At 40.1% G+C, this 63,971-nt stretch overlaps 1 protein-coding gene across 1 annotated transcript; it reads left to right on the top strand.

Annotated features, from left to right (window-relative positions):
- Positions 1-24,932: 24,932 nt before the first annotated feature.
- Positions 24,933-58,490, top strand: fam20ca (FAM20C golgi associated secretory pathway kinase a). The gene is made up of 10 exons (XM_053338107.1): positions 24,933-25,585; positions 26,219-26,403; positions 30,177-30,255; positions 53,223-53,315; positions 55,299-55,414; positions 56,003-56,183; positions 56,281-56,390; positions 56,545-56,626; positions 56,890-56,949; positions 57,364-58,490. The coding sequence occupies exons 1-10, from the start codon at positions 25,029-25,031 to the stop codon at positions 57,620-57,622; spliced, it is 1,722 nt and encodes a 573-aa protein (XP_053194082.1). The 5' UTR covers positions 24,933-25,028; the 3' UTR covers positions 57,623-58,490.
- Positions 58,491-63,971: the final 5,481 nt, after the last annotated feature.

Below are 63,971 nucleotides of genomic sequence, written 5' to 3' on the forward strand. Positions count from 1 at the left end.
TTTAAGGGTTGGTGTTTAAAACATCCAGAAGAACTTGTGGCTACCTCCTAACATCCGTCCCGTCCCGTAGACGGAACAGCGTGCGTTAAGTGGTTAAAATTAAAAATACATTTTATAGTTGAGTCATATATTCTATTTTTCTACTATACACCACTGTATTGTTAAGTTGGTGGTGGATACATTGATTTGTTGTGGCTTGACCAACTAATAAACAGACCTTTGACTCATTGAAAAAACATTTTGTGGACCTTTAAGATTTGTATTTGAGGAACACTGTTCTAGTGTATGTGCATACATGTATGTGGACATACCTTTTGCAGGAGCGAGTGTATGTTTAGACATTTACAGGGCCTAATGAAAGCCTTGAGTATTTGGAGTTGTGTGGGTGGCAGATTGGTGCTGTTTGTGTTAGCTTTTGTGACGCGCAGTCACAAGTCTTTGTCGACTTGAGACTGTTGATGTGTGTTTGAGGTCAAGCTAAGGAATTCAGACGTGTGGGAGTGTGTGGCCAGCTGTGGTAAAAACGTGGATTTCCCCTCTATGGTTATGGCCAAACTGGGTTGCTCAGAAACCACTGTGACTGCTCTTGGACACTGGCCACTATAAAGGAAAATAAGAAGAAAAAGCTCTTAGTGTACATGAGTATGTCAATGTTTCCTTTATTTCCTGTGTAGGTTGCATGGCTGGACAGATGTAGTCATCTTAATTCCATCACACTTGAACGCAATGTTATTTCCAAATCATATTTGAGAAACAGTTTGTGTAAGTAAGTATTGCATGACTGTGTGTCAGTTCATCAAATCAAGAATCAGACAACGTTTTGAAGTTTAGTGGTCATGCGGGTTGCCTTTCACTCAATGACTGGGACTGTGAGATTGTGACACACCTTCAACTAATTGCTGGCATTTTCACTTCACACTCAGTAACTGTCCCTGGCCCATTCTCACACCTGGCCCTGCAGAACACAGATGCCTACTATACATGTCATAACGCCTTGTAATAGGTGAGACAGCAGGGCACATAGCGCAATGCTACATGCTACTGTGACTGGAAGCTAAACAAGGATACGGATAGAGACTCCTCTGAAACCACACACACACACAGTCACACCCCCTAGCGGCATGGCGGTGAATTGTAGAGCATCGTGTTCCTTCGAAGCAGAACTTTGAAAGATCAACGAGCAACGGTGTCGGAGCAATGGCGTCGTTCCGACGCAGAAGCATAAATCAGGCTTCATGATTTGACGAGCATAAAAAAACCCACAATATATGTGATTATATATAGCATACTTTTATTATTATTATAGAAAAATAATGTAGTAAGAAAAGTAATTGAATAATATTGAAATTGAAGTAACCTGTAGTAGACACTGTTGAAACAGCTGAACAGCAGCTGTGAGATCAGTGGGTAGCACTGGGTGAGGGAAAAAAACAGAACTGAAGGCCGTAATGATGTAATCTGAAATCTCATGCCCATCAGAAACACCTACAAACCAAGAATTGGATAAAGCAGCCACCAAGAGTGAAGAAGTGGGCACCGTAGCAATAGGTGCCAAGAAAATGAGATCGTGTTGTTTGAAAGAAAGCTGATTGGTCGAAATTCACCCCATAGTGGGGGGGGGGGGGGTTCACATAGGTCAGCAATATTAGAAGTATAAAGGAGACCCTCATTTTTTGTTCTTTGTGTCATTTTTGCATAGATTCTGTCTGTGTATGATGATTCCAGGTTTTGTTGTCGACAATAAAACTCTAACTGCATTCAGCTGGATGACTCAGGTGATTTCTGATTGAATCTTTTTGGGACTTCAACATCTTTTGAACAACAAAATACTTATCAGTTATTAGACACTACACCTCATATTCCTGAAAAAAAAGTCTTAAGAAAGCATATGTTTTCAGTGTAAATTTAATTCCTTTGGTATTTTTAGGTGTTATTTGTAGAGTTGATGCATTTTATTACAATGTAAAATGTATCTATTTTGTGTTTTACGCAAATATGAAGACAAAATACCAATGCCAAATGCCATACTGTACAAATATCCTTCATAAAGTCTATGTCAGCCTAGTCTCTTCTCTGGCATTTTAAGGTCTTGGCCATTGTACAGAGGTTGGAGTCTGTTTGATTGAGTGCGTGGACAGGGGTCTTTTATACAAGTAACGAGTTCAAACAGGTGCAGTTAATACAGGTAATGAGTGGAGAACAGGAGGGCTTCTTATAGAAAAACTAACAGGTCTGTGAGAGCCGGAATTCTTATTGGTTGGTAGGTGATCAAATACTTATGTCATGCAATAAAATGCAAATTTTAAATATTTAAAAATCATACAATGTGATTTTCTGGATTTTTGTTTTAGATTCCGTCTCTCACAGTTGAAGTGTACCTATGATAAGAATTACAGACCTCTACATGCTTTGTAAGTGGAAAAACCTGCAAAATCGGCAGTGTATCAAATACTTGTTCTCCCCACTGTATATTATTTATAATCTTCCATGAGGGTCTACTGCCTTGGTGGACCTCAAAACCTCTTTAGATGGAAGATAGACATTTTCATGTACAGCATGAGGCATATGAGTAGGCAGGAAAGATGTTTCATTATTCCCACTCCCACAAGAGTGACTGAGAAATTGATTCAGGCAGGATCACAGATGTATTAACTTGTGTTCATATGTGGGAAAGATACTCGAATGTGGTCAATAAGGGCTAGATAATAAAGGGACTCTCGGATGGTTGAATAGATAGTGTTGGCCACAGAATATATGGAGGAAATTAGAGGGTTAACAGAGAGAAAGCTCAGTATGGGGGTGTGGAACGAGAGAGAGAGAGCACATGAGCCAGATAGAGTAAATAGAAAGCAGCTCAGAGAGAAAAGACAGACCAAGTGGTGGAATACGGCAGATGGTGGGGTAATACTGCTCTGCTCTCATTACTTCTCCTTTCCCGACATTATTGTTTGGGAAATGGATATTACAGCGGACATAATAGCCTTTATCGGCAATTTTCCCCTGTATAATTCCTTTGGTACTGCTCCTTCAAAGGCAGATGAAATGCTCACCGGATGGGGGTAGAGTCAGTGCTGTTGAGAGGAGACCTACTCCACTAGCACGGGCAGCATGCTGTTTATTTCAGCCAGCTTTGGTGCAATGCATACAAAATCAATAGAGTAGTCTAAAAATCCATGAGGGCTAAAACACTTCCAATAAGTTCCCATCTGGCTGCTTCTTTTACCAGGTTGTTTGCTACCAGTACAAATCCTGTCAGCTGTCAGTCACAGGGATGTGTTTCATTTAGGAGCAAGTGAGGCCATAGCTTCACAACTGCATCATGAATCTGTATAGGCCATACACTACTACTACTGACTACTTAAGGTTCTTGTCTTTTTAAAACAGTCTTTTCAAAGCAATACATCTAACAATTGATGATCTTCGGCATTCTGTACATAGCACTGCAAAGACAACCAGACCTCTCTTGAAACAGTCCAATGAATATGTATAATGTACAACTGCAATGAGTTTTTGAGGGAGGATGATAGGCTTGGTTGAGTTCTTTCATCAGCAGATTGGTACAACCAGAACAGCGCTGCAGGCCTAATTGGAATAATTTAACTGCTTACTTTGAAGTGTAAAATACGTGTGCTTGAGAAGAGGTTCCTGAAAGGTCAGTGCTAGAGGGAGTGCATTTTGCTGCTTTGAGCTATTGAATGGCACATACAGATAATATCGTTATTTGTCTTTCACTTTGATTACCAATGCAAGTTGTTGTAAAATTCACCACTTATATTCATAACTATTTGTGCTTGCTGTGTTGATACTGAATTGTTTTTCAAAAGGGCCCACCTCATGACTTAAACCATTGATTTTTGGGTTGATAAATTAATGCGTGCAAATATCAAACATCCTGTCTGGCAAACCTAAAATTGGTCAATGCTTTTTATTGATTTAGAAAAGAAAACCAGTGCTATATCTGACCACTGCAAATATAAAGTAAGACTTGTGGATACAAAATATGATTTGCAAATACATTCTCAGATGTGCAAATGTGTTATGAGAAATGTTAATATATACCCAAGGCGCCAATCCATTTCAATCATGGCCATGCCCAGTGATAGTTGCAGTGTTGTTGATGGATCCTATCTGCGAAACATGAATCATCAGGGCAGCATGTCAGCAACAAAACAATTTGGTGCCCTTGCCTGGTGATGGTCAAATCTAGGGCACCATATTTTCAGATCTTAGTTCAAATCTCTCTATCTGGGTACACATATGCAGCACATATCTCAGTAAGTGTTTGCACAATTACATACAAGTCAGACAACACAGCTGCAAATATCAACTGACACATTTTACAACCATGACATGTAATCTTCACAATGTTTACACAGATTTGCAAATGTCAGGATATACATTTTTCAAAATTAAGATTCTGATATTATCCCTGTACCTCTGTATATGCCTTGGGAACCAATATCTATCTAGCTTGATCATGTACTACTTACCATGACAATGATATACTACCTAAATTAGAACAAATGAGTACCAACTGATGAATAAAAGTTGCAACTACAGTTACACTATATAAATATTGTCTATGCTGTACAGTATAAAAATGTTCCTCTCTGTAATGGATGAGAACCTGTGCTATGTGAACCATTACAAACTTTGGTCACTGTTGCCAGCATTTTTCACACACGTCTTGGAAAACTGGCTTTCTCCATAAACAGTGCTGATGTGTCTTCCATCAACAGCAGTGGCCTATATCAACTATTTTCCCAGATGACATCATCTGACTACTCAAAGAAACTCTGACATGACAATTACTTTATGAGATAGTTGGATAGTGGAAATCTTGTCCACACAGGAAGAAATAAACTTGTTTTTGCAACAGCTTGTCATTCTATCAAAATAATTTTAATAGGCAAGTCCAAAACAAACCTCAGTTCTGCAGGAACTGTTTGGGGAAGACGGAAAATAAAAGACACATTCAATGACTTGGCCTGCCAAGTCACAAGTAAGTAATTTAGTTTCTTATGGGCCCAAGTGGACAGAGTATGAGAGCTGACCTCAGTGTACTTCTCCTTACTTGGAGGTAGGACACTTTAAAGAGGACTGGCGTGTAATACATGTGAGCAATCTATTAAAATATGCAAAAAAAAATTTAAGCTGTTGAGTCAGTTAGCATATTACAGACTCAACTGCATTTCACCCACTAACAGTCATCCATAAATGTACTTATTCATACATCTAGTTATTGTAGTGAGTGTTGTTGTTGCAGCACACAAGATACAACCAAACTACAGAACTAAATGATACATATATGTGACGTGGCAAACACAAAATGAATAATGAAGTACTTGAGTTTGGTTGGAACTGTACTGAAAATATGAACCATAGTTAAGTCGATGCATGTAACCTGATGAAGGACGGTAGAAATCCCCATGTGTGCTTTCAAAAACCCAATTCCACACTGTCCTTCAGCAGGCATTGAAATGCTGGACACGCCGCCTCAGAGATTCTCTAAGTGTTCTGTCACTGCGTATCTGCAGTACTGTGGCCAAAGAAGGCTGAATCCCATTTGCCACAGACATATTCTCACCAGTACAATTTTTATGATTCATGGGAACAATTTTCACCAATTATTTGTTCACTTTACTTTTTAGTTGCCCACTATCTTATGAAACAACTGTAGTATCTATCTGAAGTCTGTTCATGTTTGTCTGGTACATAGATTTTTAAGTTTCACATTACCAGTCATCTTTGTTGTGTGCCATTGTCTGCTACAGCAATAGTGCAGTCTGTATTCTTGTAAGGTGCTGCTCTGAACTTTTGAGTAGTTATGGATTCACCCACTCAAAGAGTCTGGACTAATATGCTGTTTATGTATACTTACAAATATCATAAGCTTTTATTTCAAACTTCTCTGGTTGTGAAGCAAACTGTTCTCAGTAACATGACACAGCTGTGTTTTTTTCTAAATCAAAGCAGCTTTATATTGTCTTGTCACTATCTGAAATAACTGCACTGTGATGAAACAGACAGATTTGAGGAAGGTTTTAGTCACCAACACAGACTTGATTACTATAACTCTGACTTACTGATCTAATGTAAGGAGAACCTGTTACACAATTTGAATACAGGAAACAAATCTCATTAATCATGACTTACATAAACACACTGAATCTGGCATTCCACGACTGTTTATTGACCTTGATGTAAACAATGATGTCGGCTGATGACAAAACAGTCATTACTCCTTCAATCTGTGACCTGTGAAAAATGTAGGTTCTACTGATCACACAGTAACAATTCTCATATGAGCTAAATCTGACACTGCAAACATCCATCTTAGTCAAACACTGAAGAAATATATGTTTCAGAAATGAGACATTCTGAAACCAAGCTGAAATAATAATCTGTTTTGGAGTTGGAATTTAAAGGTTCAGCTTTTCATTTAAATTTCATTTTGTTGGTTTCAGCTGACATTGCTCCAACGCTAACAACCTGTTGACTCAAAAACACTCTGAATGCTTCGTGTTCTTTGTCTACAGGACAAAAATGATCTGTAAACATAGTTGTGTTTGTATTCATCCAGACAAACTGTAGCCTTGAGATATTGTGAAAGCTCTGTGCAGGGGTGGTAGGAACAATACAAAGTAGTGCTTGGAAATCAAAATAGCTTTTCACCTGAACACTTAAACATTCTAAGCAAACCTGCATGAGAAGTAAACTCTGCCATAAATATACGGTGTTGCACAGTTGCTATTCAATTTCATATCAAATGATTATGAGAAAATCCCTGCGCTGATGTTAAATGGGAAACTAAATCATGTGAAAAGTTTGAAATTATGGCAGAAGCAGGGAAGTTATCACTGTACTTTCTGTTTCATAGCAAACAGAGATTTTTTTAAAAGTGCAGCTACCACTGACGACATGGGTAAAATACTGGTTGTGTTCAAACTTAAAAGTGCCAATAAAAAGATATAAGGTATGTCTTTGTCTCAGCTTCCGAAAACACACAGGCATACTGTAAAGTCAGGACGGAGCCAGACAGGACACACATACACACACATACACTGTCATAAAATCCCTGCTCCTACCACATCCCACCATTTAGCTTGCTCACACTGTCTGTCAGATGGTTCCTTGGATGAGAACTGTTTTATCTGTCTGACATTTGCAGTGGCTTTTAGCTGAAAATGTTCTCTGACGTTTAATGGACTGACAAATATCAGCAGATTTTACTAAAATGAGCTAATATCAAAAAATGTTTGCCATTTAGGGAATATTCTGTGTTCAATAGACTGCCAGCTCTTCTACTCTGTCTTCTATAAGACAAAGTTCTCCTTCCAGGAGCAGCAGGTTAAGACACAAAAGTTATGAGATCACCTGCCAAATAGATATCATGAGTCAGATTGTAAATTATGAAGATACGACTTCATTTCTGATGGATTGCCTGGAATAACTTTTGGGGCTTTGGAAGAAAGGATATATAACTCCGAAGAGCAATTTCATCAATTTTGTCCCCTCTACCGCAACTCTTGTAGCATATTTTGCGTATTTTTTAGTATCAACCCCTCACCTAAAGTTATCTTTGGCATCAATCAATTTCACTATAGCAATTTTTGCTCTTTCTTCCTTTTCTGTTTCCTTCCCCTTCAGTTTCATCAGCCAGCCTGTCAGTCATGTATATGTTCAATAATTCAGAACTATATTTTTCTTTCTTCATCTGATAGAGAGAAATCACGGATTATTGGTGCTGTGGAAACTGCCTAGACCTGAGACTGGGCCGTGAAATTGAAGTGCCAGGCAGGCATTAACCTGGCTGGGTATGTACATATTAATATGCTCATTATCTGCAACGTGGAGGGGCACATCATCTGTGGCATACCAGTGACATTCAAGAGGACACAATGGAAAAAGGCACGTGTTTGCGCAGGGAAATATGTGAGGCCATACGACGAGTATATGCACAAAGCTCTCCATCTTTATCCAACCACACACACACACACACACAAACCACACATGACCCAGTCCACTTTCACATGCCCACACTCATTTTCACCATTTTCTATTAATTCCCTTAGCAGAAGGTGTAGGACAGCATTATTAATCATGTGCAGCTTCCAACAAAAAGCTAGCCAAACAACCCCAGGAAACAAACTGTAACTTGTTTACGCAGAAAATTAATTCTCTGTCATGCACATCTTGTTTAAGAATTAAAGAAATTAGCCCGGGGTGAAGACATATCCATAGTGCATGTACGACCTTGTTCTCTGGTTAGCTGTGCTGGGCTTTATTAGGTTGCTGTAACAGACAATGACAAAATGAGTGTGCAGTATCACTAAAGAACAGGACACACAGTGGGGATGTAACAGGGTATGACAGAATAAAACAAACAACAATCAAACACAATAGCTATTTCTAGTTTTTTAAGACACTGTTTTTATGCTCTTGATTTTGCAATGTTTAAGCCTTGTGGCCAACACCATTTCTGTACATTTGTTTTTAAGAGCAGCATATATTGCATACACAAAATCACAGCCTGTGGTAAAGTGGATGGTCAGTGGTGAAGCCTTGCATATGAAGTCATGTAATCATCAATTAATCTTTTTGGCAACTGTTTAGCTTAGCCATTCATTTTATCAGCTGCCCCTGCTCCACCACAGTGATTATTACAGTTACTGATTAACTCTTGAGTCAAGGCCTGACTGTACCTGGGCTCTGCCAGCAGTGCCTGTTGTTTTTTTAGTCTCGCAGCAAAGCATCATGAGAGTTTTGGTTAAAGAGCACTTAGTTCACTTGTGTGTTATTCCCCTCTCATGAAACAGCACTCATTGTGTGGCGTGGCTTTATAAGTACACATTGAAGAATACTGGATTAGCATAATGACCAGCTGCAGAGTTTAAAAACTGTAATCAAGTTCCTCAATGCATCTATAAATGCTAATTAGACTCATCAAAGTCTTCATGTTCAAAAAGAAAAGAAAAACAGAATTTAATGTGCCTTCCAGCACAGTTTAAGTGCAACGTGAGCTGAACAAATGTATCTGGATTGGAAATCTCTTCTTTTCTCCCTCTCCTTATATTTTATTTGCTTCTTTATCAAGAAATCATGACTTCACATATTTAAAGATCCCCGTCTCTATTCTCGAGTGGACATAAACACATTTTCTTATAGTTTGACTCATTGTGCAGTCTATTAAATTTACTCCCAGTGGACTAGAGAAACATTAGTACAGCTCACTCAACTTTGAGCCAAAGGCGACAGCATACCGTAGGAGGGATGGGACACAGAGCATAAGGACAGCCTACGGTGCTGGTGAAAGAAGGCATTTAGGGTTACGTTCGTGTAGGACAACCTCGTGGGGTGGTTGTGGGTGGAGGGCATTTCCTATTTTGTCAGCAAGTCACATACATCTGAATGATGTACATGAAATATGTATGATATGCAGTAATTGTATGAAATATTAAATATACATATCATGAATAGCCCATATATCATGTCAAAATAATGTGGTGCAGTGGGTGATAACATAGTTTGCTGCACCACTGGCTCTTAACCATTGCTGCTCATATTTCTGACCTTTACAGATACACAAACAAAAGGGTGTAATACATACAGTACATATATATTAAAGGACATTTTTGTGTACTTGAGTGGCCATAAGAATGAGATTGTATCAACAGAATTTGCCTGCAAACACAGTTATCAGAAAGCACATTAAAAATAAGTTTGCAACCTTAAAGAATTATTACTCATGTTTACAAGGAACAAAACTAGCTGAGAACATTATTGAGTAATGTGTTCTAATCATCATACATTAAAAGAAATCCCTATAGATTTACAGTAGTCTTCAGCACTACAAGTGCCTTGCCTAGTTTTAAAGGTCCACTGTGTTGGGGGGGGCTTTTTGTTAATTTGTGTTTATTGGAAAGCATTTTTGACATGCACTCCAGATATTTTTCTTCAAAGCATAGGGTGAAAATGATCTATGCTACTCACTAAATCGCTCGCATCATCAGTCACTCCTCACTTTACTCTCGGGTCTATCGGAATAAAAAGAAACATGTCTATGAACCTGGTTAAAAATTGTAATTTCACACAGAATTAACCATCTAACCTCTTGGATTAAGTCAAGAAACAGCCAGCTGCACTGTTCAGCTGGCACTAAGCTGGCACTATTCAAGAACAGTATTTAACTGGGTGGATCACGACAAGGAATGATCATTAGAAGAATGGCTATTTCATATATGAAATGTTTTTCATCCCATCCAACCCTGATCCACCCGAGAAACAGCCATAACTAACCTGGTATGCTGAGCTGAGAATTTCACTGTTTTGAACCAGTAGTGGTGAAGCACAGTTTATTATTTGGAGTGAGGTTTGAGGCAGTGATTTGAGAGAAATCAGAGCATGTTAGCAACATACTCAAATGTGGTAGCATCTCCGTGACCATAGTAACTTAGTAAGTTCATCTCACTCCTGCCTACATGTGCACATCGCAAGAGACATTGACAGAAGAGCCCTATACTGAGATTACTGTGAGCAGCATGCATGAGAATACAATATAATATAACAGACTGGTGTATATTACTTGCTGATGCTGCTGTTCCACTGTGCTGTTCTGTCTTGTCTGTCCGTGTCCCCTTTTAATGCTGTGATGGTATCAGTTAGGATTTTTCTTTTTTTACTGCATCAGAAATGTGTAGCATGAAAGCATCTGAAAAGTTTGAATTGCGTGAATCTTATGGGCAATGCATGACAGTTGACAATCACCTGAAACTAAGAATTGTTTTCATTACTTAAGGACCCTTTATATTTACATAAGGAGCGGGTCCTCCTCCATGGAGGCTGCCATGTTGCACTGCCATGTTTCTACAGTAAACCAGAATGGACAAACCAAACACTGGGGAGGGGGTGGGGTACTCAGTTGGTTGCAATCTGCAACCTCACCACTAGATGCCACGAGATCTTATACCCTTGACCTTTAAGTTAAGCTACCATAATATTTCAACAAACTTGCACACGTTTTAATTTGGTAATTTGTAGTGTACTGTGCAGCAGGGCACACATGTCCGCAAATAATTGTGGTTTTTCTGTGGAGCACAATTACAGTTGCTAGACGTGAGAAAAAAATGTGCAGCAACTAAACATTGGTTGACTATGTGGTCACAGGCACCAAGCATACCTGTGGCACAGTGAAAACTGTGTATTGTTGGATCAGGAAGAATAATCTGTTTTCATTCCCTTTTATAGAGGAAATGTATTCCAGTCTATGGGAAGTGTAGAATTGGCAGAACATCACCATAAACTGGTGAAGGTGGGTGGTCAGATTAGCTCAGGAGGATATTCTACATTTGCTTAAATTGTCGCTGTAGTCCTATGAAACCTGTAATCTATTTAGACATAAGATAAGACAAGTAAAAGTTGATATGGGACATGGGCTGTGGGAGAAAGTCAAACATAAGTCCTGATATTTACTCTGTAGAAGACCAAATGTCAAGAGAAAGATGGGTGGTGCTTAAAATAAAGCCCTTTGTTTGTTGTAAATAATATCAGAAAATTCATCCTAGACTGACCTTGTTGGTTCAATTCTACTTTTTTATGCAATAATCTATTGTTGAAAATCAAACAAAAACATCAAAAATTAAGTTAAAAAGTTGTAATAAAATGCTATTTCAAGTGGGGGGTAAGGTTATTGACTTATTTTATTACTTTTGAGGGGCACTAAGACTTGAAACTTTAACTTTTATTATTAGTATTATTATTATTACAGTATATTTATATAAACAACACATAGTGCAAACAGAATGAGATTCCAGTTTATTGTCACACAAACAGATATACAACACACATATAACAACACATCACTAGCACCAAGAAAGCTGTTATGCCACATATGGATAGTATATAACAAAAAAAGTGTATTTTGAAGTTTTTAAGAGACGATGATGCATGTCATGATCATCAACATGTTTTTACAAACAGCAATATCTGAAAAGATGACATTTGATTGAGTACACTCATTATGCAAATAAGCCACCATACAGCAATGCCTTAAGTTGGCAGTGTCATACTTAAGCTGATTATATCAAAATCATTATGTCTGTTTGCATTGCATGTTAATCTGGTGATATCAAGCTCACATTGTCTATTGTTGATTGTAATATACAAGCATGAGTATACATCAAGGACAGTTTATTACAGTAATTTCTTCTGACAGTACACTAATGCCTGTCAGTGGCAATGCTGAAAAATGATATTGATGAGATATGTTTAAACAGAACTCCCACCCTCAGAGCACGCTGGCCTCAAGACTCTCTGCAGTAATGAATATTTAATTCCAACATGTAACACAAACATGCATCCCCAGTTGAGACATAAAGTAGTCAACATTTTCTAAAAAGCTCCAGGAACCAGTGCACTATGGGCCCATCTAAGACTTTTTGGCACATGCACATGCATACATACCCACACAAACACACGCCCTTGTAACTGCTATCCTGAGTCACCCCCTGACAAAAACCACTTGTTTACTCAGTGATCCCATGTTGGCTTCCAGACCACAGTGACCTGGGAGAAGGGTAACTTTCTGCGGCTTTGCCTTCCCTGTAGCCACTGTCCCTGGCTGAAGATCAAGGCCGTCTGGGTTCACTCAAAACACAACCAGTGAGAGACAAGAACCCAAACAGGAGAGAGCAAGTGAAACAGGCAGGCACACAAGTCTGTGGTGACAGCACAAATCACATATGAAAAACCACATCTGTAACTGTGGCCTTGTCTGAGAAAAAAAATTGCCCGCTCTATTATTTCTGATGAATTATATACTAATGTCTTTTACAGCTATAGTATAGTAACATCCCGCAAGACATATGTGCTTCATGGTTTTGCATACTATTGTCCTCTATTGCTTTTCTTTTTAATAAGTATGAGTTAGAAGCAGTGATTCAGGTATTCAGTGCAAAACTGATTACGGGTGGGACGATAAATATTGTGAGCAACGGCAGAGTCAGCAGAACGTATATTTTGTATGAGTTAGCATAAGGTTTTGTTTATATTTCTCCTGAGGAAGGTGGAAGATCGATGGAGTGATGGTGCAGGGGGAACTGCAGAACCAACCCTGACTTTGCAACCTCAAATACGTATCGACAGTTGCCTGCGGTGACCCAAAGGTCACCAGGAAATGTATCGATCATACTCCAACTCAAGCCTAATTGGTTGGTATTGGAAAACCTGGAGGAAGTTCACCTGATGCATGGAGAAATGTGTGGGATCAGAGATGGAGGTGCAGCTATTATAAAATAAGAACATAAGAAGGAATTATTCAGGGACATGCAACTTTAAAACAAATCACTTGATTTTATACATTATATAATGGCGTATGTCCACAAAGAATCTGGTAGCCATTAACCGAGTTAGAATTTACACAAACACCAAAAATATCTCAAATGTATTGGTGCCAATGTAGCGTTAAATAACTCTCAGGGCACTGTGGCATAAACAAGTTTCACACCTGACACATTACAGCCTCATCATCAGCAACCAGACTCACCTCAGCCATCAATAGGCAATTATATTATTCTAATGCAATTAAACATGACTCTTCCTCTGCTCTTACAATCAATACAGATCATTTCCTCTAATCACAGTAAATCCATCATTGAGGTCCAGCGGTGTTGTCACACCTATAATTAAGGCTCAACTCTCCTCATCATGCTTGTTAAAACCACCGAACAAACAAGGCCACACACTCCCACTCCTTAACCTCATCCTTCCTTCGTAGCATCCGGTGCTGTCTAATTATGGGATTCCAGGATGAAAAGTCATGGCCCAAACACAACTTATCCCACAAGCAGGAGAGCCACCATTACAAACACACACACACACACACACACACACACACACACACACACACACACACACACACTGGCATTGTAATGAAAAGAGAAATGTCTGCCCGTTCCTCATTTGACAAGCTAAGCTCTGTGCGTGTGTGTGTTTTCTTTTATTTGTATGTCTGCCATGTCTTTTTATGTCTACATGTTTGGAAACATAACCAACGCCCTGCAATGACCTATGTGTCAATAAGCGAGTGGGAGCAGAGCAGTAACAGGATGTGGCCCATGAGGGACACAGCAGCAGGAGTAGAGCTATGCCAAACTCTTGTGTAACAAACAGCCTGTTAAATCAGCCAGAGCCAAGTGGAGGAAGTGAGGGCCAGTGGCTATCCTGTTGTAGGCATATCCCGCAAGCACAGTTAAATCAGCAGAGAGGGTTGCCACATCATCAAACCATTTTTCTGTTGGTTGGCCCTCTGATGACCTTCTGATGACCTGCAATATGTCATGCTAACCTGGATTTGTAATCTACAGCTCATGTCACCGCAACAGAAGGGAGAGTATAAAGTACAAATTAAGTAAAAACAAGACTCTATAGCCTATTCATATGCTGCAGAGAGGTTTGTGTGCTAAAAGAACCTGAAAAATATGCATAAGTAAGCAAACTTTGAATTTAATGCTAACATTTTCACATGATTTCCATGTCCACCATCTTAGCATTTTAGCATGTAGCATTAGCACAAAACATAAAGCTACTAAGGCAGATGGGAATGTCATTAGTTTTACAAGTATTTATTCATAATTAAAATTGTGACTGATGAAGGTGCTAGATAAAAAGTTAGGGGATCACTTAAGTTATTTCAGTACCTGGAGGGTGAAGAGGGGACACAAATGCCAGTACAAAATTTCATGGCTATCCATAGAGTAGTTTTTGACATTTGCACCAAGGTAGTTGACTGACTAGTACTGCCATCCTTAGACCCACACAACTACCGTACATGCACTAGTGTATAGAGAGTAGCATATCATGTACATCCAATATGTTACTTTAACAGAGCCTACAAGTAGCCTGGGATGACATTGTTTGTTGGTTTGTCAGACGGTCAGTTGGTTGGCTAATCCATCTTTAACACTTGTGTCCAGAAAAAGATATTTCATAAATACTGTTAGATTTCGGTGAAATATGTTGTGGATCCTCTCTACCCCAAGCGGTCAAGGCAGATGGCCACCCACTTTAAGACTGGTTCTGCTTGAGGTTTCTTCCCGTTAAAAGGGAGGTTTTTTTGCCACTGTTGCCAAGTGCTTGCTCATGTGGGAATGTTGGGTCTCTTTAAAGTAAATGGTTTAGACCTGCTCTATGTGTAAAGTGCCTTGAGATTAATTTTGTTGTGATTTGGCGCTATATAAATAAAGATTGATTGATTGATTGATTGATTGATTGATTGATTGATTGATTGATTGATATTCATGGTCCTGAGATTGTTCCCATTTATTTTGGCAACTACAATGCCCAAAAAGCTTGACCAACAAACCTTGGCTAACTTTTGGTCTCTGATAAAGTTTTACCTCTTGTAGACAAGAAACACTAAAATGTAATTGCTTGATCTTGACCTGATCTTCATTTTTTAATGGCAGCCTCAGCACAAATATTACATTTTATTTCTACAATTGGTAATTCTATGTGATAGCAAAACCACCAGTATACTACTTGCTCTGCCCAGCATCTTGGTACTATGGGGAATGTTATTTGGCCATTTTAATTTGTGTTTTCTTCTTCCTTAAACTGTAATGTTGTAGTTTGGACTCACTTTATATATTGGGAAACATCAGACACTGGAGTATTTTAGTCCTTCTGGCCTTGTGTCTTGAAAATAGTACTGCTACTTTATGTGTATGACTTTATTGATTTGATTAGACCATACTCACAATATCTGGGAGTGCACACTATGTACTGCAACGATCCATTAACTACCTGTATCTCATATGACCATTGATTTGACATCGATCTGCTTATTGGCCATTGGGAGCAATCCATCATTTTATTTTATGTATTGGGGGGGGGCGGGGGTTTCCCAAAGCCCAAAACCGAAGCCCAAATACTGCATCTTGAAGACTTTTTGTTTTGGAAGCTAAAGGCAATATCCAAAACATGTATTATAGGAACTGACACCTCACTAACAATATCATCATTATTCACTCATGCGCATTACTTTTGTTTGGTTGAGCAGTGATCCTGCTTTAGCCCTGCTGGAGGAGATACAATCCATGATCTCCCTCTGAGGCATCACATTCTGACATGCAGAGAGCTAATATGACAGCATATTACCACTACAGCCCAGCTTACCAATAACCTTGCTGAAATATAAGATTCTGTTCTGCTACACTGAGTTGTCACAGGCGTGTCCTCTCTCACTGTTAAGATATTGTTGTCATAGATCCGGACAAGGTGTTAATTTAACCTTCCAAGCCACTGAATGTGATCTTCAGCAATTGTTATTTTCATGTTAACAGTATGCATTGTGAACAAGGAGCTGGAGATGCAACAATAATAAATCACTTTCTCCTTTATGTCCCCAAGTCCAAAGTCATTAAAACCAGTGCCTGTGATAAGCATAATGACCAATAAGTCAAATGGAAATTGAAAGCATATTCCTTCACCCCATGTTCATTGTTCATTTGCAAACTGCTTAATTGAGGGCACAGGTTGTCTGCTCTGTAGAAACTCACCAGCCCTTTGTTGTGAGAGACTACTACCACAAACACACACATAAACATGCGCACACAAACACACACATACTAAAACATGTAGATCTAAAGAACTGGGAAGATAAAATCTGAACCCTGACACACAGTTGGATGGATTGAGACAGGCTTATCTCTAGTCTCCCCGCCGCACTAGAGAGCAAATCCTGCACTGTCAAACCAATCAGAGGATACATGGCCCACTCAGCCATTTATCTACTCTTCTTCCAAGACTCTTGATATCAATGGAGGTAAGATGATGCTTTTGTTGTAGTCAGGTATTAGTCAGGTACAGGTACATGTTCAGTCAAGACAGTCCGCCATCAACAGATGGTTTATATACGCAATAACAACTCCCTGCGTTAATAACATGTTAACACAGATTCATTTTAACTGCACTATTTTTTTTGTCACGCGATGAACGTGCACACGTTCTGTTTGACCCTTGGCCTGGCTGCTAGTTTGAGAAATAAGGAAACGATGCAGCAGTAATGTTTTGGATAACAAGCAGAAATGGATAAAGAAAAGGGTCTTATGAACGGCAAATTCAGCTTCAAAACCCTGCCAGATGGTTCTATCGACAATACCAAAGTTTGAAAGCATCCTTAGTGTTTCTGGTATGCTGGGCATTAGTAAGACTATCCTGTTACTGAAAAATCCCATGTACTATAAGTGTAATAGCCAATATATCAACAGCTGTGTAACATTTTGACCGATCCTTAAAGATGAGTCACTTATTGAAAAATTATTATTGTGGGCATTGTGATGGTATCAGCCTAAATCTCAATCAGACGCTGCAACAGAGGAGAGCTTCTTGTGCTGCCAAGTCAATACCTGAGATTCACCTTATGTGTCCAAAGAAAACTGTAGTGTTGAGTATGATATAATTGTACCTCCAGATGAAGTGTTAAAAAAATACTCATTTTGGTAACCAGCATGCCCTTGGTGCAGGCAGGGGAAAACTAAATAATCTGACAGCTAAAAAACACACACATATTAACGCTCACATGTACCTCTACATCTTCAGACTGTGGAAAGAAACATGGACAAAGAGAAGCTAAGCAAGCTCCACATAATTAATCAGCATGGTCATAAATATATTTGCATATAAAATTACTTTTTTTCATCATCCATCATCTTGAAAACTGAGCTAATTTGATATATATAAAGTCAGTAAAAGAAAACAGCAGACATCTATTACCTGCTTTAATAATGGCATGAAGTGGGTCCTTGGGTGAGTAGAATGTGACAACTACTTTGGCAGTGAATGATGGACAGATGAGTCAACCACCAGCGCATTCTGATGATAGACAGTCCCAGTGGCTGCTGTAACACTGTCATTGTGCCTGACACATCTCCTTTAGATTTAGTCCATTCACACACACCAAATCACACAATGCACATGCAACCATTTTTTCTGTACCTTAATTTCCAAGGTCATATCCTACTGATTTAAAATCCCAGAGCTAAATTTACTTTTTGAGTCCATGAGATAAAGAGATCAACACAGCAGGACCACTGCACTGCTGAGCATGACACCAGTAGTCTCATTATTCTAACTTTGTGTCTTGCTGTGACATGCAGAGAGTCCAAATGACAGAATAATACAGCCCATGTGCTGGACTGAAATTGAACGTCACAAATTTAAGCCACACCACACACCAGAGCTGTTCCTATTACTTAGGTTGCCACATGGAACAAAACAAGTAAAGCATCAGAAAAAATAACAAGAGGAAAATAGTTCTGATTATAATAAGGTTTGAGCAAAAACACATTCTCAGTTAGAATGTGGAATTATTTCAGCCTAAAGTACACACACCTACAGCCAATAATGGGCTCTTTTCACACAATGTCCCTCACATGTTGCCAAAGAAGTCCATTTTCAGCTTATTCTCAGTCAAGTGAATAAATGTGCCATTACTCAACACTCTCCTCACTCATTTTCTCTCTCACTCCTTTCTCCGTCACATCTCGCACAGCCACATCCTCCTTTCTTTTATCATGGCAGCAGTGCCCAGTGACAAGACATTTGCCAAAATAGCCTTTTTATTGCTATTACTCGGGCACATTATTCTCCAATAATAACTTCTACTCTTGTGACATTTGCGCAACCACTTATCCCTCAGCTTGAAATTAGCTGTTAACAAATCATCAGGCTCATAAAACTGTATAACAGGGCTTTATGTGACTGGGTATATGACCTTTTATGGTGCGCAGCTATAAAAAATGATTTTTTTCTTTTTTATTATTATTATTCCTCTCCAAATAGATATTATAAATATTTAATGAATTTGATTCAGAAATACCTTTGTCTACATTGTTATATAAACTTGACTCTTTCAGACTACTTTGACATTAGTGAGGTCTGGGAGTTCAAGTTGAACTTTGCAAAGTCTGCTTCCTACCTGAGGAACAGACGAGCCCTCAGGTCAAACATTCAGACACACAGACAGACACAAATATTTCTCAGTGGATTCCAATGGGCCAAACCAAATCAGAATCTGGAGTATGCATCACTTCCAGCTCATCTGTTTCACCCTTTCAACCCTTCCCATCTTATTTTAAGCAGAAAGTGAAGCATTATTTAATACCCAAGGCTAATCAAAATGGTATAAGACCAGCTTCAGCTATATAATGGAGAATAACTTTGGTTCCCCATGAAGCTGAACTATTCCATCCTCAGTCATTTTTACTTTTATGGGGCGAAGGTTACCAAACTCTTGCAGCTGTAAAGGGAATGAATGTGATGCAGAGGAATTGCCCTCAGAAAGATCCTTCAAAACCAAGAAAGAACCATGAAGCACAGTTGACTTAAAAGGAATACCAACTATTAAGACGTATATGTCTTAATACGCAATAATTCCCCCATCCTATTAAAATACGTCATTAGAAATACATTGAATATTTCATTATTTAAAAATCCTTGACGTTTTAATACATATTTTAACATACGGAGGCCACCATTACACTACATGTACAATGAACCCTGGGTTGATGACATAAAATTGTGGCAATTTGAGAGTCTACTGTGCAGCTTTTGGTTGTAATTTCCAGTCTAAAGGAAACAAGGGAGGTGACGCCAGTCTTCACACCTTTCCTGGCAATAAGAAGAGAAAGAAGTGGGAAAATGCTTGTGGATGAATACAACTTCCTAAAGACTCTCACCACTTCAGTCCTGGTGCATTTGATGCATTAAGTCAACCACAGCTGTTAAAAGAACTAATGGGTGCTACTCGTTGTGGGGTGAAGACTAAAACCAAATGCCGTTCTTACAATTTAGTTTATGTCAAACGCCCTCAATAGAATGTGAAATCCACTCTAAGAAACCTCAAAGACAGGAGACGTTGGATGCTGTCCTGGTAGGATGTAACGTTAAACAACCCGCTCCTGCAGTTACTCTGGAGGTGAACCATCGGATACGACCCTGATAAACGCGGAGGAGCATAACAGTCCACCAGTTTTACCTTTAACTCTACAATCCGTAAGTGTACAGGTGGTGTTCTCCAAGTAAGACTGACGTAGTTTAATCATACAACGATAGTTTGATCCAAACACTTACCTTGAAAAGCTGCTGATAGAAAGCAGAGCTCTTTACAACAGACACTCTCCCTCCTGGTTAGCACAGGCAAGCAGTTGCTGCACAGACACTCTCTCCTCCTTTCCTCTCCTCCTCACCTCTCTGATCGTCTGTGCAGAAGACATTTTTTAGCCTGGGACCGAAGACCGTTGCAATCACTTGACGTCAGTACCCAGACTGCATTGCAGCGTAAACAAAATGGCAAGTGACGGGAATTTTATGAAAGATTAATATTATCACATTTATATAGTTAATTGTCTACATTAATCTAATAAAGCCTACAAGTCTCAATCAGGGTTCATTTTTAAGCTAGTTTAAAATAATTTAATTATTATTAACTACAAAACAGGTCGTGTAAAAACTAAAACAATGTGAATCTAATTCATCAAGTATGTTACAGTATTTGGATACTGTCTTGGTGAAATCTACTGTATGTATGCAGCCAATATCAGTATATGCAGTAGTATATTTTTATATCTGTCATTATCAGATTATTGCTGAAGTTAAAGGATAACTACCGTTTTTTACAACCTGGACCTTATTTCTAGCATGAAAGTTTGACATACTAACCTCTGATCTGGATCAATGATAAACCGGGCTGTGGTAGAGACTTGAAATGACATCATCCAGATCAGAGGTAAGTAGGTCAACCTACAGACCCCGGATGTTGATAACATGTCACCACGGGCTCAGAGGGGAATAGCACTAACGTATCATAACAAAATATTGGTGAAATGAACTAGTTTCATGGCAGATAATAGCGCATTATCTGCCATAGAGGCTGCGCTTCGGTGCCCTGTGTACTCGCATTATACGGATACACGGCGCTCCACTGGAGCTAATTTCATCCGAACGACTCCAAATGACACCAAAGTTGTCTGGGTGAGTAAATGAGCGTATTTTATGCTAGAAATAAGGTCCAGGTTGTAAAAAACGATAATTATTCTTTAAGGCTGATTCTTTACCTGTAAAAATTAATGGCCCAATGGCCCAAAAGCGGTGGTAAGATAGCAATGTATGCTGTGCTAGTTCATCATTTCTCCATGTAACTGCAAATCTCCTTTTAGAAAAACGTCAAAGTGTTTTTATTCTTCTGGAGTAGTTAGCAGCTTTTTAGCTGGTCAGGTAACAGACAGGTGATAATTACAACAAACTATTTCTCAGAAACTACATTTGTAAATGGTTGCTTTGATATTGTTTGAACAATTTATTTAATATCAGAAAGTTGTACAGTGCTTGATCTTCCTAGATGTAAAAAAGATCAACCTGATATTTTCATTTCTACTGTTTTTTAAACGCTAAAATAATGGCTGTGATGGTTCATTCTGCAGCAATTTTATTTTTAATGTTTCTCCTCAATATTGAGATACTCACTGAAAATTATATTAACAACCCCTTGGTGTGAATCCAAAGTAGAAACATAATTTCTGTTGGCTGCACAATGGTTTTTGTTACCCCCTCAACATCATAATTCCATATTCATTTAGATGAAAATGGCATCTCTCAATTTACTTCTCCACAAGCGCTCTTAATGCCTTTGCTGCCAAAAGCATTAATGATAACATTTGTTCAGATCAACCTACTGGGATTTTTTTATTTATTGTTTTCATTTTGAAAGTCATCATTTGCCCACCAAAAAAAGGTCAAAATAAGGCCTTTCTTTCTTGATGCATTTTATTTAACATCAAAATAATCCAAAATTATTTTTAAAAAAGTTATAGACTGTAGAACAAATCACTGATTTTGAGAGCATACAACTGAAATAGCTCCTAGCAAACAATTACAAAAATGCTTCATCAGCAGATGTAGATTAGGTCTACACTCACTGGCAACGCACGTTGCCAAAAGTGACTGTATCATGCCGATTGGCTCAGGCTTCTACAATAAAATGTACAAAATCTCTCATGAGGTTAACCCCTTACTTCTCTTTGAACTGAAGCAAATTATATAATTCATGTAGAGCGACATGTGGAATACCTTTTTAGCATCAGTGGATTTTAACATGCCTGCACGTGCCAATTTGTTTTGTTTGGCGCATAAGATGAATCGGGACAGCAGGCTTGCCTTTGGGAGAACAATTTGTTTGCTTGTTAGCTTTAAGATCCTGTTTTATTTAGATGCACAAATCTGGCAGTGGCATGAACTCAGTGCCTCTGGGAGGAGGGGCAGAAGCCAAGTGAAGCTCTTCCAATTGAGCCTGCTTGCAGTACACAAATACACACAAGCCAAAAGAAGATGTATAATTTGTTCATTTTATCACTTTGTGTAATTCTACTGATCTGAAAACATTTCACCCATATGTGCATTGTGTTTTTTTTCCTATTTAACATTGAGTATCAGGGGACAGAAAAATTAAATTAAATGTGTGTGTGTGTGTGTGTGTGTGTGTGTGTGTGTGTGTGTGTGTGTGTGTGTGTGTGTGTGTGTGTGTGTGTGTGTGTGTGTGTGTGTGTGTGTGTGTGTGTGTGTGTGTGTGTGTGTGTGTGTGTGTGTGTGCGCGCGCGTGCGTGCGTGCGTGCGTGCGTGTGCTTTGAATTTGTTTTATTTTGTTTTTAAGGCGTGCATTTGGCAGCCTGAGTGAACTTCATGGCACTTAAAATGTTATTCATTTAATCCTGTGAAGTCTCTGGGAAATCTAATCCAGCCTAGCTATAAGCAGTAATTGCTGCAAGTGTTTTGTCCCCCCTGCAGTTTAAATGAAAGGTGTGTTTCATTTTATCAGCAAATACAAAAAAGGCATCTGAGAAGGCAGGTACAGTAGGTGTTCTTTTAATTGCAGAACATACATAGAAGAGGAAAAATGTCTGATAAATAACCTGATCAGAGAGGCTTTGATGATTAAATAAAGTTTTAAAAGTAATAAATATCTTAATAAATTTGGCAAGGGAAGGCAGTTTGGAGCCACACTCACTCACACTCACAGATGTATGGATTATTTGCAGTCAGTGCCACAAATCAGTGTCATTATAGATTTAAAATTTCTGTCATTTGAAAATCTCTGTAATGCAAGACCCACTAACAGTTAACAGACATGTACTGTATGTTTTATGGTTACAATCTTCACGTCTCTCATAAAACCGTCAAATAAAACTGCAGACAGACATTCAAAGCAAACAAGCACAGTCATGTTTGTACTATAAGACATTGGTGAAGAAGCTCAATCATATATAGAAAGCAGAATACAGTGCTGTTAGAGATCCAACCACAGCTGCAGTAATAGATAAATAAATGTTTGACTTAAATTTAGGTCACCAGAAATGATGACAGCTCCACGTTACTTTGCTAGATGTACACATGTAAAAAACAAAACAGAAATCACATTCGTTTAGCAGATAATTGTATTTATAATGTATGTTTTCTAGTATTGTGCTACATACATTTTGTGCAAAAAAGATGAGATGATTAATCTATCAGTTGATCCACAGAGATTTAATCAACAACGATCAATTTAAAACAACATTTACTGAAGCTCAGCCTCTCAAATGTGTGTATTTGTTGCTTTTCTGTGTTATATTCACTATACATTGAATACATTTGGATTTTGGACAAAATAAGGAAAATGTTGGATGACCTCCTCTTGGACTCTGTGAAACCGTGAAGGACATTTTTTACTATTACAGAATTTATATTAGTTTAACTAATTATCTATTAACAATGTTCAGCAATCAAAGCACACCACATAAACAAGTTCTCAGTCGCCTCCCCTATTAGACAGAAAAGCGTCACAGATGGGAACTTTTGTGTTGTGTGTTTGATTCTAACATAACCATCTCTCTGTACTAGAGAATAACTGTGATGAGTTACTCTGCTTACCCCATGAATTTTAAGCATCTTCATTTTGCTGGTGACCCCTTGGCTTGTCCTCAGTAAAGAACCAGTGGTTTATTGTGCACCTTAAAGGAATGGCGTACAGTGTACATTTACTACATTGTCCTTCAGATAATCTAAATGGGTAATTTAGTATTTCTGGGTTGTGCCAACGCCCTCTGGCTGCGTACAGGGGAGTTGCAGCCTAAAATCTTCTTCACTGAATCTCGCCTTTCATATCATTCCAGTGCTGCTTGTATGTAGAGACACAGCCAATCTCTTCCTCATGACGCCAACGAGGCTGGGCTCAGAGGGCTTCGATCATAATATTTAACACACCCACCCTGGATGAACACTTGGAAGGAAGACAAGGCGGTGTTAAGAGGACAAATGACAACCGGGATCCCTGCACCTGCCAGCCAGTCTCGGATTCGACTTCAACGAGGCTCGCAGAAAAGCAGCAGCTCCTGTCAAGAAGCGGGACAGCATCCAAGCATCTTGCAGCGGATCACCTGTTATTTTCATGGGATTTTGTTTTTCGTTTTTGATTATTAATATATCCTAAATATTTCAAAGGCTGTGTTTTTGTGGACTATATCAATCTCTCGTCACTTTTTTCCCCAAGAAGACAGTTATGACACATTTGACATCTTAACTCCGTGCTGGCAGCATAACAAGGAAGGAAGAATATCTGTGCTTATAACAGGACTCCCCTCCTTCCTGTTACCTCTTAACGATTTATGTAGTGGTCCGTCCTCCTGACACTGTATCCTATTCAAAAACGCAATGAATGAAGAGCACTTTTTGAGCCGCTGCCAGTGAAGTATCCAGTGCTCACAATGCATCGGTCTGTCCACCTGTCTGGGAATGAAGAATTGGGACTATTATAAAGATAATAAAGAAGACTGAGCACATCATGGAGTTATTAACATAGGCTCACACGCATTATGTGTGCAATGATCATAGAAAATCTTAACGTCGCTGCTTTGTCATCGCATAACATTGTTGGACATCAATGTCGGTGCAGTAAGGTGCGCTGCGCTTAAAGCTTCCTCTGTGTAAAGAAAAAAAACATGATAAAGATGATATTGTTTCGTAAATTCAGAGTGTTGATACTCATGGTGTTTTTGGTAGCCTGCACCATGCACATCATGATAGACTTGTTACCAAAACTGGAGAAGAGGGCGGCTGGAGCGGACAGCGGAGACGGCGGCTGCCAGTGCGCTCACCACCCGGGCAGCGAGGCGCAGGGCTGGGGGAAGCAGCGTGCCAGGTCGGCGGCGGCTGAAGCGGGCTGGCCTAACAAGCACACACTGAGAATCCTGCAGGATTTCAGCAATGAGCCGAGCTCCAACCTCACATCACATTCCCTGGAAAAGATCACAGCGGCCGGGGACAGAGTGGAGTCCATCAAGCGGATGAGACCGGGGAAGGCGGACGACCACAAGCCGCTCATTGGAGACGCGAGCGGGGGTAGAACTGTCCCTGCCCACGGTGTCTCCCGACTGTCTGCTCTGTTTGAACATCCCTTATACAAGACTGATCTTCCTCCTCTCACGGACGCTGACACTTTATTTAACGTCAACACTGACATCAGGTTTTATCCCAAAGCAACAGGGAACCAAGGATGGTAAGCTGATGGGAAGGGAATCTGTTTAACTTGAAGGGTTACAAGTGGGACCATGAACAGTCAGACTGCTTTAAACATACAGTATTTGACTGATGATACAAGGATGAGGGGATGCACGTAAGTGACAAAAAGTTGGTGATAACAGGCTACATATTTGCTACTCTGTCTATCTTCTATCTATCTATCTATCTATCTATCTATCTCTCTATCTCTCTATCATGTGTTTAATAGCAGACAGGTCATATATCCACTTCTCCTCTGCCCTGATAGCAATGTCCACTTATCTATCTGCTGCATCCATCCATCTCTCATTGTCATGCCATCTTCTTCCATCTTCTGTGTTTGGGCAGGGAACTTCTGATTCATCATCCTTCAGGATTTTTATTAATATCCTTTGATTATCTTCAGTCAGTGGAGCTGCATTACAATAACTGTGTATTCATAATATTAACAAATCTATTTAGGTAGAGTGTTTTGTTCCAATTCCTTCAGCATCAATTAGTCTGATACAGCTGGACTATATTAAGCGAGTTTCATACCCTGCAACAACTAACCATCTGCTACACAGACTAAAAATAATCTACTTGCACCACAACGTCTTGTTAAGTCTCCTCTCCTCTCCTTGCTTTTCAGGCACAACGAGGATGGGAACGAAGAGGAGGAAGAGTTCCCTCCAACAGCAGAGGTGACGGCGGAGTCTTATCCCAACTGGTTACGTTTCCACATCGGGATCAACCGCTACGAGCTGTACTCCAGACACAATCCTGTGCTTGATGCCCTACTGAAGGACCTGGTCACACAGAGGATCACCAGTGTGGGTGAGTCTGTCAGGGAGAGCTGTGCTACCAAGGTGTGAGTGTGAAGCATAGAGGTTATTGTTATATGTTGAATGTGTGTGCTTTTAGGCAGAGTTGAAGTATTGTGCTAATATTAATAATTTGTCTTATGTTAATTGGCCTGTTGTTCAGCTCTATTTATGCTACAGCTCAGCAGTAATGTCAATTCGTTACTGCGGCATGAACAGGCTGTATAGCCTGTAAAGTTTTTTAATAAATATGTACTAACATAACTTGCATCTGCTGGCTTAGCTGCAGCTTCAGGGGCTCTTCCACCTTAACGGAAAAAAAGAGAGAAAAAAAATCCTGGGCTATTTTAATAGTTTCAACTTTAAGACATCCAAGGTAATGAGGTTTGTGCAAATGACTTGTCTGAATGTACAATGAATCACAATACAGGTGTTCTTCTACATACAATATGACTCTGTGTGTGCATGTGTGTGGGAGAGACCAAAAGAGAAGTCACAATCATACACATCTGGCCCTTTATCTGCAATTCTGCTTGAGTGTGCAAGTTCATAAGTCTGTGTTCAGCTGCCCTTTCTCTTGGGAGGTTGATATAGATCCTAACAATCTATGTTTGTTTTGTGTGTGTGTGTGTGTGTGTGTGTGTGTGTGTGTGTGTGTGTGTGTGTGTGTGTGTGTGCGTGTGTGTGTGTGCGTGTGCGTGTGTGTCTGTGTGTGTCAGTGTGTGAGAGAGCATGTGGCATGTGTGTTGAGACTAGCATATTTGTTAATTAAGTGGTACGGCTCCAAAATGACTTCACTAATCACTGTGTTGTGAAGATTTTGTTTCTGTAAAATTATGATTTCATTCAGCATTATTTAAATGTTTTATATTTAAAGTTCAATTCAGCAATTGCATTTCATCTGTCCAATCACAGCTTAAAAGAGAACATGCACTGTGTTCTCACAAATACAAGTAAGGGTGGAGAATGAGATTAATTTTAGAAAAGAAAGACCTGAAAAACCTGGCTACCTTACCTTATCATCAGAAAAACCCTTCCTTCTATAGTATGAATGTCTAAACATTGTCATTTTGAGGTGCATTGCTTTTACAGGATGATTAATATGTGCAAATTCTTTGCAAAAGTATGTGAGTTTTGTTTGCTACAGTTAGAGTGAGACATTAGATATGAGAGAGACTATACTGTAGCTGCTGCTTTGAGATATTCCTCACTAAAAAAAGGCAATAAAAGTGAAAAGATTTTAAGATACTAGTGTGTAATGAAAATTAACTGCTCGTAATATTGGTGTCATTGACTAAAGCTCCATTGTGAAAGAGATTGTGTGGAAAAAAGTGAGACAAAGAACTGTAATTAATAATAATGACCACAAAATAACTAATATAGTTAGGATTAGCATTTTTGCTATAGTCTACTGTTCTCCTCCACTGATGCATGTTGGGTATCTTATCTATGTTTCTGTGCGTCAGTGATTCCAAAAAGACTTTCTGAAGCTTTTTCCACTGTCTCATTGTTGTTAATCCCTTCATCGTTCCCACACTGCCCACAATCATTCATGCCACACATATCAGACTGTGCATGTTCTGTTTTGTATCCCTCTCTTTATAATGTATAAACCATCAATCTGTACCCAGACACGATAAAAACACAGTCTGTCTGCAGAAAAGAAATTGCAGTGCAGGCTTTGTGTGTGCCTGGAAGCATGGAGCTTTTGTGCCCCCTAATTGGCGCGCACACTTAGCACTTATCTGTCTCACTAAAATTACAAAACACAGACATTAGAAAGTTTCCCTGTTCAGCATTTTCTCCGCAATATTACTTCCCTCGCTGGCTGCCTCCCTTGTGTGTCTGTCTCTGTGTCGGGGCAGGCTGTGGCCTTTTGTTCAGTCTTCAGCGGGACTCATAAATCATATGCACTGTATCGTGAGGTGGCACAGGTGAGAGCAGGATGGATTTATCATCACTGTGTGGAAGGAGGACCTGATGGTGGCGGGTGAGGCCGGGAGTTTTCTCAAAGACCAGAGAATGTGAAGGTGTAGAAAAGAAAACGGGGGACATATGATTAATATGTGACAGCTCGGTGAAACAGAGCAAGAGATATACAGTTAGATCAACAGAAACACATACATTTACTCACTCATACTGAGACAGACAGCCTAAAGGAGAATCAAAAGAATGTCTTGTTGAAGTTCAGTGTTGTGCAAGTCATGTTTGATTGCATGTCAGCACAAGATACAATCCAGAGAAACAATCAGCTGAGCTTTGCAGGGGTTTTTCACAGGGGGATTAGCTTTTGTAGTTTTCGATTAGAAACAAAATTTTAAAAGCAAACAGCACAGAGCAGTGAATTGAGGCCAGTTCCTCAAGGATTGTGGCTTATGGGTTCAAGGTCACAGCATTAAAACATAGTTCAGTCATTTGCAATCTCTTAAAGGTTTTAAGCATGCGGTATAGCTGTACCAAGTTTAAAGATTACTCTGGGGGCACTATCCACTTGACCTGGCTTCAGCAAATCTGGCACATGTGTAGGCGCAATGCTCTCAGTGTATTCTTTGGCTTTCAATGTCCATCCTCTGTGGTGAAGAAAAGGCATTGGCCTGATGCTGCATACAGTAGATTGCACTTCATATAACAGTGCATGTAAAATCCAATAGTGTTTGAAAACGTGTCAACATAAATGAGAAGACTTGCCAGCAAGTGAGTAAGACAAATGGAGACAGAGAGAGTATAATAATAACAATAATAATAATAATAATAACTTTATTTTGTATAGCGCCTTTCATGAAACCCAAGGTCGCTTCACAATAACAAGAAACACACATTTAGCCGTCAAAAGCCTGCAAGTATGAACTAAAAGAGATGGTATATACAAACAAAAAAGAGGAAAAAGCAGGTGAACAAACTGAGCATGCTCTGACAGAAAAAGAGTAAATAAATAGAAAAGACAGCTCTGCGCAGGGGGTAGTGTGCAACCAGCTACTCAGCCAGCAAGCCAGCCAGTAAGTGGGTCCACTACAGGGGGCTTATGTTGATATTGGGGTTAGGCAGAAGCACGGTGTTGTGTAATATGCTCAAGTTAATGCTCTGTAATAAATGGGCAAATCCCCCGAAAGCCTGTCCATTATGACAGAAACACAAGGCATTTATACAGGGCTGGCGGTCCCTTTGTTTGAGACAGAGGCAGGCAGAGAGCTCACAGTGAGTCTCCATCAGCCTCAGGGAGACATCATGACTGATAGTCAGAGAGACATGTGCCCTGGCTCCTCTTCCTGGGTACACAAGGTCGGATTGTTGGAGTGAGAGGGAAGTGGTATTTAGGTAGACTGTGCACTGTGGATGCTACATACTAAAATACTACACTCACTCATCTTTCTCAAAGCATCATGGATCCTCCTAAAGACCATGTTTGCTGCAAGAACTCCCAGTCACTCTGTCCATTACCATGTTTAGCTCCCCATCAAACCAGAACTAGACACAGGTGTTAGCAGATGCTTTTCATGCTACTTCTTGCTCTTACTTACACCCCAGATCTTAACTACCACAATTGCAGTTTGATTGTATAGTGACTAGCAAACTGGTCAGCAGATGTGATTGCTCTGTTATGCATTCATGCAAAATTGTGTTTTCCAAATCGGCAAATAATGAAACAGCTGTGCATACGTGCGCTTGTATTTGCGTGTGTTTATGTTAATCTCTGTGTGTATGTGTGTTTGTGTGTTTGTGTGTTTGTGTGTTCATGCTTCAGTCAGTTTAGATGGTGACCTAACATCTCACTTGTTTTTCTCCCAGCCATGAAATCAGGAGGCACCCAGCTGAAGTTGATCATGACTTTCCAGAACTATGGACAAGCGCTGTTCAAGCCCATGAAGTAAGTGGCACCAGAACTGACTGCATTATAACACATTTATATTTTAGTCTACACCACAATGTCTTGGTATTTCAGATGTTACCATTGTTGGAGTACCCTTGTTAATAGGGGTTTTTCAGCTATAAACACATTCCTCAGATTTCAGCAAATTTGCATTCCCCCCTAAAATAACTAACATCAAAAATCTGTTTGATACACTTGGTTTGATGCGCCCACTTGTAATGCATATATTTCAAGAGGGCTACAGGAAATCTCATCTGAATTAGTGCCAAGCACTGCCACTGCATCTCTCAGTGCGTTCAGATACACAGCTCTCCCCTCTATGTGATCTTTTTCTGATGAGGAATCGTCTGTCTGCTTTTTAATTAACATCAACAGGCTTATGTGTTAATTAAAATGAGCATTGAGCCATCGTGAAGATGTCTTTGGGGAGGCATATATGCTGGCAAAGGCGCATTGCACATGAAAAAGAAATACCCACCCTCTCAGCTGTCTGAGTTTTGCCTGACGAATTCCCATGCCAACATGGATAAACAGCGTCCAGGCCAACTGGGCTGCAATCAAAAGTAATTGCTCAGGAGCCTGGTTTGATTGCTATGAAATGCAGTTTTTTTTTTACATGAAAGCCTCAGTGGAAAAATATTAGATTCTGGGAGAGAGAGAGGAGAGAAGGTAGAGACAGACAGGAGGATGTTTGTTTGCATTTCTATACATGCAGCAGTGGTGAGTGATTCTTTGGGAAGTGTCTGGTGTTGATAGAGGCACAGGTGTAGTTTGTGTTGATTTTTTTCCTACCATGGCAGCCATAGTCACATTAGTGGGAGTATAAAGAGTTCAGGCTTGTGAGTCTTACATCAGCTTTAAAATGAATGATGAAGTATTGCAACTGAATATCTTTTCACTGTCAGTGTTTGATTTATGGAGAGGCTGCAAAGTTCCAAAGTTTTATTCACCTAGCATGAGTGTAATGGCGCTTTGTATAATATATATATACAAAAAGCAGAAGCAGTGGTAGTTCAGAGTTGGACATGATTGGAAAAAGTCATTTTTCTGTGTCCTAACTCAGCATTTCATTTCAAGGTCAGTCAGTGGCTGAATTTTGCTAAAATATAGAGTATTGTTTACAAAATGAGCCTCAGAGAATGCAGTCCAAACTATGGCAATCTGAGCATCAACTGCCACTTTCATACATGCAAACCTTCCAAGCCAGTAGCAGCACCCAGCAGGCACAGTCACCATAGATTATCCTGTGTTTGTGTGGATACATTTGAATTGAGATTAGACTTAACTAGACATTCAGCGGCTGTTTTAAGGCAACATGGACAATTGGACAATATGTGTGCATGCATGTATTATTGATATGTGTGAGTGTGTAGTCTTGGGCTGGTACCACAGTCATGTATTGTTCTAGACATGTACAGTAGGCTAGATTCTGCTTTGTCAGATACAACAATATTGAAAGTGACTCCATTGGGAATAAGGTTGTGTGTGTGAAAGATCTGCATGACAAAATAAGTACAATCCATTAACACATTCATAAATTCCATCATTCACATGTACAGTATATGTGCAATCTCAGAACTTTTCAGTGACAGTGCACAATTTCAGTGAGAGAACAGTATGCCACATTTTTCAGTTTTACATTCAGATGATCCAAAGATTAGTCTCAAATTCGGAGTTATGAGACTCTATAAACTATGAGCTCTGACTTTCATTTTTAAAACTTAAATTATGGCGTAAACCCAGCATAGATTGTATAATATGTGGCACTCTCCAGTAAACTTGAAAATGTAAAAGTCTGATTTCTTCAAGCAGATATAAGTAAAGCAGTCTTTCTCAGCTGCTGTCAGAAACCGTTTTGACAGTAATTGCACATCAGCTTCTGAATTATATGCTACAGATTCCCGCAGCTCTTTATTTAGCCTGTCATATTTTATTGAAACTCCTTTCCTTTGACTGTCACAATCATCTGTCTCAGTGTTTACAGATGCTATACAAAAGTCCTCAGAGCGGAAATACAAAAATATCAGACAAATAATGTAGAAAAATAACCTCTGTGCTACTTTTGTTGAAGCACATCATGAAGTGTTGCTGCCTCTATAATGGCATTTGATGTGTCCCACTTTTATTTTAGGAAGGGTGGTGCATTCTGGGTACAGTAGTTCAGAGCATTTCTGTGTTGTATTGTTTTTCTTCACCTGTCCCACTGTGCAGCATCAAGTGGTGCTTCAAAGAGGCTTTGATGTTTCAGGCCTCCTTTGAGCCAAATGCAAATCTGTACACTGGCATGGGCCAGGAGACTGCACAAGCTGACAGCTTGCCAGACACCTCCACACTATGTTTTCTCTGTGCAGCTCTGGGAAAGAAAAGTTTGGCGCTTGTTTTCATCTGTCTGACTAACTCTATGATTGTATTTGGTGTGCGCCTACAAAGAGGTAGAAAATGCTTGTTTAGTTTTTCAAACTGCAATTTGGTTAAGAGCTTTAGATTACAGTAGAATGTTTCCCCCACAAAAATGTCTCAGTGTTTGTGATCCATTGCCTTCCAAGAATCTGACAAACTGCAACTGTAGTTCTTAACTTGTAGGTATTGTAAATTATCTTTGGGAGGTTCGTCTAGGTATGCAAAACTACAGGTATACCACCAATCATTATGTCATGAGTCATGACTACGTGAGAGTGAAAAATAGAGAAATCTTGCAGTGAAGTTGGAAAATCGAAATTACTATGAAATAGATTCAATTTGAACTAAAGACAGGAATATCAGATGGCTTTGAGAAAGAAGGATTGAAGGGAAAGTAGGGGGCTCAAAATGTGGCATGAGAAAAGAGAGACTGCTGATATTGGAAGACAGATGAGGAACAGCGATAGTCCAGAGGGCAGGGGAGCAGTTAGCACTGCCAACCTGTCAAGGAACTGGGTCTTCCAGCTGGAACCAGGCTGCAAGCCGAGTGGAGACCCTCCATGCCAGGCCTCCATGTCTGTATGGCTCATGTCCCCAGTGCCCATCCTACCCACTCCCTGCCAAGATCTTGGTTGTGGTGTGTACACAGAACCATAATGTTCATGTCATGCTAATTGGATTTGTCAGATGGAGGGTTGAGAGATTGAGGGAGGAAGTGTAAGAAGTCTTATTTATGCAAAGAAATAATTAATTTCTCCATCACACACTGTTTGACAAGACTGTTTCCAACCCCCTTGCTTTGATTTTGTTGATAGCTTCATGGTTCAAAAATGGTTCATACATTGCAAGAATAACAGGAATGAGTTTGATTGCCCCTGTTTGTTGTGCACGTGTTCCAGTCCTATCCCGTGAGCTGTTATATCAGCACCGAGAGTTCATTACATGTAAACACGTCTGCTAAAACATATATATAGGACATGCATTCCCGTCCTTTAGCAATCGTGCCATGTTTATTCACCGTGGGGGAATCAGGATATGTCCTCCTCTTGTATCTCATCTGGACGAACCCAATCGGTTTTGACAAGCCTGGCCTCTTAGCGCTTGTAAAGCCAGTGGGTTTGGTCGTTCTGCCTGCAATACCCAAGAGGTTGCTTCATTTGTATTATCTACAGGCTGTTTCATAACTACAAGTCCATTTGAGGGCTCATTGTATCTATTGTGCCCCAGTTGGGTTTTGACTGACATTCTCGATGGATCCTCTCTCAGTAGTGAGTATATAGTATTAGGATTAAAACCATCTGTCCCTGGAGAAAGCCTCTTCCTGCTCTGGTTATTGATCTGATCATGAAAAACTTATGATTTTATTATTGATTTACATGCACTCATATAAAGGGCAGGAGGAAATGCAGCCATTCATAAAGAGTCTTTAATGGATTATGGTTTTTATGTTGAGTTTGACACCAGAGAGTTCACCGTGTACAAATTTCTAATATATACAAGCACTGGCATTTAATCTTCTTCAATCATAAAGACTTTTATGATCACAACTGTAAAGACTCATGACTCTAATAACAAGCATCTATGGACCAAATGACAATAAAAGTCCACAGATGGCTTTGTCCCTGTCTGTCACACAAGCTCTCTGTCAGCGACAATCGTGAATAGAAGCCCAGTGAAATCCAAAGAGTACAAGAATAATGGCCTCACATTGTGTAAGGAAAGCCGAATCACATTGAGCTTCAGATGATTCAAACAACTGCCATTGTTAACAACCTGAACGTCTCATTTCATGTAAATTAACCACTATAAGCAAGTAAATATATGCATACATTACACAGACACACATACAATCCCCTCCTGAAATCTTCACAATGGCTTATCTGATGTCTTTTTTACTATAAGGGCTGGAAGGGAAAAGATGTTGTTGAGATGGGATTTTTTTCTTTCGTCTTCTTTGGTTGTTATTTGTTAAACAGCATTTCCCCAAAGATCTCCCACGAGGGCCGAAAGAATGCCGCTGGGTCTCATGAGTTGGACACACTTTTGAGAGGCACCATCTGAGCTCATCTTAGGGTGTGTGTGTGTGTGTGTGTGTGTGTGTGTGTGTGTGTGTGTGTGTGTGTATAAAGACACAGATGAAGCATGTTACTACAGACAGCTGTTCGCACAGCTGTGGTGCACACACATTCATATACTGTACATATGCACACACAGGTTGCAGAGAAAAGGATGCTGTGGGGGTTATGAAGTTCAAGCACCCTCCATCACCCAGGGCTGGTGTTGGAATATATGTGAGCAGCAAGCCAAGCCACAGCTGTAGCTGCTCAGAGCTGTGGGTATATTACACAGAAGGTGATGACTGCAAGCCCACGCTCTGCCTACACACACAATAGAAAACTATCTTATTCCGCCCCGACACTCACCATTTAACACTTCCCTGATGATTTCTACTGTGATTTCTACAAGTCAAAAAGCCTTGAAGCACATAAAGCCACTTAAAATGTGATGAAATGTCAAATCTTACTTATAATAAAAAGCTTCAGCTGAGTTGACACATCTTTCTTTTCACATGCTGATAGGTTATGTAAACTTTGGCAGTGCAACTTTGTAGCTTCATCAGCTTTTCTGGTTGAACGGTGCTTGGCAGAGGAGGAGAGACTCCTCAGGTTTTCAGCAGCCCCTGTTATGCTGTCCTGGCATCAGAGAGGCCTCTAAGTCGTCCCATTGAGTCCATTCAGGTCACATAGATACACATAGGACCAATCACCTGCCAAGGGTGAGAACTGTTCAGGATGCCAAGCAATCTGTCTGAGCTGGCCATTGAAATCAATGACAATTTGTTCAGACCAGGTGTTGTTTGTTCACAAGTGGGCAGGGATGGGAAAGAGGATGAATTTGAAAATTTGAACTGTAGTAAGTGTGTGCGTGTGTGTGCGTGCGTGCGTGTGTGTGTGTCTGTGTGTGTCTTTTGTATCAGTGTGTACACACATGTTCTCTTAAGTGTCTGTTCATTTCATAAGTGTTTTTTGATTCTCTTTGTGTGTTTACACCTCAGTGTCCGTATCTCAAGCATTTGTCTATGCTTTTGTTTGCCTTGTATATGTTTGTGTGTAGGGAGAGCAAAAAACAGAAAGAGGGATATAAATGGAATATAATGTCAGATGCATGAAGCAGTGAAAAAGAAATCTGACTGTGGTGTATTTGATGGATGTTGACAGTAAAATGTTGCCTCACAGTGTTGTGCAACATTTCACTACAAAACCAACTGACTGTTGGGTGCACTGAAATCCAGGTTACACATGACTATTTTGTACAACATTTCATCCCTTTATTTTGCAATTTATGCAGCTTTTTTGCAATATTAATGCTTGCAATGAGTGCACAGTTAGTGCCCTTTAAAAAGGTAATAGAGCTCAATTACTCAACCTCATTATTTTGGTTTACAGAGTAAGCTCTGACCAGCTTTTGAAACTGAACAATTTCAGAATGCATCACTTAATGAAGAGAGAGGTGAAAGTCACTGCTAACTAAACTATGGCATGCATCTGGTAATGTAAATCACGTCACAACCTGCTGTTTATTTAATATCAGACATGATCAATTAAGGCTAAAGTGTTGATCTTGCTAATTTATGCTAGAGCAGCCCAGTAGCCTCAGGAGTTTCACCCATATTGGATGATTTGTCACCTCCAGACTTAAATCTACCACCCAATATTCAGTCGTAGTGTGCTCTTCATGTAGTGAGGCAGAACTTTGTGGAAGTAGTGGTGGTGAATGTGGGTGTATCATGTCTGACTTTCATGCAGGAGACTGATCGAGGTTTGTCAAACCACAATCTTTCACTAATCTTAACCATACTTGCGTGGGGGGGGGGGGGCATTCATGTTTTTGTTGAATGCATCACTCTCTCTCTTCAGGTCTGTTGAATGAGAAAATCTGAGTGACTTAAAATTGATGTTTTGTAACATCAGCTGATAAAACGTGCAGCACCGCAGCATTTTACACATTGTGCCATTAATATCACCTGTTTGGAGCCGTTCATATACTCTGAGCCGGTTAGCCTTTTTTTTTTTTTTGAAGACGTAAGTTAAGGCGGCAAGCGTGTGTTGCTTAGGTGCCGTCTATAGCTAAGTGCTGTGGAAAACCCTGGTTGTGTATAGTAGTACTCAGATAAATTTAATTTAAAATATCTTACCCAACAGACTGATATCTTACACACTTTTTCGCCTCTCTCCCTCTCTCTCTCTCTCTCTCTCTCTCACACACACACACACACACACACACACACACACACACACACACAGTGTTCCTGTTTCAAGCGTTCACAACATCTGTTTCTCATGCAGCTTCATACTTGCAGCCAGGCAGCTGAAGATGGCCAGGCACAACAACTCTTCTTTAGGCTCTGGGCATTACTGACTCCCTCTGCAGGTCTTTAGGATTCATTTGGTTTTTAAGCTGCTCTAATATGGCTGAGGATTGCTCATCTTACACAGCATCCATGCTTCTCTTTCACCCTCTCCTAACATCTCTCCTCCTTCTCCTTTATCACTACAAAGATTGTGTAGTCCAATTTCAACTGTCTCAGTGTGGTTTTCTTCTATGCATTTAAGTTTTCTCTGTTCATCTTTTGCATTAATTTATTCTCCTGATTTATGTCTTTCCTGTTAAAACAACCCCCTTAATGAAATTCTCAGTTTCACAGCTTTACACTGCAATGTTGCTTGGCAGTGGTGGAAAGTAATAGGTACACTTGTGCTTAAAAAAGCCAATGAAACCAGTGGTTTCCAGCCTTTTTGGCTTTTGACGTCTCACCAAAAGCAGCATGTTCTCAGGGTCACATTTCAGATGTCTATGAGTTGTTAACAGCTCTACCAAATAGTAGTTTTTCCCTCTAAACTTCTCACATGGTTTCATTTCAATAAATGTTTAAATTATCCAATATTTCACCAAAAATCACAGATTAGAGAAAAAGTCCAAAAACTGAAAACATATTTCTGTATCGGGACTTTGCTTTTTCTTCTTTCCTCTCCCATTAATCATCTCACAACCCCTCAGATTTATCTTGTGACTCTTTGGAGAGGCCCAACTTTGGGAACCACTGGACTAAAGTAGCTAATTGTAGTTCAATCTAGCTCGACCTCCAGCAGCTATAATAGTAACAAGCTGCTTACACACATGCTGCTTCAATATTAATAATCAAATTATTTCATATAATGTATAATAATATATCAGTCAGAGGGACCAAACCACTACTTAATACTTTGAGTACATTTTGCTTCTAAAACATTATGTACTTAAGGTACCTGTAATATAATATTTTTACATTGCTGTATTGGTACTTTTACTTAAGTAATGGGTCTGAGTACTACTTCCATCACTGTTGGTTAGGAAAGAGTCTGTTGTTTGCATGTGTTTGAACTTGATGTGTTTATAGCTGGGTAACCAGGCATTTACATGGCTGTGTGTGTGTGTGTGTGTGTGTGTGTCCAGTGTAATCAGTGTGTGGGCGTTGTAATGTGTTAACCTTTTGTAGGCTGTGAGATGAGCCAGTTAATTAGTGCAATGCTGTAGCCGTCATGTAACCAGCATTCAGTGGTTTGTCACATCTGCCTGGTTATCAGTACACACACACACACACACACACACACACACACACACACACACACACACACACACACACACACACACACACACACACACACACACACACACACTATTTGAGTTAAAACGCCTATGTTACTGAAGTCTTAGTAAAGTCTACTATAGAATTTCAGTGTGTAGTGTTCAATTGAAGAGTCAATCATGTATGTGTTTTTATTATCTAATTTTGTCTTTTCATTAAAATGAGTGTTTGGATGCAGCTACACATTCGGCTATTCTGCAGTCATTTTATTTGATTTGCATCTGTCATAATTACTACTCATTTTTGTTTCATTTGTTGGGTGTGCTTGAAAGATGTTCGATTTTTTTATGTCCCCCACCCTTTCTCTGTCTCTCTCTTGTCTGGCTCGTCTCTGGCTCAGTCTATTCTTGATTCGAGAGGTTGGCGGTGTAGCATTTGGCGCTGAACGTGCCTGCATGTCATCTCAAATCTCAAATAACTTTTCTTTTTTTCTTTTTTTTTGACAGGCGCACTCACACAGACTCGCAACACAGACACTGAAAAACACAGAGGACTGTCTTATTTTAGACTCCCAAGGCTTAAACTCCCCTCCCACCCTCCCCGCTCTTCACAAAAGACATCTCTCATGAATGTTTTACTAGGTCAACTCCTGAGGTAGTGGCGTTTTTCATTGCCATCCCTCCCCCTACTCCCTCTCTCTGTCCATCGCCTCTCTCCGTCTCCACCTTCCGTCCAATGCTCCTTTCTGGACTTGTTTGTTTGATTCGCTGAGGCGGTACTAATCCTTGGCTTGTCCCTCGCCTCCATTCAGAGCCTCTCTAGTCTGTATTTTTAGATTCTCTGCATTTTCTCTCTCTGTCTAACAAGTGTTTATGCACTCACAGTGTAATGTGGCAGAGCCGTGAGTAGCCTAATCATAATATGATTACAGGCCATCTGAGTTGCTGGAGATGATACTATGAACCACCATGCTAGGATTTTTCAACAGTTTTTGCCATTTTTCTTTTAAGTTATAATGTTCCACTCACAAACTTAAAAACTGTGATATATATGTAAACACTGGTTTGAGTGTGTGTGTATTTGTAACCTAGTGATGAGGACATGATGGGTCACCATCTCGCAACAAATATATGCATCTTGTACCTGGGTTTGGTTTTATCAAAACACGTTTCAGAAACATACAGTACAAGGGCTGAAAGGATGATCACACATAGTGTGTGTGGGATGTGTCTGTGTTTAGTTTGCATTCATTTTAGTATCCGTGCATGTGGGTGTGGACCAGAGTATGTATGTTCCTCTATGTTACACCACATCGTATCATATTTTTGCAATTGTGCATGCTTGTTGTGGTTTCTGACCCTGTCTTTGTCACTGCTTTGCGTGGTTATGTTGTTCAGCCTATCATATCATTATAGACTAAAATACTATACGGGGGAATTCCTAAGCTTCCCGCTAGGAATGTTTCTGTGTCTGGAATGCTGAAAATTCATTTTCCTCCAGGAGGTGAATTCTAGACATCCCAAATGAGCCTTCATTTTTATGAGGCAAGGAAAGAGGGCCAAACCTCGTCTTATGGTAGGGATGCTTTATGCATCTACTAAAATGAGTATCTGCTGGAGTATCTGCTGAAATTACACAAAATATCCCAGCTTGGTTATCTTATATGAGCAGGAACATTGCATTTAATTGAGAGGGTTATTCAATGGCTAACTGTAACCTAAGTGCTTCGGTGAATCCACTGTCTGTGTTATAGTTTTAGCAATTTATTGTGGCAAATTAGACAACAACTTGCTGTGCAACATAAAATCTTGCTGATGGCCCTTGTGTTTTTTAATTTCCTGATTTTCTCTGAATGTATAGTGAGATAATTGTTTTGGGCAAGACAGATAAAGGTGATTGTTCTTTTTTTCTTTTACTACACTGAAAATGACTGAGAGTACATATCCTTCATTCAGTGGGACCACACACACTACACCACCTCGTACAACTGAGCTTAGTCATTAGATAACGACCTTTCCCAGGTAGATCTATCACAGTCCACCTGAATGTCTCCCTGAGCCTAATGAATGAAACATCAGTTCTTCGATAGCGAGACAGAAAGAGAGCATTGTGGCTCTGTAACTTGGGCCTTTTGTCATTGCATGCACAGAGGTTAATACATCCATTGTGGGCCAGGCCCGTGCTTGTCTAAGCCTGTCCCATGCAAGGTGGCAATTAGGCTGTGTGTGACTCCCCTCTTCCCCTGACAGAGGCCAGAAGAGAGGAGAAGAATGCAATCATTGTCTACCAATTAAACCAGAGGAGGGTTCTCCCTGGCTTTACTCATTGTCAGGGCAGGATGTGGGAGGGGGCTAAAGTAGCCAGGTCTGGTATCACAGGGCCAAGGAGGCCGGAACCTGATCCAGGGGTTTGCCTCGGTCACCCCTCCCCTCCCATGCACCGTTCTTATTGCAGCTATGGGCAGCCGTGATGCAAACAGAGAAGCCTCTGTACTAGAGGTGCAGGGAGACTCTCAGGCAGTGTTGCTTCTGCTGAGGAGATCACTCACAAAGGAGCACAAGTGGAAACTCAGTGATACAAAGAAGCACAGATTGATATGTTTTAACTTTATGATTGTTTAACTAGCACACCACCCCCCTCACTCTACATCCCTGTAGATTTACAACACACTAACATTACTAGATGTGTACAGATGTGTGTATCTACAGACAGGAGAAGACTGGCTATCTCAAGTAATAGCAGTCTTTCAAGTCTGTCCATCAACCTGTGGTCAGGTGGTGAGTCTGGCAACATGAGTATGAACTTTATCCAAATGTTGGAGGTGGCCTTTCTGTTGAGCCAGCTTCACTTGGTGACTTTTCAAGACAGTCTACAGCCATGCAAGCAGCTCTGTGAGGCTGTAGCAGGGCTTTGAGCAAAAGTCATTAGGGTACATTGTCTGGGAACCTTGTGCAGTTGTACAAAATGTTATGCTAATCCGTCTTGAAGATATTCAGATATTAAACTGGATAAATTGAAACCTTAACCCCCTGTTGCAGCAAAATGAAGAGTCAGGAAATCACCATAATCTGTAGGATTTATCCTCTGGGGACCATTAAAGGTGCAATTTGTAAGATTTAGTAGCATCTAGTGGAACAGAAATGGAATATAACATTTAAATGTATGTTTTAATTAGGGTATAATCACCTGAAAATAAAGGAATAGTTGTTTTTTGTTACTTTCAAATGAGCCCTTTATATCTATTATATCACACCCACTGTAGTTTTTCATACACACTTGTGGAAGGTAGGGATAGTATTCAGTTCGATCTGCAACCTCACTGCTAGATTCGTTGGAAACCTACATACTAGTCCTTTAACATGTACAAAATGTCAAGATATTTCAGTCTGGACCAAAGTGGTGGACTGACAACCCTACAGCCATGTCATGCAACACAGTGCAACGGCTGTACAATAAATATTACTTGTTTGAAGCTAGTCTCACAACCTTACTTAAATTTTTGAGGCTGTGTTTTGTAGTGTGTTGTCATTGGATTACAATATGATGTAAGATGTTCGTGTTATTGTGCCTCTCTGATGGAGAACCAAATGCAACAACAACACATCATTACATGATGATGCATTGGGACACAGTCTGCAGTGACATCAAAGGTCACATTACAAAATGCTGCCGTTACAAGATGATGCATGGATGTTGCCTTGTAATATGCTGTATGACCAATAATAGTGCAGAGAAAAGAAATCAATGTTTTATTCCCTTGCCTTGCATTGTGACCACCGCATTCAGTAGAAAGTGTGCTATAATGTATCTTTCCAGTGACGCCCTTAGATACTGAACATGCACACATTTGTCAGAAATGTATTTCTGGTTCCGGTGTGAAGGCATCCTCACTCCTTTCACATACAAATTAATTCTATTTATCCTAAAATGCATCAAACTCGTTCCATCCCACTTAGCTACTTACACAAGAATAAATGCAGCCCATAGAATTGTTTTTCCAGTGGTTTCACCACTTCCTCCTTCACCGCCATCACCCACTCATGACCACAATGATATCTGTCAACCACCACTTAGCCTCTGATAGATGGTTTCTATTTAGGAAACGGCATTTGACCACAAACCACAGAGCACAACAAGACTGTTGACAGGTCTAAATAGAAAAGTTCAGCTGTGGGAGAGCAGAGCACAAACACCCGAGCCTCGATTTGGGGGCCGTGCCCGCAAAATAGCTTTGTGGAAAGACTTTTGATTGCTTTCTTGGTTGAGGTATCGAAGTTTTGAGTTTTATGTAGTTAGCTTTCACCCAGTGGTGTGCAATCCATTTTGGGATGGTGAAGAAAAGCAGCATTGAAAATAACTGACAGGCAGCTAAAATTGAGCTGTTCCTCTTCGAACTGAATGTGGTCATGTATAAACTGCAGGAGCTTGTAACTCTAAGCTTTGAACATAAGAGGTTGTGGTGACTACCCCAAAGCTTCTCAGGCAATTAATAAATGCATTCATTAGGGAGCCAAGGAAAAAAGACAGCTCTACTGAATCAAACTCTATTCTGTCATCAGTCATAGGCTGCTGGAATATGACATTTTGGCAAGCCTCACATTGGACTAATTGGGGGAAAATGGTCTTTCAAGCTGTTCTGGCCTGTTATAGATTAAAGTCTTCAGAGATAGTAAAAAATAAACGACCGCCAAGTTCCTCTCTGGATCTGCCGCTGTGTGTGTGTGTGTGTGTGTGTGTGTGTGTGTGTGTGTGTGTGTGTGTGTGTGTGTGTGTGTGTGTGTGTGTGTGTGTGTGTGTGTGTGTGTGTGTGTGTGTGTGTGTGTGTGTGTGTTTGCATCTGACAGTCTTTATCTGCTTTTGTGGTGTGTCCAGGTTGAATTTTAAGTAAACACAGATGGGGAAGGCAGGGACTGGCTAGCTGCCATGGTGTCCTTCAGGAAAAGGAAATAAGAAGAAGGGTGGGGAAAGAGATGTGTGGTTGTGGGTTTTACATAGCTGGTTGGTTTATAGAAAGGGTCATCCATACAGGACGCAGTCTGAGGATGGGCAAAAAGAGATGGGGAGATCATCTCTCCAGCTGCAGCACAGGATATGTGCAGTGTATGTACTGTATGTGTGTTTGCATGTGGAAGAGAGGGAGTGTCTGTATAGTGTGTCTTATCTTTGGGTCACATTAATAGGATTGTTTTGGATGAGATACCTCAAGATATTCACCCCCACAGATGGGCAAAGATAATGGGCACCCAAACTGCTTACTCACAATCCAATTAACTCATTTTGGCTCAAACTATACAGACACACTCTCTCCATGTCCTATCTGAGAGTAAGTGTGTGTGTGTGTGCTTCCCAGGATTTAACATAATTTGCTCTAGTATGCTGTTCAGCAACTACTTAGCGATAATCAAATAAATTCTTAATGGTCTGTACTGTGGGCTAGTTTAAGGTTTACAGGGTGGACCTGTATCCAAAGCCTCTCAGTAAAGATTCTCATTTTAAAAAAGGGATTATTTATATGGTTTTGGCAGGTATTTCATCTTTCAGTCTCTTCCTCAGCACTCATACTGGCCAAGTCATCTGCCAGGTTCCACTTGGGGAATCTGCTTTGAATTGATTCCCAAGAAGAGAACATGATTTCAGCCATGATTGCATTTTCGCCTGGGTCAGAGATTTCGTGTAGCCTTTTACAACCTCAGATTTATTTTATGACTAAGAGAAAATGTGCAGCAGTCCTAGAAACCTAGCATTGCTGCAGCTTTGAAGAGTTTTCCAATGTAATGGTATGTAAGCAGTCAAACTAAGGCCGTGGCCGCATCCACCCTTTTATTTACCCGACATGTTTGGGATGACGGGCAAAAGAATGGAAAGTAAACCAAAAAAAGAGCAATTTGGGGCAATAAAAGAATGCAGATTGAGATGAGGTTCCCTACAGTGTAGCTGTTTTCAGTATCTTTCCCATAATCCTCCACAGTCTGTGTATTTCTGCTGGCCCTGCAGTTTCTGTTCTGCAGTTTACTGACACACTCAGACAGGGATTTTTTACCCCTCCTCTCATCAGCTCCAGCTTACATATCAGGGCTTGTTACACAGCCCCTGTGAGATGAAGATGCATGGTAATGCCCATTGATTTTATGTATGGCCAGAAACTAAAAAACACAACCCAGTATCCCACCAAAGTGTGTAGAACACTCATTAATGGACTTTCCAAAACCAGTACAAATTACTGTTTATTATTATTATTAAAATTATTTTATTTTATGATGTGCCAACACTGAGGTTAAGGTCTGGTTATTTTTAAGTACAAAAACCACTTGGTTTGGGTAAGGGAATGATCATGAGGTTATCATTAGGTTTAAATGATCAATTAGTGTCAGTTAGGGTTTGTATTGCCTTATGTTAAGGCACCAGGAAACACCATGACAGTTGTAGTTTTAGTTTAGTTTTTTTTACTGTCCTGAATTTTGGTTGGGAAATGGGAAGCAAACAGCAGTCTCCTGCAGCCACTCTTTGCCACAAATCTATCCAGCCATCAACTCAACCTGCCACATCCTATTATGGAAATGTTTCACCTTATATAGACATCATCTGAACTGCATAATTTCTCTGGGTCGTAATTACTATAGTCTGCTTGTTGGCACTGAAAGTACACGCGTGTACTTTCATGCCTAGACGAGGCAAAACGTGACACTGACATGGTATCCTCTAGTGGATCAGAGGGTGCATTACACACTTTGGTGTGATACTGGGCTGTGCACACATACACAGGGAAATCTCTTAAAATCCTCTTTGATCCCAGCTGGCTGAAAGCTATCCAGTTTGTTTTCATTATCGAAGTAATGTTGACTGCAGACTTTGTTGATCTTTTTTTGCCTCTCTAAGTCCAGAAGTGTCAAAGTGGATGCCATATTTTGCTTTTTCCCACATTATTCAATTCAAATCTGGCTTTTGGTTCTTTGAAGAATTAGTCCCTCCCCACCTGCTCCCCCCTCCTCCTCTCTCTAGCTCTCTACTTGTGGAGCTGTGAGGGATAGAGACAACTGGTAGAGGCTTTCTGGAGGAATTTCCTGCTGGAATAGTTTGTAGTGGGAATTCGTTTTTGACAGTCTTGGGTCGGGGGGGGGGGGCAACAATCCACATTCTGACATCCCCAAACACTTCATTTAATGGTGGATCACCTCAAACGGATGTACATTTTGGTATAGCTGTCAATGTCTTGGAGACGTTTTTAAGTCAGGTGGTTGGCATTAAACACTACTGTTCAAGATACAACATGGCTGAGGATCATATGAAAATATATGGAGGAAGGCTGCAGGAGCGAAATACAATCAGCCAATGCAGCGTCGGCGTAAACTCTGCCACATTTTGAAGCTTATTGTTGTAAACATCCCCAAGCTTGTGCATTTTGACATCTAATCACTGTTGACCCGAGAATACCCTTGATGTTTGAGTGTGTTCTGCATAATTCATAGTTCATATCCTGTGCAAAGCCTGTCATGAATTGTGCCCCCTGTGAAGGATTGCCTTAGACTTGTGCTTTTGAAAACAGTTAATCCTCGGTGGATAGATATGTAAATATGACCAAGTGTGGCTCTGTGTTGCTGGAACACTTCTGATTGTTGAGGATAAACGAATGTGCATTTTGTTTGTTGTGGGTGATGGTGTGGGAGAGAGGGAGAGAGACAAAGAGAGAAAGAAGGGTGAGCATGAAGACCTGTCTCATCATTCAGTGTATAAGAATAGATAATCCCCTCAGTGAACACACACAACATGCAGTGCATACATGCAAACCCGCAGTGTTATTTCAGTATAAGAACATACAGTAAATGCACATCACTGTTATGCTGCACTGTTTTTGATCATCTATTTCTGTGTATTTGCGTTGCTCTTTTCACCTCATGCCATGCATATAAAAGAAATGTGCAGGATTTAATTCCCTTGAAAGTATTCTGCTATGAGTGACATATCAATTACTTACTGTCAGTAAATTTTACTGTCAGATGACACATCATGGCAGTTGTTATTTCCATAGATTTGTTGTGCTTTTTTTTCTCTGTTTCTTTCATTTTGCAAAAAAAGAGACACACAGACTTAGTCAGTTCCATGCAAATTTGTTATGCAACTTTGTTTTATGTAAGTATATTTCAGTAATTGTAGAGGTCTATAACATAAAGATGACAGGAAATGAGGTAGGAGAGATCAGGATAGGGACGTGACAAATGTCCTGGTTGGACTCAAACTAGGGATGTTACAGTTCATAGTTTGCACCTTCAACCCAAAAAGTGCATTTATAAAACAAATAAATGTAAGTTATTTTTTCTAGTGTTATAAAAGCTGTAAGAGCCCATTCTTCTCTGTATTCTCCATAATTCTCTATATATATTTGTGTGTGTGTGTGTGTGTGTGTGTGTGTGTGTGTGCATGCGTGTTTGTGTGTTAAAAATAACTGTAATGTGAAAAGTGTGAAGAACATTTTTAAAAGGGAAATATGCTAACCGTATTTAGATTAAGTAAAATAATGAGTCACAAAAGATGAAATGCAACTGAAAAGCGGTTGAGTCATTAAACATTTAGTCTATTGATATCATAAAGCTGACATTTGATTGCACTTCTTGCTGAATGCCACAAGTGAATGCATTTATTGAGTAACAAGCACAACACTTATTTTGACACTGGAAAGCGCTAATGCATCCAACAAAATGTGGCTTTGTCAAAATGAAAAATACGCCATAACACCAGTAAGATTTCTGTTTTTTCATACATATTTGAAGTGTCCTCACAACTGTGGGGAACCTGTTAAGATTATTGTAGGGGAAGGATCCCAAAAGCCCAGATATAATTCTCCAGCTTTGCATCAGGTCTTCATTGTGATTTTAGCTTTTTAAAAACTACACTCTATGTAGTGATTAGCCCAGGGGAACCTGGCTGAATATTTCACACCAGTCAATTAAGGCCAAAAAATATCACAGCCATTTCAGAAATAGCTCTATGGAGTAATGTGGAGCAGAATAGATAGTACACACAGAGACAGAAAGGCACTGATTCAGATTCAATCTCAATAGCAGCACGAGAAAAATACATGCACAATCCTGCAGGTTGATTTACATCTATTTTACTGTATGTGCACTAATCCTCTTTAGTGTATCAAAATGTTTTTTAATCACTGACAGTCATAATTTGAGCAAAGCTTTCATTGTTTTATTGATATATTTATATTGAGGTTTAGCTTCCATATCTTACCCTCTGTGTGTCCAATACTGTGTGACCACCCTTTCAGTAGTCGCACAGTATTTTGTGTGTTTTGCTTCCAGCACCCTACTAAACTGCAAACACAGAGGGTAGTTAGAGAGGAGTAAGGCTTTGTGGACCCATAAGCCATGGCCTGATCCCTGACATCTACAGACAGGGATTCAGAGCCATCTGGCCAGATGAGACAGTTGGATAGGAACATTCTCTCTCGATCATGACTCAACCACACACATACACACACTCACAGACACACACAGAATTTACACTGGTTCTGAGGGTGTCTGTCATCTATCTCAAGGGTTGCCAGAGAGGTCTGGTGGTCACAGATAGTGACCTAGCCCACAGCTATGCAGCTTCCCTCCAAGCCGTACATTTAGATTCTAAATTCAAGGACTCAGTTTCTGCCTGCAGCTTTTATTATGAACAGAAGGTCAGACAGCCAAGACATAGTGAGGGAAGAGTTAATTGGGAAAGAGGGATAAGCGCAATAAAGTGAAAGAGATCATTAGCAGATAGCAAACACAACAAACTATGATTTTAAAAGAGAAAGTCAGGTTAAAGAGGACCTGACCTTTGACAGTTTGGTACTTTCTTTATCATTTACAAACTAGCTTTGTATCACACTGTAACTGTAACAATCTGATGATTTACTAATTTTTTATTTACTTATCTCTACGAAACACTTGTAATGCATCATAAAGCTACATGCCACAATAACCTTGATTGATTTATCATCTTAGCCTAATTGCATTCATATAACTGCAGAGGCAAGAACCTCCAAGGCCAACTGCCTTTGATTAACTTATTGTTCCTTAATACAAGCAAACTCCTCCACTGGTAATGTAAAAAAAAAGTGTCACCAGTCAGAGGTACTTTGTGGAGTTTTTGATCATTAGTAACTCTGCAGAACACTGATCGTATGTGATCTGTACGTTTTTACCAACCGCAGACTGCAGTGGTACTAATGCACCAGTAATGATGGAAAAGAGGAAAAGCTTAATAATCTGATATTCAATGCAGATATATACCCTTTTTGTAATCCTTACAAAATGATTTCTGATGCAGATTCAGCAATTAGGATTAACAAAAGTTGTTTTTTTAATGACCATCCCTAACAGCACAACATATAATGTCCAGTTCATTTCCTTCATAGTGGTACAAATTGTATAATTTCATATGCAGTAACTTTAATGGCTCATATATTTTAAAGCAAATCATTAATGACACAACAAGACTGTCTGGGGCACCCTCTGATAAAGGATAAATCAATAGATATTCTCCCGAATCATGAGTATCTAATAACTTTAAAGTTGAAGCACTTACTTATAGGCCATCGTCTTCTTCAAGTCTTTTTCCTATATATGCAGATAACTTACCTCTTCCTCCTGGCAATGTCTCACTCTCTGTGTTGAAAATAGCTGAGGCTAGAACACAACTTGTGTAACATTGATTTGAAATTCAATCTAGACAGCTACCTTGGGGCCCTGGGCCGATTCTTAGATCCCTTTCTGATACCGAAGCTGGAGGAAGCACACGAAAGAAGCGGCATGAGCAGAGAAAAATAAAGAGGAATAAACAGACAGGGAGTCAAGAATATACACACAGAATGTATACACACACAGTATGCTGCTGATGTAACTACAAGCACACACATTCAGAGGTACAGTCATGGCATAGTCAGAGTCTTTGCCAGTGCTCTGTTTGATACTTCTACATGTACTACTGCTGACAGACAAGCACCCTCTGACACAAATCACCAGGCTGAATAGGTTTTATCGCACAATCTTTTATCCAATCCTCCATCTTAGGACCTGTCTGTCACCTTGAGAGGCGTTGTGAGTACTCTACAAGGTACCATTTTCCCTCGAGTGTCCTGAATATATTAATCACTCACACAAAAAACAAAAGACTGTGGATTATTCCACAGCAGAAATGGCATACTGTTGTCTTTTGAAAACCCAATCAATGTCCAGTGTGTGTGTGTGTGTGGGGGGGGGGGGTGTACTTGAGTGAAATTTGTCTGTAAAACAACACTCTGCCGTCTTTGTTTTGCCATGATGAAAGAAGTGTTGGGGAGGAAAATGAAAAATTGCAGAGGGAAGAAAGGAGGATGTGATGCGTGCATGGATAAGGGCACAGAAGAGAAGTTGATGAAAAAGGGGAGGAGGAGCAGAGGAGAGAAACTGCTTGATGTTTGATAATTGGTGTTAAGTAGGGTCAGGCTGGCGAGAGGGAATTTTATTTGTCTGCATGGTAACCAAACAAAATTGGTAAATCAAAGCAGGTAGGAAAACATTAAAAATAGTCTCATATTCTCAAGTCTTTTTTATTTTTTCCTTTTATGGAAAACCTGCTTTCCAGGTACAGTAAGCTACACACAACTTTCTCTTATCCTTTGTAATAATGTTACTTTTTGCTGGTATGCTTTGACCACTACAGTACTTATTTTGTTTAGTGAATCTTAGGTTTGGCATCACCAGTAACCAACATTTTATGTTCATTATTCTTTATGTTGCAATTGCATATACCCAGAACTCATGGCAAAAGCCTCCCTGTGTCTTTTCAACCAGCCACACACACACACACACACACACACACACACACACTGACTCACACACAACACAGAGGGGCCAGACAGAAACAAAGAAGCCTGTCAGTGGGGGGCTAAAATCTGCTGAGGATTATCAATAGATGACAGATCTCCCATGTGCTCTCTCTCTCTCTCTCTCTCTCTCTCTCTCTCTCTCTCTCTCTCTCTCTCTCTCTCCCTCTCCCTCCCTCTCTCTCTCTCTCCCTCCCTCTGTCTCTCTCTCTCTCTCTCCGCCTGTCTGTCTATTTGTCTCTTAGTGGCAAGATGCCATCACAGCACAAGTTCAATGGGAGTAGGCACCATAAGGTTTCCTTTATTATTTCTATTTCTATTCCTTATTCCACCTGCAACTTTTACTTTCACTTTTCCCTTCATAAAGGATGAATGCGTTTTACTCAAAAAGGAAATATCGAAGTGGTTTGCAGGGTTTTTTTCTTGCTTGGTTTGTCTCTGCTGCCCTGTTACCAGTGTGTGTGTGTGTGTGTGTGTGTGTGTGTGTGTGTGTGTGTGTGTGTGTGTGTGTGTGCATACAATAACTGTGTGAGGAAGTTCATTTTGATTTTTCATAGCCTGAGTGTGTGTTACAGCTAACCTGTTATTGCACATATTCAAAATTCTAAGGTGCTTCCTCTTAGGCAGGAAATTACGTTTTAAATCTTGTGACCATGGCAACCAAAGTCAGCAATGCCTGTAATGTCAGTCACATTTATGTTACAGGGGAATCATAAATTGCCAAATAGCTTGGAAGAAAATACATCATTATGGCAACTGACTGAGGACAGAGAGTACCACACATGACAGAGACAGTCTTCATCATCTTTTTGTACCACTGAGCTTTTTAGCAAGATGACAATCTACACATGATAAGTTGCCACCTTGGTAATGGCATATTGAATGATAACAAGGTGTGTCACAGGTGCTTTGAGTGCTCCAGGTTGTACGGTCACCTTTTAAAACCCACAACTCTTGCTACCTTTTATTCTGCTCTCACCTCATCCCCCCTGTACCATGAAAATAAAAGTGCCATTAGTCCCCCTCCCTGCTCACATTGGGAGAGGAGGAATCACAATAGCAGCAATTGATTTATGGGTAAATGGCAGCTTCGTTGACATTGAAAAGAACAGGAGGACAAGTTATTTTCTGTTGTCAGTGATTCAGCTTTTCAAGAAAACAGGGGAGAAAAGGGGAGAAGGGGGAGAGAAAATAATGCACCACCTTGAAGTCCAATCCACACTAATGGAGTGGAGGAGGGGAGGAAAGATAAAGGAGGGCAGAGCGAGAGGGATACAGTGTGTGGCAGCATGTTCGTGTGTGTGTGTGTGTGTGTGTGTGTGTGTGTGTGTGTGTGTGCAAGCAGAGCAGTTTGAAGCGCTGATGTCAGGTATGTCTACATATGTGCACGTTTGTGCAAACATGGAGAAATCATATCCTACTGGCAGACAAGCAGACAGACACACACAAAGAAGCTTCTAGCACTTCCTGACTCAGATCCGTGGATTGGTTGGCAGACATTCACATCTGCTGGATGCCTGTGTGTGTGTGTGTGTGTGTGTGTGTGTGTGTGTGTGTGTGTGTGTGTGTGTGTGTGTGTGTGTGTGTGTGTGTGTCTGTGTGTGTGTGTCTGTGTGTGTCTGTGTGTTTGTTGGGAGGAACTGCAGGATGTTAACAAGAATCTCATCCAGCTTCCCTTTAGTGACCGTGTCCACACAGGCTTTGGTCTCATGCGTCAGCTTCTGTCCTAGAAAGGGAGTTTCACGCTGCAGGAAACAAAAATCTGATGAAAGCTGGAGAGATTTGCATAGACAGGAGGAAGAATGTGTCAACTCAGACGACGGCATACTTGAAATTAAAACATGCTTGATTTAAAGAAACACTCCAGGTCACTGTAGAGACGTTATTTTGAAGGACCTTACTAAAGTGTTTCCCATGGTTCGTTTTCAGTAGTGGATCTTTGTTGCATGTTCCTTATTCCCTGTCTTCCTCTGTTTTATCATCTATCTAATTAAGGCAAAAACATCTTTAAAAGATAAATTACCATTGTCTTTGCCTTTCATTTGATTTGGTACTCAAGGGAGGAGATTGAATAGAAATCACTGAAAAAGAAGTGGATGTTTAAAATTCTCCAATCCGCCATGTTTCCTGGACAGAGCCACAAAATGCCCAAAAAAAACCAACTCATATTATGTTTAACATTTTCTTAACCATTATTTTTCATTCAAAGAATCTTCAGAACAAACTGAGACGTAGCTACACTCACTTCCCAGACGTAGCCACTGAGCTAGCAGATTTTAAGGAAAGGGGTTATGCATTTACATGACCAACAACTGATGTACTAATACCAAAATCACAGACAAACACTGTTTTTCTGATTTTGTGTACATGACAGTTCAGGCATATTTACCTTCAAAATGTGCTTATCAATATTGTAGTTAGAGCTGTTTACATTCCACTGAGTGCTAGCATAGCTTAGCCTATCTGCTTGATTGTATAAAACAACAGAGCACCTATCTTGAAGCAGCCCATGTCATAGCCAGTGATTTTAACCATGCAGATCTCCTGAAATTTTAATACCACATCAGATGTGCTACAAGGTGGAAAAATACATTGGACAGTGTTTATTCAAACATTGAGAACTGTTTTGGGGCAACACTACAAACCTACCACACTTGGGCCAGTCAGATCAGGTATGAAGCAGCTACATTTTAGAATTTGTAGTTTCTTTGCAGCCATATCTGAAGCATCATCTACTGTCATGAATACAACTTTGCGTTCTTTCAGAATCTGCTTTGTTGGCCAAACGTGAACGCATACAAGAAAAATATACTTAATACTGTTTATTAAATTCCTTCAAAGACTTCACTACAAATATTATATGAATCCGGACGGACATGGATGTAAACTACAACTTGACTGGTTGGCAGAGGCACAGCAAGGCAGTTTTCCTAGTTAATTGCTATTTGTTATGTGTGATTGAATGTCCTGTCAGGATTGCTACTCAATTTCATTGCACTCTGTGTAATGACAATATTTTTTTTTCTTCTCCTCCTCCTCCTCCTCCTTCTCCTCCTCCTCCTCCTCCTCCTCCTCCTCCTCCTCCTTCTTCAGGCAGACCCGGGAGCAGGAAACCCCTCCAGACTTCTTCTACTTCTCCGACTTTGAGAGGCACAATGCTGAGATTGCTGCTTTTCATTTGGACAGGTAAGGTTTGCTATCTTTTTTTTCCCCAAACTCCTGAGATGTTTTGTGACCCATCTGTTCCCCCTCCAGTTGCATTTTCAAATCACTCTTCAAGAATGCCAGGTCACACAGACAACGACACATTAAAACTAGAGGTGTGCAATAATGGACTTAAAACCGTGAACATTTGAATGGGATTTAGTACATGAGGGATTAGATAAGAGACTGAGCGTTGGGATCAACTCCTCTGCTTGCTGCTTAGTATATTGATTTCAACATGATCCTTATAACTCTATGGACTTCAGATGACAAGGTAAAAAAAAAAAACACTTCTCAGCGGGGGAACACTGACAAGAGTCAAATATGATGGTGTGGGATTTTGGAGGAGGATGATAACCAGTGTGTAGTGTCTGTAGTGCTGAGGGCATAGTAATTACTTTCCACATGCTCACAAACACACAATCTCACTCAGTGTTAGTGGAGGGCTGAGATGAGGTCAGTGTTGTAAGTGTTTGCATGGGCAGGGTGAAGGAGCCAAACAGGAAATCAGAGGCATGCCATTGCTAGCGGGACATTGTTTTAGTGCACGAGTAAGGTGCCTGTTACCCCTAAAGAGCAGTTTGCATGCAATCTGCGGGGCTCTAAATTATGGTCCAGTTGCCCAACCTCAGCAGCATCAGGATACCAGTCTGAGCTGAGATGTTTGTCCTTATAAAACTTTCTTCAATTTGATGTCAAATTCTAGACTGTTTTTATTAAATGTACCAAAATATTGTGAAGATTTAAGGTAAGAGGTAGCATCACTGCTTTCCAGAAATTACATAGAAATCTCAGTGATCCTATCTAGCTATCTACTGTGAACTCCTTGTGACCCGCTGGTGTACAACAGGCAGACTCAAGCATCTATTTGTGTGCACTCACTTTCAAATACACACACACATGCACACGCACGCACAGGTGCTCCTTTGTCACCAGGGCCCAACATGACGGTGCAGTTTGCAGCTCCTGAATGCTGTCCTCTGTAGGCTAAAGTTTCGCCAACTGTGTTCCAATCAGCCTGTCTGTCTGTGTGTCTGCCTACTCCCAGGAGGCTTAGTTTTAGTCCCAAACTGGTCAGGGTCATTTGGACAGCAAACATACAGTGAGACAGGCTAAACAGGGGCTGAATAGGTATAGTGCTCCAACAATACACAGACAGATGGATACAGAATAAGAGCAACAGAACGGGAGACCAGGATGAGCAGAATTATTCTGATCCCTACCATTCTGAATGAAGGCAGAAGGTTAATATCAATCACAGTCATCTGTGGTTGTGTATTTTTCCATCTGCATATAAGTGTGTGTTGGTGGAACAGTCTCATAGTAGAAAAATAATGCAGACACAGACCTTTCTGTTCTTCTTTTGCGTAGAAGTGAATATAGGGTGACAATAAATGCTGCTTTGAATGCCAATCACATAAGCATAAAGAAAAAGCTTCAAAGTGGATGAATTACTAATACATTCTGTATACTGAAATAATGCAGATCCTATCCCACCCTGTTCTTACAGGTATGATTGAAAATCATGGAATATAATTGTTTTTATCCTTATTTAATACAATGTACTGAGCTATAAAATAAGCTCCGCAGTCTCAAACAAGAGATTATGTTGACAGTACAGAATTATATTTATAGAACAGCAAATGCATCTCATATACAGAATGTTTAAAATATGTTTTGTGTGTGAAGATGTGATATGAAGTGTAGAAATCCAGAGCAGCTCGCAAAAATCATGCAGGTGCGTATTTTTCAGAGCTCTCTTGGCCACCTACATTGTGTTAGACAGTCATTTTGATGTCACTGGCAATCTGCAGGGCTTCACACAAATAGTTTAATCACAGTTCTATGCAATAACATTAAAAAATTAAAAATGACAAAAAACATTGTCCTTTAAAAAAAGCATAACCTCATTGTTTTTAACACATAATCTTTACTTTTGCATGTCTCTCTGTTTCTGTCTTTCAGGGTCCTTGACTTCCGGAGGGTGCCCCCAGTGGCAGGACGGCTGGTCAACATGACGAGGGAGATCAGAGATGTGACACGTGATAAGAAGCTCTGGAGGACTTTTTTTATCTCACCAGGTAAAAACTCCTCTCTCTGAAGCTTGGCAGAGTGATGTAGGACAGAGCATAAAACAAACCATATCTCAATGTCTCCACTTGTAAGACACCACTGCTTCAATTAAACTAGGATCATTTACAAAGTGGGTCTGTACCTGTAAGTGAGTGCCGTCTGAGTTTACATGTCCTGGTAGAAGATGGCAAGCATATAGTACATGAGCTGATAAATGAAGCCATGGCCAAAACTTGCCACATGATGGCACTATAGGACAAATTTACACTTGAAAACCCTTCAATGCAAGAATTAAAAGGGCTTTTAAGTAACCACGTGTATTAGATGAAACAGAAATAATAAAAATAGAAAAGCAGGTGCAGACAACCAGTTTAGTTTAATATTAGAAGAAACAACATGTAGAACTCAAATGTTTTCTTCCTACTGAACAGCCAATTTGATCTGTATTATATCCCTTCTCCATCTCTATAACCTGCCTAGCTCTTTTCTTCATCTCTGCTGTTACTTTCTCTTCAGTGTTTCCATGTTTATGTCACATTCACACGTCACATGCATAATACACACAAACCTCAGTGTGTTTTCTTTATTCCCCTTAGCCAATAACGTCTGCTTCTACGGTGAATGCTCATACTACTGTTCCACTGAGCATGCTCTGTGTGGTAAACCAGACCAGATTGAAGGCTCGCTCGCAGCCTTCTTGCCAGACCTGAACCTGGCCAAACGCAAGACCTGGAGAAACCCCTGGAGACGCTCCTACCACAAACGCAAGAAAGCAGAGTAAGGAAACAGCTTACACACAGTCACAGTTTAGTCACAGTTTAATATCTGCAGTGTATATACTCATCCACCTGTCTGTGTTCTCTGGTATCCTCAGGTGGGAGGTGGACCAAGATTACTGTGATGAGGTTAAGCAGACACCTCCATATGACCGGGGCACTCGACTCCTGGATATCATGGACATGACCATCTTTGACTTCCTAATGGGTAAGAGGAAAAGAAACTGGGTGTGCCAACACAAATATATATCTCATTTACAGATGAATAAATGGCATATTTATGTCTGTTAATAATAACAATTTATCATACTGTCTTTACTCTTGCTAATATTTCCTCGCTATTATGAACTCTTCTTGCACAGGTAATATGGATCGCCATCATTATGAAACTTTTGAGAAGTTTGGAAATGACACTTTCATTATCCACCTTGACAACGGAAGAGGGTAAAGACATTGAACTTCTATAGCAACCAAAATGTTTTGATATACTCTCATTAAAGGTTTTTCTGTAAATAAAATGATGTCTTACACTCTATCTAGTTCTAATACATATTAACTTATTATTTACTTACCATGACAGAGATGCCTTACATTACATAGTATATACTCTGAAGCTTTAGTTTGAATAGGAGTCATGTTCAACATAGTCTGGATATGTCTGCAACAACTATTAGTAAATCTTGACATCTTTATCCCTACTCTTGTAGGTTTGGAAAACACTCCCATGACGAGCTGTCCATCCTGGTACCTCTCAGTCAGTGCTGCAGGTAAGACTTTGGTGTATGGATTTCAGTAAATAACAGTATTTTTAGTTGGTTTTAGTCTGTTGTAGATGTGGACTTTTCTTTAGGGATGGTGTTTGAAGTCTAAAGGGGAAATTATAATAAAATGTTCTAAGTAAAATATTGCTACACTGAGGATTAATCCCATTCATCTTGGTCACAACATAAGCTTTTATTACCCTTGGACATGTAACTGTTTTTAATGACCCCATTAGCTTTTTCCATTTTCCTTAGGGCAAATTTCACATTTTCATCATTGCCTCTGAATGATAAGCTTATTAGTTAATCAAAAGTATGACCTCCAGATGAATCTCTTGGTGTTACATGATATTAATTATACGGGCCAATGTTTGGCTTTAAGTTAAAATAACTAAGTTACCCTTTGTCCTTTGTTTCCAGAGTGAGGAAGTCCACTTATCTACGTCTCCAGCTGTTGGCCAAGGAGGAGTTCCAGCTGAGCTCCCTGATGGAGGAGTCTCTGCACCGTGACCGTCTGTCTCCCATCCTCATCCAGCCTCACCTCCAGGCCATGGACCGCAGGCTCCGGCTGGTGCTGCAAGTCCTTGCAGGTTGCATAGAGAAAGAAGGCTACAATGGTGTTGTGGAGGAAGATCTAGTTGTGGACACAACCACCCACAGGAGCACAGGCCACAGGTAGTGGGGGCGAGGCTTAAGGGTGACAGGAACCACTAATGACACATGGACAATGGACCACGTTTGTGGCTGTCTAACCAATGGGATCAGACCAAAAGTCCCACTTCTCATATCAAGCTGAATTCAGTGAATTCCAAGACTTGCCATCAATGCCTCTATGGAAACTGCTTTTAAGTGTGTTTATATGGGAGAAATTTTCCACATATACAATGAAAGACTATGCTCAAACAGAGGCTTAGTATTTGTTAGATACAAATGTATTTTTCTTTTATCAGATGTTGTATAAGACATAAAGGAACCACTGCTGTGTTTTATTTTGTCCTGTTTGTTTTGAATATGGAGGGTATCTGTTTCATATATGTGTTTTATTATATTATAACCAAATGAGAAGTTAGACTGACTGGGCAGCATATGGTCAGACAATAAGCTTTATTAATAATCACACCATATGAAAAAGGTTGAGAAACAGTGTGGAAATTTAAGGATTTTGTTTCTTTTGTATTGCATATTTCATTAGTTTTCACCTTTTGCAATCAACCACATCAGCAGAAAAAGTGATGCAAGGCTTGCTACGAAGCACTTACACCTAGGAGAAAAACACAGTATCCAAATAGTGTGTGTTCTCTCTATATGCTTTTTGTCTTGGCACAAACTTGGTACAGACCGAATAAAACTGTTAATACATACTTCTAAATAACATAAAGCTGATTTCTAGTATATTTCACACTGTAGTTCAAACAGTACCTTCACTTTGCCTTATTCCAATTTTGTATCTCTTTTTTTATTTATGTTTTCCATCTGCCCTGCAGGTTGAAGTTGCACCACATACAGTTTGACAGCACAACATTAAAATATTATTTTCAAAAATATGTTAAAACCAAAAATATGTTAAATGTAAAGGACTGGAGACTAGACTTACAATATGTGCTGGCTAGTGTTCATTCACTGTCATTCTTACATGCAGACCTGAAATATTAAATATTGTCTGCCATAATATAATTTAACAGTTTATGCAATGCAAAATGTTATAGTTTGTATGTTGTTTTATTTTATAAGATTTCATGTCCGAATGGCTATTTATTGGTACGTCACAAAAACTGCGAGTGGTTTAATGAATTCTAGGTTATGGTTTTATTTCATGATGCGTTATAAATTGGGAAGATTTTACCTTAGGTACTTTAGCATTTGAACACTATTTAAATTGACATTTCTTTGAGTGTTTTTGTATGTACCGACGATAGAAAAACAACAGAGCTTTTCGATTTTGGACATCAAGTTGTTGAAGTGGTGCCAGTGCAATTTTCCGTTTCCTCCTAAGAGTCCTGTGTATTAGCTAACCCGGTAACTGTGCAATGACAGAAATACAGTACTTGAATGTTTTTGGGTTGGCAGTATGGACAGGATTCATAGAGCTACAAACAGTGTAAAGCCTGACTCAAGTGTGAGACATGCTTTGGGGTGATACAGGGGTTAAACTGTCTCGTCCCACCATAGGGATAACCTTGGGCTCTGCTCTTTGATTTTCGTTTTCTCTGTGTAAATACCTATAAATACTTTGAAGACCTACCAAGCTGCACCGCACAGTGATTTGCTTCTGTTTTCTGCTGTTGCATTGTTACTGTGAAGATCTGTTTACTAAATGATTAAAGTGTGCAATAAAAAACAAAAGTGAGGACAAAACTCTCAGTGTGTAGGTGGCTGCACTTCCATGGGGTCATGTATGGGTGAAGGTGAGTGTATGTGTTGGTTTAAGGGGTTACAGAATCATCAATACACAGTAGAAATAAAATCTTAACATCTGTCAAAACTTTCCAGACAATGTGGGTAGCCTCAGAATATCACAAGACAATCCAGCTGTCACTCTAACTAGTCACATGCAGGTAGTCTTAATCAAACAAAACAAACACAACCCATGCATACACTTAAATCGGATATGTCTTTTGTGAATAACATTTCATAAAGGATAGACCTAGTTCTACTTAGCTGCAGATTGGGGTAACTTGGTAGTAATCATAAGGTTCCACATCTCACATATTCCACAAAGTCTTCTTGCTGACCCCAAAGGGTGAGTCAAATCTGCATGGTCTCCCACACACATAGCATTTTGCATGTTGAGCTACTGTTACTCTCATCCTCTATTCCTTAGAAAATTGTAAAATGTTTAAAGTTATTAATTTCATTTGAGTCCATGCACTGCTTGTGAGCTGACATCAAATAATGTAATGTTGTTCACATTATGCAACAAATGTGACTCTGGGTCTCTCTGTGCGATCTATAGACTGTTTATCCCTGATTTCCATTTCCTTCCAGATCAATTGTAATTAAAAAATATATTATTTTTCCAGAATATAGCCTAAACATCACTATAATTTGGTGTCACATCCATAAATTATTGGAACTATAAAAATCATTACAGGACCAGTAAAGACACTATCTGTGTCCATGTTTTGGCTCATAAATGCCAAAAACTTGCAATGCACATTACTGTCACTATTTTGCCATGCCAAAAAGCCTGAGCATTTCAGTATGTTAGTTAATTGCAGAATCTGTCTAATTTTGCCTCACCAGACAGAAATGTTTTGCTTGGCATGTGTTGTCGAACTACTTATGAAACTGGCTGGACGGCGCTGTCCGTGGTACTGAAGGAACACCGCAGTGCTGTTACATGTTTCTAAATTGCTGTTAAAGAGCTCTCCGTGGTGCTGAAAGAGAACAGCGGTGCTGAGCACTTATCAAGGACAGCACCACGGACAGCGCCGTAAATGTGCATCTGTGGTTTAAAAATTAGGCTATTAGGCGAATGGGCGCAGAGAGGTATGGAATAGGAGGTGAAAATGATCTGAGCATTTAGGTAGGCTACATGTGAGGTTCAATTGCGGACCGAATTTGCATTCATGATATGAATTTATTTATTATACCTAAAACACACTTTTTGAACACCACTCATTATCCCTGGTTTGTTTATTTACAGCAAAGAAGGTATACAGATATACTCCAGGAGATGGCGCGAGTGATCCGCACTTCTGACTGGTGAGCAGAGAAACAAGAAGCTGTTCTGGGAAAAACTCAGTAGGTGGCCTTGTGGTTTGAATTATTGACATCTTTGTCACAGTAATGACGTCATTTCTTGTCCAGAATTAAGCTTATGGCCAGTGAATCATACTTTGATTTCCGAGGAAATGTTTTATCATGACCTTCAGTTAACCTGGACCATACAGACAGACACAAAAAGTCAATGTGGTACTGTATAATATAAAAAACTATCAAAATGCACGCACTGAATTTCCTTATGGTGGAGTATTAAAACAGTCACAAACAGAACAGAGATGTAATTTGGAATAAATTGGTCAAGTAATAACAATCTACCATGTTGCTGCACTTCATAGCAATAGCCACTAGGTTGTGCACTAGACTTCTGATACTAAATTGTTGTTGATTTATTTGACGAACATAACATGTGGCCCGTAAAAGTTTTGCATTAAATGTTCAAATAAATCAGATTCGGGAGTGTATTGATATAATGTATTTACTATCACGTAAAACATACTTCTTAACATGTTTCTAATTGGAATTTCTGACCCAAAGCGAGAATTACAATAATCCACCTGACCTCACCAGAAAAAAAATCCAAGCAGGAATATAGACATTCCACATGTCTATATCATGTCACATCCACTGATGTTGTTTACCCGCCACAGCAGACCACCCCTGATTCTCTCACCTCATTCAGAGGCAGCCTCTCCTGCCTAGTAACAGTTTCCAACACCACTGTCCTCCCGTCTCTATGGCAACAGAGAGCAACCCCCTTCCTGCCCTGCCTCCCATTGATCCAAGGTGTGTGTTTGAGTCCTAGACGACCCTGACCCTTACACCTCCCCCACTCCCCCATCAGTGAACTTGAAATATGCCTCTAGATGCATTTCGCTTAAACAATATAGTGGTAGATTTTTTAAACTTTAAACAATGTAAAACAATTGCCAAATCAAAACTACTGAGTTTAGACTAGTGATAATCATTGAAACGCTGTGCTAATATTACACCATGCAATAGGACTATAACTCGATATTTTGTTAAGATATGAACAGTTGGTAGTATTTAGATTTTTAGTTATAGCATACAAAGAGGCTTCACCATACCAGTTTTTAAGTGCGACAAAGACAGAAACCCACAAACTACAAGCACACACACGCAGGCCCATATGTGTGCGTGAGAGTGCATGGCGAGCTGAGATGAGAGGAGCTTTCAAAGGCATCTTCAGTCACTCGTTTTTAACCCCTGTCCATCTCGATTGATGTAAACGCTGTAGGCAAAATCACGCTTCACTCAGATCCGCATTGATCAAAACGAATGCGTCCCGGTGAGGATTACTCAATGAAATAATTTCGGCACATGGTCATGCATCTAGCGGTACTGATCTCTAAACTGTCGAATACTCAAGAATACATCTTTCTGTTTTTGGTTTCTTTTGTTTTTTTGGTTTGTTTGTTTTTTAATGATATGTTTTTTTCTTAAGGCCCAAGTCGAGCTGAGAAACAAAGTCAAGTCAAGTCACATCTTTCTTTTTTCTCGCCAATGCTCCAAGTGAGTGTGATTATTTTCACAGTCCTATAATTGAGAACTTTAGAAGTTCATAGAAAAAGGTCCATTATCCGGTCACTTTGCGAAAACAGGCCTATCCGTCTTGTTTTTCAGTCGGTTGAGCAACACCCTGCATTGAGCGTGCCAGCAGGAGCCGGCTCAGTGTCTGAACTCATGAATTATTGAAAAGATGACTATTTCGCGGCCGCAGCTAAAATTAGGAATAGCCTTGTGTTGGCTATAATTAGAAAGCAGATGGAAAGTGTTTCATTTATAATAGTACATGGAAAGTTTTGACGTTTCCAGGTGAGGCGTGCGTGCGTGCGTGCGTGTTTGTGCGTGTGCGTTTGCGTTTCCTGAGTGGCTTCAGAGAAACCCTGGCGACAGAGACAAAAGTCCCCCTGTCTCTCTGTCGTCAAGGTCAGACGGAGGCGCATCCTTTTGCGTCAAGAGCACCAGGAGAGATATTAAACTCCAAATCAATTGCCCTTGAACTGCTGTGTGTGTGTGTGTGTGTGTGTGTGTGTGTGTGTGTGTGTGTGTGTGTGTGTGTGTGTGTGTGTGTGTGTGTGTGATGTTGTTTTGTGTTTGCGCGTGCGACTAACTGACTGCCAATGAGTGCGTGCGTGAGTGTGTTTATGAAAGTGAGAAAAAGCAGTCGAGGTTGTGTGACGTGCTCTTCCACGCATCTGTCCATCCTGGCGTGTGTGTGTGTGTGTGCGTGTGTGTGTGTGTGTGTGTGTGTGTGTGTGTGTGTGTGTGTGTGTGTGTGTGTCTGCATGCCAGAAGCGATCATGGGCCAATGCCGTAATTGCACAACGCGCAATAGCCTATGTAGGGCGGGGAAGAGGAGAAGGGGGCGCCGCTTGTAAACCCGATGAAACACCCTTGGCTGCACAGGAGAAATTCAGAATGACCGAGATAGGCTACGCTCCGGCGGCTTGGTGGGTTGAGACAAGCACTCTTTTGCACGGCAAATGAAAACAAGGAGAGAAGAGGATAGGATGCTAATTATTGACACGTGCCTGAGCAAGCTGCTAGCAGCTCTTCATCTGTCACTCAAGAAGAGGAGGAGAGGAGAGAGATTAGGAGATGGCTGAATGGGAGGAGAATCACAGTCACACTCCCCCTCCTCCTTCCCTTTCTCCTCCTCCTCCTCCCCTCCCTTTCCCCCCTTATTTTCATTCATGGCACAATCAGTGACACACGCATATCTCCCCCATGCAGGGGCTGGCTCAGTCCCTCTCCATCAAAAGACTGCTCTCTCTCTCTCTCTCTCTCTCTCTCTCTCTCTCTCTCTCTCTCTCTCTCTCTCTATCTCCCTCCCTCTCTCTCCCTCTGTCAAACACACACACACCTTCACATGCGGACAAACACTCTCTCCCCCTTTTCCTTTTGTTATCTAATTTTCTTATAAACACACAAACACACTGCGGTCCCCCTCATCTTTTCCTATCGCTGTCTTTCACATTGGGATTTTGGTCATCTCTCTCTTTTCATACATGAGTAAACACACAAAGACAGACAGACACACACACACACACACACACACACACACACACACACACACACACACACACACACAGACACACACACACACACATCCCAGATAATAACAAACATAGATGCACACAAACACGCCCAAGCCAAAAGAGATAAACAAAAAAGAAAGACACAACAAAACAAACACAGACACAAGCAACTGCACATTGAAAATTGCATGTTAAATTCTCCCTCTTGCCTCTTGCACACACAAACACATACACACACACAGT

The sequence above is a fragment of the Scomber japonicus genome, chromosome 18, assembly GCF_027409825.1.
Source record: "Scomber japonicus isolate fScoJap1 chromosome 18, fScoJap1.pri, whole genome shotgun sequence".
In the NCBI taxonomy this organism is placed as follows: Eukaryota; Metazoa; Chordata; class Actinopteri; order Scombriformes; family Scombridae; genus Scomber; species Scomber japonicus.

What these genes read in the sequence shown, in the direction of transcription:
- fam20ca (XM_053338107.1), top strand. Translation starts at nt 25,029, where the DNA reads ATGATAAAGATGATATTGTTTCGTAAATTCAGAGTGTTGATACTCATG. An exon ending in GCAACAGGGAACCAAGGATG is followed by an intron (nt 25,586 to 26,218) that starts GTAAGCTGATGG and finishes CTTGCTTTTCAG; the next exon opens with GCACAACGAGGATGGGAACG. An exon ending in CATCTTTGACTTCCTAATGG is followed by an intron (nt 56,391 to 56,544) that starts GTAAGAGGAAAA and finishes CTTCTTGCACAG; the next exon opens with GTAATATGGATCGCCATCAT.